Source organism: Sarcophilus harrisii, chromosome 2 (genome assembly GCF_902635505.1).
Source record: "Sarcophilus harrisii chromosome 2, mSarHar1.11, whole genome shotgun sequence".
In the NCBI taxonomy this organism is placed as follows: domain Eukaryota; kingdom Metazoa; phylum Chordata; class Mammalia; order Dasyuromorphia; family Dasyuridae; genus Sarcophilus; species Sarcophilus harrisii.
In genome coordinates, this window is record NC_045427.1 from 467,910,733 (window position 1) to 467,982,821 (window position 72,089).

Here is a 72,089-nt window from a genome sequence, read left to right on the forward strand (position 1 = left end):
TAAAATGTCTAAGCCTTTTTTTTTTGGCACATATAGCCTAAAGAAAAAAAAATAACACCTTACTTTGTTGACTGAGGAACTCATAGGACAGAAGAACTGTTTCTGAACAAAAAAATTTAATATTCCAACATAAAGAGTTGGATTCAGTAGCCCTAGGAAATCGGTTAAATGTGTAATGATCACAAAAACCAGTCTCATAATTGTTGATTTAAATAAATTCTCAATATAGGCCTCTTTCTCCTAAAGTGTGAGGAAAAAAATCTGGGTAATTCAGAGAGCAATTATTCAGGTTGAGTTTATGCTGTATTAACTAATATCTGGGCTATTTGCTCAGTTGGTTAAAACCTTAGGTTGATGAAGTCAGAGTCCCAGTTTTTGTTCCTGCATGGATCGTTTAATTTCAAGAAGAACTCTCTTCTGTAGTCATAGATATTACACCTAACCTTAGGCAAAAAACCTCCAGTTAAATATCATTAGACATAAGAGAAACTGAACAAGAGAATGTATATAGCTTCCTATAACTCATCTCTACACCTGAACAAAGAAAGTACTACTAGCTGCATTGATAGTGAGCCAGAGGCTTTATGTTTATATAGGCATTATTAATTATTAACTTATGTTAATGCTGGTAAATGACTACAACTACTCTATGAATAAATCTATGGGGAGATGGTTTAAAAAAATCTCAGATGACTGGGGATTTGCTGAATGAGACTTTTTTTTTTTTCTTTTAGAAGTAGAATATGTAACCTGGAACAGAGCTTTAGTTTAGTTTCTATGATGTATTTCATTTGCTATGTAACACATCATTAACCCAACAAGTTGGGGGTGGTGGTGAAATTGAGGTTCAGTTTTAGAATTTAGAACTACAAGGGAATATATTCCCTGGGATAAGTAGTAGGATCTTAGAGAGGTAATATAATTTATTCATTCTTCCAGGCAGGATTCTGTATTCTGTCTTAGAAATCTTAATATATTTTCTGTCCTGATGGAGAAATAGCTCAATCTCTAGTACAAGAATATTGGAGTCAGATGTTGTCTTTGTTTCCTAGTTCCAAAATTTGTTGTGTGACTGTGGGCAAATCACTATCTTTCTTTGGATCTCACTTCTCACCTGTAAAATGACAACGTTTTATCATATGATCCCTAAGTTTTCTTCTAGCTTTAAAGCAAAATATGTTGTTCAATTGGTAGACATTTTCTACTTCATTAAAAAAGTACCAGTCCTCTCCTCTGTTTTTTTTTTAAATCTTAAGAATGAATTTCCTCCAAAATAAAAATTAAGTTAAAATGACAGTAATCAAACACACACTTCCTGAATGCTTGCCATAATCCTGATGTGCCAAATTTCAAATTTTAAAAATAGGTGTCAGATATGGTGGAGCATGTGTATAGTCCTTACTACCAGGTACTGCCTGAATTGATGGATCTTCTTAGCTCATGAAATCTGAACTACCATGGGCTTAGATGAACAAGTGCTTGCACTAAGACTAACCTTAATAAGGTATTATCTCCTTTCTCCCTCCAATAGAATGTGGAAAGTGAGGAACTAGGTTGCCTAAATTGGAACATGAAGGCTAAGGGCCAAAGTAGAGCAGGTCAAACCTTCTAGACCAATCAGTAAGGGAGAGAGCTGCATTTCCAGCCTGGGAAAGATGATGACCCAGTCACAAAAAACAACTACAAACAATAGGAGTAATCAAAACAGAAAACAATCCAAACTAACAATAGCATTTTATTAATACCTTTTACTATTGCAGATTCCAAACCTTTTAATTGTCTTAATATAAACTTTCATAAGTTAAAGAAACTGACAAAATTCATTACCAGATGATCAACATACTGGTTGGTACTCATATAATACTCGTTCTTGGAGAAAGCATCATTTTATAGGAGAAATAAGAGCACTGACTTTGGGGAACTGCAAGATAATGTAGACTCAAATTCTCCCTCCTCCACTTATTTCACTTATGACTTTCAACAAATCACTTAACCTCCTCAACTTCAGTTTACTCATCTGCAAAATGAGGAGCTTGGATGAGAGAAGGAGAAATGAAAAAGAGAGATGGTGAGGGAAACAGAAAGGAGGGAGGACGAGCTCTATATCCAAAATGGGTAAAATTGTTCATTAGAAACTGATGGTCCTGTCAGAGGGATAAGGAGGGTAACAAGTAGACTGGCTAATAAAAGGAGCTACTGCACCAAATTCCAAGGATCATAGGATCAAAGATTTGGTATTGGGAGGGACCAAAGGGTCATAGAATCCAATTGCCTTATGTGATAGATGGGAGTATTGGCACAATCTTGCAGATTGGACATTATGAGGGGACGACAGATTTTCTCAAAGTGTAGTTTGTAATTTCCTATGTATGACAAAATGACTACCGATTTCTATATTCCAATAAATTGGTAAAAAAAAAAAAAAAAAAAAAAACCCTCACAATGACAAATTTGCATCTGTTGATTTTAATTTTTTTTCCTTCTTCAGGATATAATCTTTTCAGAGATTTTCTCTTTCTCTTGAGAGATTACAGTTTAAACACACATACTAGCATTAATCTGTCAATTATCATTGTGATTCTGTCTCTTTCTTCTTGGGATTCATATGCTCTCCAATTGATTTACTTATTTTGGAAGGGTTTGTTTTCTGAAAAGTTCAGTGTTGAGAGAGGGGAGATGGCAAAGTAAGAATAAGCTTTTTTGAATATGGAAATACTTTTAAAGGGGATTGAGAAGCTTTGAATCAAGCACTAAGATTTTAGAGCATCAGAATTCTTACTTTATGACCTATATTTGTCTTAAGGTTTTGAATAGCAACACCTTCCTACCCTTGCCCTACTGCTGATCATATTGAATGCCAAAGGAAATGAAGAAGAACTCATCTCAGGCATAATATATGGAGGAGAGTCGTCAGTGTTAATTGGTGATGGATGAAACTGAGGTTTTGAACAGGTAAGATGTAAGACCATCATCATAATGAGGACTCTAGTACCTCTTGAAATCCAGGAGATCATTCTTCTGAGCTCTCAAGCCAGGCAAGAAAAGGCATCATTCTTTGAGGAAGATGACCTCTGGAGACAAGTAAAAATCACAGGCAGGGACGTAGACATTTCACATCCTTTTATTTACCCACTTCATTTACTAAATGCATTAAATTAAACCGCAGATGTTTTCCTGTCAACACAGGGCTGGAACATGGTGGGTTATTTGTTATTTTCCTGATAGAAACATTTTAGATACTGTAAATAAACAAACATAATTTTGTTAATTAGTTAATGAATTTTTTAATGCTCCATTAAGCTTTTTTTTTTTTTTAATAGCCTAAGCTACAGTAGTTTTTCTCCTTAATAAATAGAGAAAGCCTGTGGCAGATATAGAATACCTAATATCTCCTGAAATTATAGCTCAGGCAAGAGTAATTATGGCCAACACACTATGTTTTTAGTCCTTAGATGTTGGCCCTTGTATTTTCTAGGCTTGGAGACTGAAGTCTATTAGAAACACCCAGGAAGTAGGGAGGAGATCAGAAATTAACTTTCTGAAGAGTTGGGTTGGAGAAAGACCTTTTAATCTTCTCCTCTCCTCTCCCCTATCCATCCACAAAACAGAGAGCCATTTTAAACAGGTATTATAGAAATAGAAAATGGTGCAATAAAAAACTAGTCAATGTCTGAGAAATAGTGGGGCAGGAGGAGGGTAGAAGGAGGACAGGGGGAGGGCAGGAGAGGCTACTGCTGTTACTGAAAGCCTCAGTTCTAGAAAGACATATTCTCCCCCAGAGGCAGAAAGGCTCTAGCTTTGTGTAACACAGTCTAATAACAGATAAGAAAAAAAATATTGAAGGGGGCCAGAAAATTCCCTCGATGATGAGGAATATTCCAATAGTCACTATGTTTCATTTGATGCAGCTGGTTAAATTTTTAATAGGCAGATGGCTAATTTTACAATTCCAAGCCAATTTCTAACTGGATAACATCCAGAAATCGGGTTTTAGGGTAATGCCCAGTAGAAAGGTCAACAGGACATTTCCGGGAACATATGTTAATGTCAGCAATTCTCCGAAGTTGTCTTTAAGAGAATATACTGAGTTAAACTGGAGGATTTACATAGAGGCTCAACCTTAACACCAGATGGGTAGCCTTAGTCACTGTTCAGAGGGTCCAAGGAAAGAATCTTAATCAGATTTGGATAATCAATGAATCAAATAGCGCCACGATAGTAATCACTAAGTATTTTTTTTAAATCACAAATGTGTTGCTGAAATTATTTTTCTAACTAGAGAAGTGATTTCTTTTTAACTAAAGCCTGTCACATCATCACTACTTTGATTTCACCCTCAATCTTTGTTGTCTCCTCCTCCCTGATTCTCATCCCTTTCTCCGAAAGAGCTTTATGGAATTAGAAGAAACTTATTTCCAGGTATCTATAAACCACCTTTCAGGTGACTGACCTCTCCCTAGAGTGCAGTTAGGATGCTTTTATGTGGCTAGTTTAAGGCATCTCTGCTTTTAAACTGCGTTTGAAAATACATCTCCTTCGGGAAACAGCTATTTAGACATCTTTATTAAATGGGAATTCAGAAATATCTCTATTTTCTTTTCTTTTATACTCCATGAAATCAAGCATCTTTTCTTCGGAAATGTGCTTTAGTTCTGTACTGACAAAACAAAACAAAAAAACAACCAAAAAAACCAATCCAGTGGGAATTACCTTCTGAGAGTCAAGGGAAAACCAAAGGGGGAAAACCCAAAGCAAAATAAAAAACAAATATTTTCCCAAGAGGTGATGAAGACTTTGGGTCTGAAAGGTACTCACTTTATTCCCCAGGATGAATCTTCATAGAAAAACTGCTTAGGTACAGCAAAGGCAAATACTGTTATCTAAATAAAGTAAATAAATGAGGCAAAAGGAAGAAAGGAAGGGATAAAAGAGTTTTATTTAAAGAGAATGTAAAAGAGAATGATTACTTTCCCTCTCCCTCCGCCCCCTATCCCCATGACTTCTGCTCCTTCTTTAAAAAAAAAAAAAAAAAAAAAAGTATGAGATCCTCTCTTTAAAGTGATATGCTTTCTCAAGGTTACCCCTCTCCCCACATTACTTCCTAAAAATTGTGGCCTTATTTCCAGACAGTTCAAATATATTCCCAAGACTTAAAAAAATTTTTTTTTCAAAGAAAGGGGAACAAAGCCTACAACTCCATACAAGGAAACCAAGCTTCTTTTTTTTTTGCCAGGAAAATAACCTTCAAACCTCAAATTTAGTCTGTAAATGCGTCTATCTTTTTTTTTTTTTTTTTTCTTTCAAGAACCTGGAAAGCAGTCCATTTTGTTTTACTGAGCAGGTTGTGAAAAGAGTTTTCTCACAGAGTTTTTGTTTTACAATCAAAATAATTCAAGGAAAGTGACATGACTTTTCTTTGGAGATTTTTTTTTTTCTGGACAAAGTCTAGGAGAGAGAGGGAGGGGGACAAAAAAAAAAAAAAAAAACAAACCCTAACCAAATCTGAGACTAGCAGACAAAAGTTATACACAATAGGCAAAACCTCAAAGATAGTTACAAATTATTCTGTCACTAAATTAAAGTATTGTGGGAGAAAAGGTCTTAAAAATGCAAAATGAGTTCTATCCATATCTTTACAGTTAGTGGAATTATGAAACTTTCCCTCTGGCCTGGGAGCCTCCAAAGAACATTTTAGCCTTTTTAAAAAAAAAATGTAGTTTTAAAGAAACTTTATCCATCTCCAAAAATTACTCTGAAAAGGAATAAGCCAAAAGGAAAGTAGAAATGAGGGCAGTTTTTCGGCTACAAGCCAACTGTTTGCTCTACTTTGCTTTATTTATTAGTTCTTAAGGTATTTAAAACTTGAGCATTAAAACTGCGGGATGATTTGCAAATGAATGCAGTTGCAGTTGTGAAAATATAACTCACAGCTGAATGTGGGTTATTCAGACAAATGGCTGCTTTGTTAGAGGAAGGGAAGTAAAGTTCTGTGTTAATTTATTACAAACTGCAGCATTTCATCCCTGATGTCCAGGCAACAATGTTTTTTTATTTCAAGTAATTTATAAGTACTTCCCAGAGCACTTAACAGCGATGTGTTTGGCTGCTATGCCCCCGGAGCCAGAGTGTATATGTATTTACTGTGGGAATTTGTTTTTAATAAAACTGTTCTAAGGCATTTTTACTCCTTTGCTTTGTTACATTAAAAACATTCACTGCATAAGTAATGCATTTTATTCCGAGCTGAAAGGCAGCAGATTACAGCCAGCCAGAGCTGTGTTGGGTGGTAGAAAATAGTGATAAGGAAAGTAATGTGGAAAGCAGAGAGCCATCTCACTTGCCCCTGTATCTTTTTCTTGAAGTTCAGGAGACAGACTTGGTGCTTTCTTTAGGTAATGGGAATAATCTGGACTTTAGGATTATCCTGATCATACTTCCAATTCTGGAGAATCTAAAGGGGAAAGAAGGACTCATACAGTGGGTAAGAGATCTGAATATGGAATGCTGGCATTAACAGAGCCTCCAAGTTTCCATTAGGAATCTTTGTTTCTGGAAACCAGTCATAAGACCCTAGAGATTAAAGGCTGGCTGGCAAGCTTGAGCTGGGGTTCTGTGTTTAGGTGTTTAGAGTGTACATACACTGGCACAGTGATATTCTGCATAAAAACAGAGGGTAGACTCAATGAGATCATTCGCTTAATTGTGCTCCATAGACCTTAAAAGAGCTAGGCTAGTGCCAGCAATTATGGAACCGAGTTCTGAACATCTTATCTAGCCTCTAAGATAAGATTCTGGGTGGCTTTATCAGTACATGCACTGAAGAGTGGGTGGGGGATTGGAAGGGAGGGAGTGAAATTCTGAAGGAAGAATAAATAGGTCCTTACAGAGACTCCAGGGGTCAGGCAGTTCCCACCTATATGCTGCTCTTCACTCTTTCAGTAGGTTTTTCTTTGAGGGAAGAAGGGTTAGCCCAAGGCAGAACTCAATTAAATTTTATGTAGCATATATCATTTTATTCAGTGAAAATATTATTATCCCTTCCTATTGTAAGTTGTAGTGTTATGGATTTAAAGCTAAGGTACCTCAGAACTATCTAGCCTAATCTTGTTTTTACAGATGGGAAACTGAGGAACAGAAGACCATGTGACAACCAAAAACAAACAAGAAGCAAGGAACAAAGCCAGACATCAAACTACAGGCATTTGACTCTAAATTAGATTCTCCTCCCACTGCAGCACTCTCATGGATTATTCTCCACCATCACAGTGGCTCCATAGCACTATTGCTTCCTCCCCCCTATCCCTATAGTAGCTCACATCAAGGACTACTAAGGCTATACAAATGCAGGAAAAAAGAAAATCTGTAACTCAGAATCTCTGGAAAGTGCATGCATGTTTATACATATGACTTAAATACACAGGCATCTCGTCTTTGAGTTCTGCAGTTCTTAAGAGATGTATATGGTTGACACTGTGCTGTGTGCTCCAATGGCAAAGATTATAACACGTTTTGCAACCTACTGAGGTGCAAGGAGCTCTATCAAGGCAAGCTCATAATTATCTAGACACATTTGAGAAGTTCTTTATCATTTGAAAATAGCTTTGACTTTTAAAGAGAAATTTGATGAGCAATTACTCTATAATAATAGATTTTAAAAACTTATCTTCCCTACTCCCCCCCCCAAAAAAAAAAAAAAGCAACTGTATGAACAAATTAACCTTCAAAATGTAGTCCTTTTCTCTGGTCACTTATCCCCTCCCAGAATAGGGAGCAAGTTAAATTGCTGATTGTATTGTGAATTAGAGCAGCCATGAAAATAATCACAGCCTCATGTGCCTGGGGAACAAAAATAAATCAGGTGGCAGGCCTGATGAGAATCAGGCAGTGGACATTAAAAGAAAAACCAAAAAAACACAATAGCAATTTTCTCTACCCATTGGCTTTTCCTTCTCCCCTCGACCTCTTTTTTAGGTGTGGGAAGTTGCTGCTCCACAATTTTCTGTGACTATTCAAATTCTAGTTTAGCGTTCAAAACCTTCTTTGACCTGACCTTTTCCCACCTTTCCAATCTTCTTCTAACTCCTCCTTGTATTCTTGATATGATGGCACTGGCCTGACTGATCTACAAATAAGGCACTCCATGGTTCTGCTCCCAGGATTCTCTCCCTCCGTCTCCCAAGGCTGGAAAGTTCTCCCTTCCCAGCTCTGACTGCTGACCATCCCAACCAAAATTCTACTTCCACAGGAAGCTTCTACAATACTTCTTAATTATAATACCTTTCCTATGTTAATTACTTCCTATTGATCCATATATAGCTTACTTTGCATATTTTTGTTTACATGTTATTCCCCCCATTTAGATGGAACTGTTTTCTGCCTCTATGTATTTCCAGCTCTTAGCAGAGAGCCAGGCAATAGTAGGTGCTTAGTAAATATTTATTTATTGATTGTTATTCATCAGACTTGAGTTAAACCTATTTCAAAGAAACCTTACTTGAGCCTCCTTGGGACCCATCCCTTTCCTCTAAACTGGTACAGGAAAAAACGGCTCTACCATAGAGTTTACCTTACATGCTATTTGGGGAAGATAACACAAAAGGAAATGGAAAAGGATCAGGAGAGGTAGTTACTCTATCAGGGGTATGGTGAAGTTCAAAGGAATACAAATGGATTTGAAATGGGAGGCTTGGGTGCTCTCCTTAAATGAAGAATTTGGGAAGCGGCTTTTCTCCCACCTGCATCCCCTTCCTGCCAATTCCTGATGAAGTTGAAGTCAAAGCTGATGCACTCTTGCAAAATGTTGAGGTTCCTGCTAATGAAGGGGTGGAAAAGGCATTTATATAGCACTTACAATATACCAAAGAGATAGTGAAGGGTACAGGGTATAGAGTGCCAGGCCTGGAGTCAGGAAGATTCATCTTCCTAAGTTCAAATCTGATCTCAGACACTTACCATATGTGTGACCCTGGGCAAGTCACTTAATCCTGTTTGCTCAGTTTTGTCATCTGTAAAATGAGTTGGAGAAAAAAACGGCAAATCACTCCATTAGATTTGCCAAGAAAATCCCAAATGGAGACATGAAATCATGACTGAACAACATCAGTGATATATCAAGTGCTTTACTAAGCACTTTACAAATATTATCTTATTTGATCCTCAAAATAATCCTCCAAATTAGATGTTATTTGATCTCTATTTTATTGCTGAGGAAATTGAGTCAAACAAGGGTTAAGTGGTTTGCTCAGGTCCACACATATTCTAACTCAGGTTTTCCTGACTTTGGGCCCAGGACATTATCTGCTAAGCCACAATCTGGCTCTGAGGTTTTTGGGTGGCTAATAAAGGAATCCAAAGGAATGCATTGTGTGGGAAATGCACCTACTCTGTGCCAGGCACTATGCTGGGGATGCAAAGACAAAAATTAAACAGTCCCTGATTTCGTGGAATATACATTCTGAGCATGACTTTTATTGTTCTCTTCACTTCCAAACTCTCCTTGTCCCATCACTTGGAACGTAGACCTGTCTTTTGCAATTAGTTTACTTAACTCTAGAAGAACTCTTGTAAGTTGGGTCTGTGTTACTTCTGTATTTGTCCAACATTTATCATGACATATTGCATATAGAACGTATTGAGAGAAGTTGAATCAAATTGAATTGTAAACACAGAAATCTGGTTAAGCATATATTTTTCCCCTTGGTACTTCGAATATACCTACATGTAACAAAGAATATATGAATCTAATTCTTCTGGAGACTACATCTTACAGCAGCAGATTGTACACAGTTGGGTACTTTATAAATACTTGTTAATTTTTTTCAATTGGCTATAAAATTTATGACCCAATTGTATACTCTGGGGAGAGTTTGATTGTTTTGTCAGAGCTGTAACTTGGGGACTCAAGGTATCACTAAATATCTGATTGGTTTAGCTAAGATGTGATCCTCTTAGATTTGTAGAACTTATTGCGACAGCTGCTGATGTCTTTGTAGTGTGGTTGATAAGTCCTCATGTCTAACTAACTTCTTGTGTTTTATTGTACTTCCTGAACACTTCATGTGGTATAAAACAGTAGTGGGAGAAAGTGGGGCTTCATGTATGGAGAGAAAGAGATCTCCAGAGATAGGGAAGGGAAAAGATATTTTGAAGGAAAAAAAGCACACACATCTCCATCAATTCATGAGTTTGGCAGAGACAGCTGAGAATATTTAGCTGACGGAGGAAACAATTATCCATCAATCAAATGATCTTCAATTTTGAAATGTCTAAACAAATATTTTTATAGTGCTTCTGGGAGGAATGTTAGTCTCTAAAATAACAGTTACATAAAAAATTATTCTAATCTGTGTTGAAATGAATTTCTTTTTCCTTACCTAATGTATTTCCTTGATAAAATACCATAGTTAATAAATACAATATAGAACACTGGAATTGAGAGTGACTTCAGTGATCATTTAGGAATTGTGATTGACGTGCTCTATAATGGTGGACAGTGTGGAAATCACAGATCCTAGAAATATTAAATAGTGAATATATATTTATTTTTATAAATAATACATATGTAAACAGTATTCCTAGTGGGTAAAGGAATAGTTTTGAATTAAGAAAGTTCAGGCTTAAGATCTGTGTCTTATACCTACTGTGTGACCATGAGCAAGTCAGTCAGCTTCTAGGTATGCCAGATACTCTAAGATTAAACTAAAGATGAATTGCTAATTGGCATCAGAGGAAGGAATTCCTCACTAAGAGTTCCTTACTCCATGTTAGTTCCCAATACTGATGAATCAGAGATCTGCCACTCTTAAGAGAAATAGAAAAATAGATAGATAGATGTGAGAGAGAGACAGAGAGAGAGAGAGAGAGAGAGAGAGAGAGAGAGAGAGAGAGAGATGACAGGTATATATTCACATATACATTTGTAGCATTTAAGCCTGGAAGGGACTTTAAGTATCTAGTCTCCCAATCCAACTTTTTACCATTTTACAAATGTAGAAAATCAGGCAGAGAGAGATGAAAGCAATTTGTCTGAAATTAAAGAACTAGTAAGAAGTAAAGCTGACTTGAACCAAGTCTTCTGATGTAAAATCTAGTGGTCTTTTTACTGTAGGCCACTTCAATCATCTATCTAACCAACTATGCAACACTGGGCAATACCTGCTTTTCATCTTGTATTTTTTCCCATTTTGAATGCATAAGTTGATATGTTCTGTATTACTGTGGATTTGTCTGCTATGATTCTGTGGTGTTCCCCTGGTTTAATGCATAAATACATTAGTATTTTCAAATAAGAACATTCTGATAACATCTTTGTAGATGGGATTTATTAATTTTTATTTTTTTGAATTTTGATCTTTCTTCAGAATGGCTGCTGCTAGCAAACACTCATAGAAGGGATATTAAAGGTCATCTAACTCACCCCCTTCATTTGACAGATGAGTAAACCAACCTTCAAAGAGGGAATATGAATTTTATGAAATCACATAGCTCCTGAGTGACAGAGTTGGAATTAAAACTCAGGTCTCCTGACTTGTACTTTGAGGCTCTTACATTTCTTCCATTTGAATTAAATCGAATCCCCATATTTATTTTTGATTTGCATTTTCAATTACTCATTGAGATAATTTTTATAGTCAGTCTTCATTATTTTGCATTGAGGATCCTCCCATATCCAACAGTAATGAATACATGATCTTTTTTCCTTACTTTTTTCCCATTGTCTTTCTATTCTTTTTCTCATACTATTAGAAATATTATCCAGCTCCTATTTGTTGAATAAAGGAGAATATGTGATGAGCTCTCTTTCATATTGTTATTATCTGTCTGGCCTCCAGCTCCTAATGCTTATCTAGACATATAATAGATGAATTGGAGTCATTCCAAAATTTCTACCAGAAAGGAAGTAGTTGGAGGAGTGGAAAGTGCTAATGAAACTTTGCTGAGAGAGGTAAGGGCATACTATCTACTGTAGAAAGAAACCAGGGGAAATTCTGTTTCATCTCTGGCTTCCTTCACTTTCCCCCTCTACTTTATATTCTTGTTTACCACTCATAATGTTCCAGCTTGGGGCCAATGACAAGTTCCTTTGCTTCAGCCTTCCTTCCTTTATCAATCTGATATGGAAATTTCTAATACTAGATTAACCTGTAATCACTTAGGGATTGTTAGGACTGGTTCACTATTCTAGTAATATACAATTAGCAAATGATGATCCAGCCCTTGAATGAAAGAAGTCAGAGTCTTTACCTGTGATGCTCCCAATTAAAGTGTTTAATTCATGAAAAATTGCATTAAGCAGGGCCCCCAGGCCTCCTTTCTTCAGAATTCCACCTTCTGAATCCTCTGCAGATTAACTTCCCCCTTGTTTTTACCCTAACTAGCCAAAATCACGAGGAATTTTGCTAGCATGGGACTAAAGAGCCAAATTCTTCAGCTTGGTCATGCCTGACTTGAGTTCCATGATCTGTGTTCTCTTGGATGGGGAAAGTAAGGGAGTGTTATAAATAAATGGTTATAATTCAGAGTGTAACTCGTGCTGCAGTAACTATTTATCAATTTCACTTTGGTGAATAATAGATTTGACTTATTTGTCATGAAAAATGCTCTAGGTAATAGAGACAAGTTCTTTTCATTCTTTGCTTTTGAGCCTGTTGTATTATTCTAGTTCTTAAAAAAAAAAAAAAAAAAAAAAACTATTGGAAATAGAGTAAAAGATTATCAGAAGAGTGAAAGCGCTTAGAGATCATTTTATCCAAATTCCTGACTAAATCATCACCATAAACATTTTTGTGGTGGTGGTAGTTATTGGTTTATAAAAAAAAAAAAAAAAAAAAGCTATTTAGCAAGACAGTAGTATCAAACTCAAACAAAAATGAAAAACACTAATGTGTCCCTTAGGATCTCTAGAAGTTCACATATTAACTTAGTTTTAAATTTTATGTAATCTATGTTATTGTATTTTATTTATTTTGTTAAATATTTCCCAATTATATTTTAATCTGATTCAGGCTGCACTTGGGACTGCAGTCAGTGGCAGCATGTGTGAGACTAGTGTTATAGTATACTTTGCATTTGACTAAGTATTAAAGTTTCTAAGAGTAGACCTAACCCAACAGAAGAACAGAGGCATCACTTCATCTTCTACCTGAGTCAATTAAGGTGTGAGTATCCTTGGGGTATATAAAAATCTTGTCAAGGAGTACAGTAATTATCCTGAAATGAATTAATCTCTTTATTGTATTTCATGTTCCTGGCAAATTCTAGAATTTATTTTCTTTCATAATGAATAAGGAGTATGGAAAGGTTTATTTTGATATCAGAGATCGAAAAAAGTTGGGAACTTGATTTTGTGTAATTCACATATCTGAGAAATCATCAATCAAGAAGATTCATCAATCAAAAAGAAATCATCAATCAAGAAACAAACAGAATTTAGTTTGTATTCAAAATAAAAATTTTGCTTTCTCAGACAATAGTATCATGATGTAAGAAGCCATTTATAAAAGGTATAAAAATGTGAAAATTCCCTTAAAATCTTGCACCACTTTGTGACCTAATGAATTATGTATTTTCCTATTATCAGACTCAAGCGAGTTAACTGGGGGGAAACTGAGGTACTTTGGTTCACATATGTAGAATTCTAAGGAAAATATCTGCATATTTCTTGAGACAATATATTTCTAGAGCTATGGCTTGTATTTTAAACAAAAAATATTTTAAACTTCTACTTGTGGTGTTCAATCATTTTCAGTCTTGTTTGACTTTCTGTAACCTTATTTGTGGTTTTCTTGGCAAAGATACTGGAGTGATTTGCCATTTCCTTCTTCAGTTCATTTATTTTCAGATGAGGAAAAGGAAGTAAGTGACTTGCCCAGACTCACATAGCTACTAAGTATCTGAGGTTAAATTTAAACTCAGGTCTTCCTGACTCTAAGACTGGTATTGGTGCCTGAACCTCTACTAGATTTCCTCCTTCAACCATGTTCTGTAAAAATATTACACTTGTAAACAGTTAAGCATCAAATAGGGCACAGCTTAAGAAGGTTCAATAGACATTTATAAAGTATATAGTCCTTGGCAACCTCTCAATGCCTCAGTCTCCTTCTTTGTAACATAAAAGAGTTATACTAGATGGCTTGTAGATCCCTTCCAGTTCTAAAACTTTGATCTTATGACATTACAATAGAATGTTCTTCAAGATAAGGGAACTGTCATTTTACAATTCTTGTTCCAAGCCCAACATTTTGCATCAGTTAGGTGCTTTCTACATAACAATTGAATTATTATTTGGTTGCTAGAGGATTTGAAGGGGGCACATTTAATTGACTTATGGCAATCTTCTCATTTATCCAGCAACATTGAGAATAAGGCATTTCTTACAAGTGATTTTTGCAAATAAGTAAATGTTTATTTCTTTCCTTGTCTTAATAAACCCAAGATTTAAAAAAAAGCTTTTTAAAAATGTTAATTTCTCTATTTTTCAATAGAAAGAGTTCTAGGAATGCTGCTAAAGGACTGGGGGTTGATACCCCTTTAATGCAATCAATTAATGTTTCTAGGTTTCAGTTTCCTTAATCTACAAAAGAAAATCAGATTGAATAATCCAATATTTCTTTCATCTTTGATTTGATGATCTTATATATTATATACAATCTTTTTTTCTTAAACAAACTGATTATGCTAAATATATATGGATCTATTAGGGTTATAATAATACGTTATACAATGCCTTCAAAGGTTATTGAGTTATTCAGGGCTATTTGCCCCTACCCTGAATCCCATGGAGTAGGAGTCCTCAGAATCCATGTATGGACAAATCTCAGGAATTCATAAATTTGAATGGGAAAAATTAAATCTTTAATTAGTTTCCTTTTGTTTTTTATGTTTTATTATTTTATTTTTCCCAATTATATGTCAAGGCAATTTTGAATATTCATTTTTACAAGATTTTGAATTTCAAATTTTCTCCCTTTCTTCCCCTCTTCTAATTATAATACATGTACTGTCATGTAAAACATATTTCCAGATTAGTCACAGTTGTAAAAGAGGAAATGGATTAAAAGGAAAAAAAAAAAGAAAAAAATATGCTTCAATTGCATTCAGAGTGCATCAGTTCCTTATCTAGATGTAGATAGTATTTTCCTTCATGAATCCTTTTTATTAGTCTTGCTTGGATTGTAGTGTTGCTGAGAAGATCTGGGTCATTCATAGTTAATCACACAATGTTAAGATCTGATTTTATTTGTGTGAAAAGTGTTTTGTAGTTGTGTTCAAAAAGTTCCTGAATTTGTCTTGGTGGGTAGACTCCCAAGTATGTTATATTTTAAAAGTGGAATTTCTTTTTTTATCTCTTGCTGCTGGGCTACATTAATCATATAAAGAAATGCTCATGATTTATGTGGGCTTATCTTATATCCTGCAACTTTGCTGAAGTTGTTAATTATTTCAGGTAGATTTTTTAGTTGATGCTCAAGGGTTCTCTAAACATTTCATCATATTATCTGCAAAGAATGACAGTTTTGTTTTCTCAATGCCTATTTTAATTCCTTCATTTCTTTTTATTCTCTTATTGTTAAAGCTAACATTTCTAATGCTATATGGAATAGTAGTGGTGATAATGAGCATGGTTTCTTCACCTCTGATCTTACTGATAAGGCTTCTAGATTATCCCCATTATACATAATGCTTTCTGATGATTTTGGGTAGATAGCTCTTATCATTTTAAGGATTGTATCTTTTATTCCTATGCTCTCCATTGTTTTTAATAGGAATGGCTGCTGTACTTTGTCAAAAGCTTTTTCAGAATCTATTGAGATAATGATATTATTTCTGTTGGATTTGTTGTTGATATGGTCAATTATGTTGATAGTTTTTCTAATATTGAACCAATCTTGCATTTCTGGTCATAAATTCAACCTGGTCATAATGTGTAATCTTTATGATATATTGTTGTAATTGCCTTACTAGAATTTTGTTCAAAATTTTTGTGTTTATTTAAGAGAGAAATTGTTCTATAATTTTCTCTATTTTAGCTCTTCCTGGTTTAGGTATCAGCATCATATTTGTGTCATAAAAGTTTTTTTTTTTTTTTTTTTTTTTAGTATGACTTCTTCTTTGCCTATTTTCCCAAATAATTTATATAGTATTGGAATAATTGTTCTTTGAATGTCTGGTAGAATTCACTTGTGAACCTATCTACCCATTGGAGATTTTTCCTAAGAAAGTTCATTAATGGCTTGTCAATTTCTTTCTTTAAGATGGAGTTATTTAGGCATTATATTTCCTGATCTGTTAATCTGGTTAATACATATTCATTGATTTTGCTCAGATTATCAGATTAATTGTCATATAATTGGGCAAAATATTTCCTAATGATTGCTCTAATTTCTTCTTCATTGGTGGGAATTTCACCCTTTTCATTTTTTTATATTAGATATTTGCTTTTCTTCTTTCTTTCTAAAAATCAAATTAACCAATAGATTATCTATCTTATTGGACTTTTCATAAAATTAGACCCTAGATTTAGTTATTAGCTAAGTAATATTTTACTTCTACTCTTAACCTCACCTTTGTGTTTCAGGATTTCCAGTTTGGTGCTCCATTGGGTATTTTTAATTTATTCTTTTTTTCCAGTTTTTTTTATTTGCATGCCCAGTTCACTGATCTGTTCTTCCTCTATTTTGTTGACATAAGAATTTAGAGAAATAAAATTTCCTCTAATTAATGCTTTGGCCACATCCCACAAATTTTGATATGTTATCTCATTGTTGTCATTCTCTTTTATGAAATTATTGTTTCTATGAATTATTCTTTGAACCATCTATTCTTTAGGATATGATTATTTAGTTGCCAATTAATTTAAAATTTATTTTTCTACTACCCTTTGTTGAATGTAATTTTTATTGTACTATGACGTGAAAATAATACATTTAATATTACTGCCTTTCTACATTCCATTTTGAGTTTTTATGCTCTAATATATGGTTAGTTTTTGTGTGGGTGCCATGTGCTGAGAAAAAATGATATTTCTTTCTATTCCCATTCAGTTCTCTCCAAAAGTCTGTCATATCTAACTATTCTATAGTCTACTTATCTTCTTAGTTTCTTTCTTGTTTAGTTTTTGGTTGGATTTATCAAGTTCTGAGAGAGAATATTTAAAATATCCCACTAGTAGAGTTTTACTATCTATTTCTTCTTATTACTTAACTTTGTTAAAAATTTGGATGCTATACCACTCATTCCATATATGTTTAGTACTGATATTGCTTCTTTGTCTATGGTACCTTTAGCAAGATATAGTTTCCTTCCTTATCTCTTTTAATTAGGCCTATTTTTGCTTTTATTTTATCTGAGATGAGGATTGTTATCCGTGCTTTGTATTTTTAAAAAATTTCAGCTGAAGCATAATTGTTTTTGCTCCAATCCTTTGCCCTTATTCTGTGTTTGTCCCTCAGCTTCAAGTATGTTTCCTGTAAACTACATATTGTAGTTTTCGGGTTTTTAATCCATTCTGCTATTTGCTTCTGGTTTATGGGAAAATTCATCCCATTCACATTCACAATTATGATTACTACCTGTGTATTTCCCTCCATTCTATTTTTCCTCCAGTTTTTCTTCTCTATCCTTTTCCCCTTTTCTTTCTCACCAATGCTTGCTTCTGTCTACTGCCTCCCTTAATCTATTTTTCCTTTGGATATTCTCCCTTCCCTTTACTTAATCTTACCCCCTCTTGCTTCCCTGTCAGGTTAGATAAATTTCTATATTCAACTCATCATATAAATTATTCTCTTTTGCCAATCCTGATGACAATAGGGCTCAAATAATGTCCATCACCCTACTATCTTCCCCTTTACTATATAATAGGTCTTTTGAGCCTCTTCATGTGAAGTAATTTATCCAATTCTACCTCTTCCTTCCTTCTGCATCCAATATACTCCTCTTTTTCATGCCTTAATTACTTTTGTTTATTATTCTTTCAAATTCACTTTATACTCATAGCTTTTTCTTTTACTTCTAAAAAAATCATATATGTGGCTTTTTATAAAAGTACTATTAGTGACACAAGTTTAAAGAATTATAAATATCATTGTTGATGGAATTGTATACTGATCCAATTATTATGGAGAGCAATTTGGAACTATGCCCAAAAGGCCATCAAACTATGCATACTTTTTAGATCCAGCAGTGTCTCTTCTGCATCTGTATCCCAAAAAGATCATAAAAAGGGAAAAGGACCCACATATACAAAAATGTTTGTAACAGCCCTTTTTGTAGTGGCAAGGAACCAGAAATTGAGTGGATATCCATTAGTTGGGGAATGGCTAATAAGTTATGGTATATGAATGTGATAGAATATTATTGTTTTATGAAAAATGATCAGCAGGCTGATTTCAAAAAGGTCTGGAGAGAATTACATGAACTGATGCTATGTGATGTGAGTAGAACTAAGAGAACATTATATATAGCAACAACACGATTATAGGATGATCAACTGTAATGGGATTTAGTGCTCTTCAATATGAGATGATTCAGGCCAGTTCCAATATTGTGATGGAGAGAACCATCTGCATTTAGAGAGAGGAGTATCAGGACTGAATGTGGATCACAACATAATATTTTAACCTTTATTGTTGTTGTTTGCATGCTTGTTTTTTTTTCTTTTGATTTGATTTTTCTTGTGTAGCATGATAAATGTGGAAATATGTTTAGAAGAATTGCAGATGTTTAACCTATATTGGATTACTTGCTCTCCAGAGAAGGGGGAGATGGGAACAGAGAGAGAAAAATTTGGAACACAAGGTTTTTCAAGGATGAATGTTGAGAGTTCTTTTTGCATATGTTTGAAAAATAAAAGTTATTAATATTATATATAAAAAAGAATTACAAATATCATCTTTCCATATAGGGATGGTTAGCTCCACGGAGTTCTTTGTTTTCTTTTTCCCTTTTATCTATTTATGCTTCATTTAGGTATTGATATTGGAGATCAAATTTTTGGTTTAATTCTGGTCTTTTCTTTATGAAAGCTTGAAATCCTTCTATTTCATTAAATGACTATTTTTTTCTTTTGATGTATTATGCTTAATCTCATCAGATAAGTGATTCTTTGTTGTAGTCTTAGCTCCTTTGCCTTCTAGAATATCGTATTCCATAACTTTCAATCCTTTAATGTTGCATCTACCAAGTCCTGTGTAATCTTGCTTTTGGCTTCCTAATATTGAGTTGTTTCTTTCTGAATACTTGTAGCATTTTTTCCCTTTATCTGCTAGTTCTGAATTTTGACTATACTCATTTTTGGAGTTTTTATTTTGAGATCTCTTTCTTTAGGTGAGAGGTAAATTTTTTCAAAGCTTGTTTTGTCCTTTAGGATATCAGGATAATTTTTCTTTGGAATTTCTTGAAAGATGTTGAATAGATCCTCCTTTTGATTATGGCTTTTAGATAGTCTAAATGATTATGACATTGTCTCTCCTGGATCTATTTTCTAGGTCAGTTATTTTTCCCATACGTTATTATATATTTTCTTCTATTTTTCATTCTTTTGAATTTTGCTCTTGATAGCTCATAGTCATTAGCTTCCACTTCCCCAATTCTAACTTTTAAGGACTTGTTTTTCTCAATTAGCTTTTTCCTTTCTTTTCAATTTGGCCAATTCTACTTTTTAAGCAGTTATTTTCTTTTCCCAAGCTGTTGATTCTTCCCCTTCACCCTATAATCCTCCTTCATCATTTTAATTTCTTTTCTCACTTAATCATTTACTTCTCTTATATGATTTAAAAATTCTTTTTGAACTTTTGGACTTGAGGCCATTTCCTGTTTTTTTTAGGGTTTTGCTCATATATATTTTGACCTTGTTTTCCTCTTCTGAGTTTCCGTCTTGATCTTCCCTGTCACTGTAATAACATTCTATGGTCAGATTCTTTTTGTTGCTGGTGATGGTGTTTTTTACTCATCTTTTTGGGCCCTTTTCCTTAATTTAAATTTGAGATCTACTCCTAGGGTGAGGCTGAGTGCAGGCCCTAACTATTTACCTGGCACTGTAATGAATGAGCCCTGAGGTTTATTGAGGATCTTCCTGGTGCTGCCCTGAGAGTGTGGGAGTGGAGGTAGATGGTTCTGCTGAAGACTATAGAGGTCTGGCAACTTAGTGTTGAGCCAGGCTATTTGTTCTGTGTCTGGCAGTATGTTTTGGCTGCTGAGGTGCTTTTGCATTTGCCCACAGCTATGCTGAGACATGGGGTAATTCTCTCTGGTGGCTGTTTGTTTCCTTAAGCACTGGAGATTTGGTATTTTTATCTGTTTATTCAAGACTACACTCAAGTACATGATGGTTCTAGGAATTGAAGTCTGCCCATTCCTGGCTATGCTGAGGCACTTGGCAAGTCCTGGTGTGGAGTTTGCTCCACCAAACTGGGGCTCAGAATCTACCACTTGTTTACTTAGGTGGGTTTTAATATTGCCTTGCTGGGATGACTGTACTAGCCTGTACCACTCTTTTAAGGGGGTGAGACAGATCTTTCCAAATTTCTTGTGTTCAAAGCTTGTTTTATCCTATATATTTGCTGGTTCTGATATCCCAGAATTTGTTTTGGGGTCCTATTTAATGGTTGTTTTGAGGTGATTATGGGAGAATTATGGCAATTTAATCCTTACTCCCATCTTGGCTCTCAGACAATTGATTTCCTTTGTAATCTTATGCATTTATTTTATGCATTTTATTCTGAGAAGGGATTAACAGGCTTTACACGTCTGCCAAAGGGGTCCATGATTCAAAAAAGGTTAAGAATTTTTGGATAAGTTTTATATTTCTTAAATTGCTATGTCTTTTTTTTAAGTTAAAAAAAAACACTAGTACATTTTGTTTTGACTCAACAAACACTTTCCAGTCAACAATTAATACCTTAACAAAGTACATTCCTGTAAAAGAATTTATTAGATATCAAAAGAAAGGGAAATGTATTCTTTAATTTTTTTGGTTTGGCACTAGCATTGACAAACCAGGATTTTGTTGCCTCTTTGTGCCAGTTTTATTTGTGTTATTGTGTATCCTGATCTATTGTTTTTGTTTGCTTTATTCTGAATCATTTCATATAAATTTTCCCACATTTCTCTGAATTCTTCATAAATCATAATTTGTTTAACCATTTCCTAGTCCTCCCATTTTTATCACAAATAATGGTACTAGGAACATTTTTCTGCATATGGATCTTTTCTTGCTATCAATAACTTCCTTGGAATAATGTCCCAGAAGTGTCATCATTGGACAAAAGGGTATGATAAATGGAATGATCTTTCTCAGATAATTCCAAAGTATTTTCCAGAATGGATTTACTAATTCATAGCTTTTCTATCAGTGAGCTAGTGTACATGTCTTTCTACAACCTTTCTAGCTTGTCTCTATTTTTTATGGGTTTTTTTTTTTTTTTATCCTCTTCTGTACTACCATTTATTGCTCTTTGCTTATTGGTGTCCTTACCTGTGATGACCGTGTATTTTAAAATCAGTCGGAGTCAGGAATTCAGGTTAGGGGAAAATTGTCAATCTTTATTCTCAGTGAAGAAAGATCGGAGGTGGGAGAGAATCGGTGATAGCAATGTGTGCAGCTGAGTCAAGAAGCTAGCTAGACCAGAAGTCACATGACCAGCGGCTACCAGAGTAGAACCCAGGCCCAATCTCTCCCAGCCTCTCTTCCTTTCTCTGTGCCTCCACCCACCAAAATTGTCATTTCCTATACAACACATCAGGACTTGCACAGAGAGTGGGCAGGGACCATTCTTTATCCAAACATGTATATTAATAGAGTATAATCCAATTACTATTTAGCCTCACGTGCTTGGGACCTCAGTGCATCAACTCAAGCCTCAGCCCATTACACTTACCAACCTCTCTGTATGCTTCCAGTCTCTTTTCTTCCTATAATGTAGGTTTCTTAAACTATAATGTAGGATAAGAACCAAAGAATCAGGCTTGTTAGAATTTTATCTAGTAGAAGCTTAAATAGGTTCTAAGAGCCTGAGGGCCTCTCTTTTCTCTAAATAAAATAAATCTTTTCTGGATATTCAAAGCTCCCCCCTCCTTTTCTGGGTTTACTTCTCAATTACAAGCTATATTTTTGATAATTGAGGTTGATAGTTAAGTGACTTTTCAAAAGATGAAATACAGTTATAAATATTTCAGACAAGAATGAGGAAATAAATGATCATTCTGTTTAGCACAGGACTAATATAAAAATTCTCTAGCCAATGAATAGAACATTTAACATTTTAGCCACAGGATAGCAATATCTCAGAGATTGCTAGGTGCTTCCTGAGCTGGAGTCAGGAAAATCTCAGTTATAATCTGACTTCAGCCGTTTATTAGTTGATGTGAGCCTGGATAAGTTACTTAACCTCTGTTTGCCTTAATCCATTGAAGAAGGAAATAATAAGCCACTTTAGTATCTTTGTCAAGAAAATTCCATGGAAATATTGATGTGATCTACTGGTCATCCTGCCATCTAGGGGAGGGGGTGGAGTGGGGTAAGAGGTGAAAAATTGGAACAAGAGGTTTGGCAATTGTTAATGCTGTAATTACCCATGCATATATCCTGTAAATAAAAGGCTATTAAATAAAAAAAGAAAGAAAATGAAAAAAAAAAAAAAAGGAAATATTGATGTGAGGTGGTTCACAGGTTCACAAAGAGTAGGACACTAAAGAACAACAACCAAAACAAACAAAGTCTTAGTCCTAAACCAAGAGGCAAGATGCTTTGGCTGGAAAAACTGTTAATCACAGTGGCACCTCTCAAAATAACATGGGATTTAGGGGACAAGGTTGTCTTTATAGGCTTTTTCTACATTTCAATAGGTCTGTGATCTCATCAATTTGGATAGTGCCTTTGTCAGTACAAATTGCCATTGACTTCTCATCCTGTGTATCTCTTGACCATGTCATGCCTTCAGTCCTCCACAGGGAGTCCAGCCAATGAGACCCTTTCCCCCCTAAATCTCTTGACATTGCCTAGATTTGCAGTGGAGTCCATGGATTGTCTTTCCATTATCCTTTCTATTTGCTACATGACTGACCTGCTTCTTTTCCTGATCATATGTTTATGTGATACTGTCTTTTATGCTACTTCTCCTTCACTGGGAATATGCTGATGTCTACTTAAGCCCAGCATGTGTCTGTCCATTGCCCTGTGGGTGACCTGCACATTAATTCTTCTGAGACTGGAGTATTCCATGCCTTCCAGCTGTTTAGCTTCAATAGAAGAATACTGGTGTTAAAAATATGGGCTTTTGTTTAGGGTGAAGCTTGGGGTCATTAAAAGCACCAATCCATTTCCCAAATACAATCTGATTTGCCCTTTTCCTCTTTTTCAATAGGTTAATCAAGTTAATAATATTTCAGATAGTGCCTCAGGCTTTACAAAAACCCTACCAGGCAGGTGGTACAATGACTATTATGCCCATTTTATAAATGAGTAAACTGAGACGCAGATGAAGTGATTATCTGGGTCTTGAACCCAAGTTTTAATGTTCTCAGTTTAATGTTATCTCCCTGATACCACACTATGTCTATATGAATTTGTAGCTATTATATTTTAGGGTTCATGATTTCACTCATGACTTTTGATCCCTGAATGTATGTGATAATGATTTTTGGTAGAGTAGTATTCCTCCATATGGGAAAATCTAGTCAAATCCATTTCCTTTCCATTTTTTTTTTGGTGATGCAGAGGATCCAAGCTTACTGGGTAGTATTAGTTCTAAGAGTGGGTAACAGAAGGAGGGGAATAATCTTAACAAGCATTGCATTATAATGACAAGTTCAGGCTTAAAAGGCAAGCAAGGAAACTAAAATGTAGTCTGCCTGGCTGCCTCATAAGGCAATGCTCATCACAACAGATATATTGGCCCCATACAGAAATGGCACATCCCATCCCATCATCACTTGTACAAGGTCAACCTGCCCTGAAATTCTATTCACGGGGAGCTGGGGATGGGGTGTGTGCTGTTTTTTTTCTTTTTTAAGAGAAGTTTTTTTTTTTCCTTTTATTTTTTGAGTTGGAAAATATTGTGATTGCTTTCAATTTATAGTTTCTCTGTTTGAAGCATGCCCATTCCCTGCTTATGTTAGTCTTCCTCTACTTCTCTGTGTCCATTATTGCTGCTTTAATCTATGCTAGTATGCTGTAAGAGCTACTATAGCATAGTAGATGAACTACTGGATTTGGAAATGAGAAAACTAGGTTCCAATCTTGCCTTTGAGCCTTACTACATATTAACCGTGTGATCAAGGCAACTCACAATATTTCTGAATGGCAGACAACTCTTTAAGACTATACACTACAGACAACATTAATTGATGGTACCTGTCAATTCTTTAGACTTCCCAGGACCATAACCATACTAAAGTATTTGAGGACATTGAACTGTTTGAGGATGCTTTGAACCTTATCTTCTTATTTTCATTTATTTGGGAAATTGTAAAAGAAATGCAGAGTAACAATATGAGGCTGTGGTAGATCCTAATTAGACTGTAGTATTTCCAAAGTGGTAATGTACTTTCCTTTTCATTTCCAAACTACTGCCTGGGGTTTTCTTGAATTAAATTATCAAGAAGAAAGAATAAACACTAGAACCATCAAGAGAACCTGATTGACAGATTGGTCAGCCACTTTCTACCAGTATTCCTGGAAGAAGGAGCAGTCCCTTTCCATTATAATTTTATGTACCCCCAAATTATTTCTGGGCCTCAGTTTTTACAACATTTCTTCAAACAGTCACATAATTCGATTCTGATAGTAATTTTTGCTCATCCATGCTATACCTCTCATGGGAGCCAAAGTTTTTGTAATATGTGCATTGTTTGGAGCTTGTTGGGATGATGAAAACTATAGGTAATACTAACTCTATTATCTGTGATATGATACAGTTGGAGATAGGACATTCTATTTAATTAAATATTCCTGTTCAAAAAATTTATCCTTTGAGGGATTTAAAAGACTGCTGGATTTAGAACTAAAGGACTTGGTTTCAATACCTGCTCTATCATTTATAGTGTGTGTGACAAGATAGTATCTTTAACTTCTCTTGCCCTTATTTTTCTCATCTATAAAATGAGAAGGATTGGATTAGATTGGCTCATAAGTCCCTTCAACTTCAAACTTTTGATCCTACAAACAAATACTGCACATGAATTACTAGTTTTTATAGAGTTAGAAAATCTTAAAATGGATATCTAATGGAAATTTGGGAATTAGGAGACCCAAATTTCAGTCTCCATTCTGACATTAAATAACTATATATTTTGGCTAAATCCTTTTCGCTTTGTGGACTTATGTTATCTCATTTGTAAAATGAGGTGATAGAAATAAATGATGTTTAATGTGTTCCTTTACCTCTGAAATCCTCTAAGTCCATAATTTTGGTCAAAGTGTAAAAGTAAGCAGTTAGTAGACACAATGGAATATTTTTTAAACTAGATTTTATTGTGCAAGCAGTTTTAAGTGAATGAGGATTCAGGAAAATCAATAACTGAGTTGATTGAACAGTAGACTTCTGGATCTGGAGAGAACTTTGTCCCATATGATGGTGTTGCTATATCCTGTTCCTGGAGTTCAAACCATTATGGTGCTGATTTAATTTCCTCTAGAGGTTCAACTGAGTTTGGCTATCTTCCTATTAAGAAAACGGTATACTCAGAGCAGAGATGAAAGTCTATCTATCCTGTGGGATCAATTGACCATGTATATTATCTTTTCAACTACTGTCTTGTTTTTCTCCCTATGTTGGAGGCTATTTGGTTCCAGTTAAGTCAACATTTGTTAAGAACTATGTAACAGGCAATGTACTAAGTACAAAGAAAGGTCAAAAACAAAACAAAAGACAAAAGTCTCTTTTTTCAAGGATCTCATATTGTAAATGGATTCACCAATGAACTGAAGGGAAGCAGGTTGACCATTGTGATTTGGAATTGAAAATTACCTGTATAATTGAAAGGTATTAAGTTTTTCAAGAAAAATATTTCAGAAAAAAATTTAAAACAATGAAAATGAAGCCACCAGTATTGTATCCCTTTAGAATAAGAGCTCTTTTGGAAGAATCTTCAAACCTTCAAAATTGCTGGGAGGACAATTGATTCCACCTGAGAGTTCCAGTCAAGCTCTCTGGTCAACTCTTCCCCACACATAACATTTTTTCTTCTGTTTGTATGCTTTTGTACAAATGGTTCTGCCATGTTTGAAATGAATGCTCTTTGTATAGAATCTTTGTCTTTCTTCAAAGTACTCCTCTATATCACCTTCTACAAAAGGACAAAAATGTAATGGCATTCATTGAGAACCATGGAACCTAGGAATTCTTTGAGCAGAGGCATGTAGAGCATATTCTAGTGGGGATTTCTTTGGGGTATGAGTAAGCTCAGATAGATTTTTAGATACCTTCCAATACTCACATTTTTTTACTTTGGAGCCTTTTTTGATCTCCCCAGATGTCAGTATTCTCTCCTTAGAAGTATTTTGAATTAATTTCACATCATTTATACTTGTATGTCCCTGTTGCATGTCCCGGTAGAATATTGGCTCCTTAAGGTCTAGGATTATTTTATTTTTGTCTTCATCTCCCCAGAGGCTCACATAGGCACATAGATTTTTGAATTGAATGGGGTGCCACAAGATATTGTTTTAATCTTGTTTGGAGGATATCCCTGGTTGTCACAGGTATCTCTTTCTCAACTTGTGTCTGTTTTGTCATTAGGTCACAGTGATTGCTGGAAAAATAGATAGAAATTAGAGGAAAATAGATAGAAATAACAAACTCAAGTCATTGTAGAGGATTTTCTTTACCTTTTGGGGGCACATTCCCTATACTCCAAAGGAAGTTGTGGCTTGACTTTGCACTGTAAGGCCGGACTAATTCCTATTTTTGTCTGATTCCCTGGAAGGATGGCATAAGTCATCTAGTATGTGCATCAGACCCTGTTCTTTCCACCTGTCTCCTTTGTAAATCACTTAAGGTACATGAGTTTAGAGAACTGGTGTTTCATACACTGATTCTTTGAGAATTTACTAGAAATGTCATATGTCAGCCTCTGTCCATCAGTTCCCTTAAAGCTCTTTCTTTTTCTTTCTTTTTAAAATTTTTGTGTTGGTGGGGAAAGCAAAGGATGGGAGAGTAGGGAGGGTGAGGAGGAAAATCCACATAAACAACATCCCCAAGCCCACTTTGTGGACTTGAAACATCTGCACTTTCTCAGCAGTTTGAAAGGAAACAAAAAATTGCCAAGTAGTATAAAATTTGGAGAAAAATTACCCAAAGGAGAAATGGACGTTAACCACGCTTCAGTTCCCCCCTATGAGTTGACATTTGAAGCACTTTCTTCTCTCCCCCCCCTTTTCTTTCTGATTCACAGTGTGTCTAAAGGGGTGAATCAGGCATACAAAAAACAACCTTCTTTTGCCAGGGTGGGTATGAAATATGAAGGCCGGACAATTGTCTGGGCGCAGTGCATTGGAATAACATTGGTTAAATTATGGATCGTTTGTGAATAGTGTCACTTTTCCCTCTGCAGATGGTTGTTCACACAAGAAGCCTGGCCTGCATAATTGTATCACTAATAAGCAGTAAGGCAATTAGTTGTGTAAGTGTGCTATAATCATTCTAACAGAAGAGATGACGAAAAGACAAAAAAAAGGAGGGGGGAACCAAAATGTCTTTTCTGAATCCATCAACTGACAGCCATAATTAGATATATATAATTGAAAATTCCACAGTAGGGGGGCCAGCTTATACAAATGAATTTTCTCTGCTGCCCTTATGCATTTTTGTCTTTGCTTGAACATCCCCCTAGGAAAAAAAAAGGCAGAAAACTCGTCATTCCAGGGGAGCATATACTGTATTGGATACTCTTTTAGAGATTGATGGCAGAATAATAACAATTTTTTGGGGGGAGTGAGATAAGGTTAATCTACTAGGAAATCCAAATCTTATTGATAGCTGTTATTGGGGTGATTTTTGTTGGGGTTTTTCCTCCACCTTCTCACCAAGAGGTCAAAGTTGAATCTTTCTCAATTTTTTCTGACAACATAAAATGCAATGGGACAGCTGGGGGAGGGGAAGGAATGACCCTGGGCCCCTTTATGAAAAAGGGACTTTTGGGGAGCCCCTGTTATAATAGGGCATTACATCATCAAGCATTAAAGAGATAGTGTGTGTGTGTGTGTGTGTGTGTGTGTGTGTGTGTGTGTGTAGGGGGAAGGAACTTCATTTAAGCCAGGCCTGCTTCTCCAAGCTTATAATTAAATTTGGGTCAAAAATGTTCAAGTGCTTATGAGTTTGTAGAAACAAGGCACAGAACAGCTTTGCACTGAATTAAGCAGGCTACAGGTTTTCATCATTGTTGGAGTTCTACTCTTCTTTTTAAACTGTAAGCTTACACTCCAAGTCTCTCTTTCTTTCTTTCTTTTTTTATCAACAAACTCTCTCCTAAAATTTAATTGGACAAACCTTAACTGTGATTTTTTTTTTCTTCCTAAAGAGAGGGCACATTAAGGCCAGAGCTTGTTAATTAAGTTCTTTAAATACCCCCAGCTGTGCAATAAATTTTCAAAGCACACAACTGCATATTTATTTTTTAACATTTGATGGCTAGTTTTCAATTACAAGTTTCCCCCCCCCCTTCTTTCTGTCTCTCTCTTTCTTTCTCTCTTTCTTTTCTTTTCTTTTCTTTTTTTTTTTTTTTTTTTTTTTTTTTGAAGGATGGGAAAGGGAGAAATAATCTCTCAGAGAATTCCCATGCATTGTGGACTCTTTCCCGGTCAAATTGGAGGTGCGATTAAGTGGCAGCTAATTGGAATATATTTAACACAGGCAATCACAAGGGACGTTTCTTTGGGGCTCAAAGCCTTACACCCTTGTGTGCTTGAGTGGAAATTACTTAATGAAAAGTATCCCTGAAGTCCCACATGACATTATCAACCATGATTTTCATATGGTACCTGATTCAGGTGTGTGGGAATTCAAAGAGACTGGAATTGTCCAAAGTCCTTAGCTAACCATGGCTGAATATACTTCTTGGCAAGATCAAAGCGATCAGAACAGAAGATGTTATGATAGTTAGGTGGCTTCTTTTCACTTCTCCACCTGTGAACCTCTCAGATTGTGCGTGGCATCATCATTCCCCTCTTATTGAAGATTATAGATTAATTAGAAAGGGAGACGGGGAGGAAGCTTTGATATTTAATGGGTGGTTGTGAATTTCATTGATAGTTTCATATCATTGGGGCTTGCAGAATCTTCTTGATTCTTATTAGCAATGGATTCTTTGAGAAACAAATGATTACCAGAGGCTTAAGGGGTAAAGACATTTTCAAAAAATTAAAATACTTTAAATTCATTTTGTGCAGCTTACTCTGTAAAACAACTAGGCTTGAATCTTAGTAACTGACTGAGGATAGGTTTGAACAGATGTAGAGCTTGGTAGTTTGATTCCCAGCTCACAGACACACACACACACACACACACACACACACACACACATACACACACACACACAAAACCATCCTTAGATTTCTGTGCTCCATTGTAAGAGCATCATAACTTTACATGATAATGTACTTCAGAGAGCCATAATAATAGCACACAATTGTATAGTATATTACATAAGTATTTTCTTTACATTTGGTCCTTAGAAGAACTGAGAAAGTGGTGATATTATTTCCATTTTATAGATGAGGAAACTGACCTTAAAGATTTGTCCTTAAAGATAAATCCAAGTCTTCTGAACTTTAAGTCTAGCTCTCTTTTCATTAGGCCACACTACTTTGAGCCCAGAGGGCAAAAGAGGATTTTCTAAGTGCTGTATATATTTTGAACCTATATTCAAACCTTAAATCTTTAGTCCTTCAAGATAGAAGCCCATGAAAGTGAATTCATCAATCATATAGAAAGGGGGTTTCAAGGGAGTGATTATGGGTTTTTTAGGGAGAAGGGAGGAAGAAGTAGAAGGAATCTATAGAATGTAAGCTTTTTGAGGGTTGGGACAAATTGGAGTTTTGCATAGTTCCTTATACACAGTCTTTGTTTAGTTAATGTTTGTGAAGAGAATTCAGGAAGAAATGTGACCATCTAGTGAAATCTCATTTTTAAAATAAGAAAACTGGGTCCCCAAAAGGTTAAATGACTTCGTCAAAATCATAGAGATAGTGATTAGCACGTTTTTTGACTTCTAACTCTGAGTTCTTTCAATAATAATATGAATAATAATAATTGATAGCTTGTATATAGTATGTTAAGGTTTGCAAAGAAATTTGCACATTTTATTTTATGTTAGATCCTATGCTCTTTTCTAAAGAGAGAGAATTAAGTAAAAAAATCCAATACATCAACTAAATCTGAAAATATGTGCAGTATCCCATACCTACAATTCCTTCACCTCTCAAAGAAGAGAGGAAAAGTGTATTTTCTTAGCTTTTCTCTAGGGCTCTGATATTTCATCATAGTAATTATAATGTCCAGATTCTGTTTTTTTATTGTTTCCATTTATATTGTTGCAAGCGTGTATGTGTGTGTTTCATTTGTGTGTATGCGTATATACACATATATAGTTTTGATTCTGCTTATGTCACTTTCTATTAGTTCATATAAATTTTCTCTTGCTTTCCTGGATTCTTCATATGATTCCTTATAGCACAATAATGCTGCACTACATTCATTTATCAACTTTTGTTTCACCATTTCCCATCTGTGAATATCTACTTTTTTTCCCTCTCAATTCTTTATAACCACAAAGCACTTGATATGAATATTTTAACATCTATGGCAATTTTCTTACTTTGATTTTCTTGGAGTTAAAGTTTTATTTACCACTTAAATGTTTCAGAGTACTATGTATGTAGAGCAGATAACACAGAAACATACATCAAAATCTTGATGAAAAATAACTCAGAATTGCATAGGGTAAGAAGAAAAGAATATAGCATAGAACTTCCCTGAATAATGGTTTTATTTGGGGAATATTTAATTCCTTCATCTTTTTTAAAGATGCAGTTCAGGTGCAACCTCCCATGTAAGTTCTTTTGTAATCTTCCAAACTACTAATGATCATCTTTGTGTGCATTTTGGGGTATTTTTGGCATACATTTTGAATTTTCTTACTTATGTGCATTCTTTATACCATACCCCCTTCAACCTATTCCCCTTCTCACTCAGCTTCAAGGACTATACAGTCCTTGAGATCAAGGATTTTATCTATCTATCTATCTATCCATCTATAGATATGCGTTTATATTCATACATATGCATATATGTAAGCTTGATACCTGTTTTGATTTTGTCTTTGTATCTTTGCATCTAACTCCGTATCTAGTATATACTATGTGTTTCATAAATGTTGAGTTGAATTGAATTGAATTTATGTTGATAGATTTTCCTCCTTTCTTTGAATACTCTTACTTTGTGGTCTATTCTGTCTTTAGCTCCAACCACTTTTAAAAACCTCACTTCATTTTGAGATTCAGACCTGGCCTTTTGGCAAAATTATGAAATAAATGTTAATTTATCTTCTTTAACCACAATCTCTTTTTTTCTATGTGAATTTTTTTCCTTCTCCCTAAATGTACTCCTCAGTAAGATGATGAGCCTCTTGAAATTAGATTGCTGGACTTTCCAATACTCCAAGAGAGCTGTAATTTCAATATTATTAATCTCTTCTATAATACAGACTATAATCCTTCCATTCTATTTGATTCTTGTCTTCTTTTCCCTATAAATTTGCCACTAGTAGTCCATGTAGTGCTGAATTTTTCTTGACATTATGAGAATATCAATGGAGAATGTATTCTAAATATTGCTTTTTTATATACATTCTACTTTTTCTCAAAGATGGTAATTGACTAAGTTCGTATCTCCAAGATTCTTTTCATTTTGATTTCTGAACATTTTTGAGAATTCAAAACTAACTGTACTCCTTCTTCCTAAACTCTCAGTGCCTGTAGATACTTTGTTCCTCTAATTTGTGGTTGCAACTTGACTTTTTCAGCCATTTTGCAGAGCTGGTAACTTTGCAGTTTGTAGTAAAGCCACAAACATACATGAAGTATGCTTTTAAGCTGGGAGTGGCTGCCACTGAAACTTTGAAATTCCTTCATTTCACCTAATTCAAGCTACTGAACATACTTATAGACTAGACATTTATTTTTCTTTCTCCTTTAAAAAACTTTCATTAAGCTACATGTATGCCGGCCCACATAATCATCAAGAGCTATATTAGAGAGCTCAAGGGCAGGCACCAGAAAAAATTAATAAGTCCTATGTACTTATTAATTTTCACTGATCACTAAGCTGGAATATAATGACAACTCCTGTCTCAAAAACATTTGGTTAATTTGCTTCAGAGATAGTATCAAAGGATTTCTTTGGATATGTGCTCCTTCATGAATGTCCTTTTGAGAAGGATATTGGTACTTAGGACAGAATAAGATTATGATGAGAATCTGGACAACCAAATCATACATTTTTTAGCTTAGTCAAAAGTTTTGTTATCTCATAACCTCATGGAGCCTATTTATGTAATTATAGTATGATACTATGGTAGAGCTAGAAGAAAACTTTAAAGATGATAGAATCTTGGGAAATGACTGAACAAATTATGGTATATAAATGTAATGACATATTATTACACTGTAAGAAGTAATAAAAAAAAAAAGACAGTTTCAGAGAGACCAGGAAGAACTGCATGAATTAATTTAGAGTGAAGTGAGCATATATTTAGCTTGAAGAAGAGATTATAGCTATCTTCAATTAGTTGAGGGGCTGCCATTTGGAAGGAGAATTCAAGTTAAGTTGAGAAGGCTTAACCAGTAGTAATGGATAAAAATTGCAGGGGGACAGTTTATATTTGTTATAAAAGGAAACTTCCTGATAGTCCAAGCTATAGATTTGTGGAATAGGTTTCCTCAGAAAGTAGTGATTTTCTTATCCCCAGGATCTTCAACTAGAGTTGGGGAATGCCACCCCTGAAATATATTATAAGGGGAGATCCTCTTTGGGTGGGATCAGTTGGCTTCTGAGGTCTCTTTCAACTCTGAGATGCTGTGATTCATTTATGCTGTGATTCTATGAAGTGATGAGAGGAACATTTGAAGGAGGATTCTTTAAACTTTGGATGTTCCAACAAATTGTCCCAGTTAGATTTCTCCTAACTTCTATTAACTAACTAGAATTAGCTCATTATTGCAATTCCTTGGAAAGGAAAAGGGAGGTTTAAAAGACAGAACATGATGTTTAGAGTCAGGGAAACTTACTTCCAAATTCTATTTTAGAACATGTATGACCCTGGATAGTAATAATAATAAATAGCATTTATATATCATCTGCCATGGTAGGTGCAGGTACTTGGCTAAGTACTTTATAATTCTTATCTCACTTGTCCTCCCAACAACTCTATGAAGTAAGTGCAATTATTACTCCTATTTTAAAAATGAGGAAATTGAGGCTAAGGTCACATGGCTAGTAAGTAAATGAGGCCAGATTTGATCTTAGGTCTTGATGACTCCACTAAATGACTCACAGACCCGCACTGAGTTGTTCCATTAACATAATTTAACATCCCTGTGCTTTAGTTTTCTCATCTTATTTAGTTCTAGACTTAATCCAGGTTCCATCATTTCCTACATAAGGTCAATTCTATTTCCCCCAATTGTTTGCGCCTTTTCCTAAAATTACCTTACACTCACTTTATCCTTTGTAGTTGTTTCCCCCCATAGAACATGAGTTACTTGAGGGTGGAGGCTTTCATTTGAGTTTTTGAATTCCCGAGCTCAATATAGTACCTGGAAAATAGTTGGTACATAGTAATGCTTGTTAAATGAGTGGATGATCCCAGCTGGGAATCCCATCAGATGGCAGAGAAAGCAGTAGCTTTGCCAGCTGGGGCCCAATCACTCAGCAGCTAGAGGGCTTTCCATCCTTCCTTCCATATGATCTCTCTACTGGAAGAATAATTTCCAAGTCTATTCTCTATAGATACCAGATAAGCTGTAGACTCATTTAGATGCAGAGAGGTTGGACATTGGTTTAGATTTCTGAATTTGGAGTCAAGAAGAATTGTAATCAAATTCAATCTCAAAGACTTACTAGCAGTGTGAGCCTGGCCCAGTCACTTAACTGGCCTCAATTTCCTTAGCCATAAATGGAGAAATAACAGCACCCATCTCCCATAGTTTCTGTGAGGATAAATCTTAAAGTGTTCTGCAAATACCAGTTCTTATTTAAGCTCAGTCATGTGCTAGTTTCCTTGCTTTTGTGGTTAGTGGATTGTTAGAAAATGGACCTTGGTCTGGTAGTCAGGAAATTTGTGCTTCAGACCCGTTTCTTACAAACTATGGTAAGTCATTTAAACTTTCTGATCCTCCATTCCTCATCTGTAGAATGGAGGCAAAATATATATTTTCTACCTCCTCCCTCCCCTAGCATCAAGTGAGGTGATATATGTCTGTGTACTTTAAGTATAAAAAGTATGAATTAAATGGATGGATTATGATTATTTACTGAGACTTTTTTTTTTTCAGTAGGGAGGTAGGAGAGATTAATTTACTCATCAGCAGAAACCAGCTTCAGGTGACAGTTTACCTAAATCTCTGCTGGATTTAGGCATCAGAGAGAAGGGAGGTGGTGATTTTAGTCTTGGCACACATCTCAATACTGAGTTTCTATACTCATAAACTTCCCCTTCACTTTTCCAAACCCATGTTTGGTCAAAGTTAACAAATTAAATAGACTCTGACTTGGACACAATAGAAATCTTATCCTGTGAGCCTAGGCTGGGAGGGGAGCATTGATAGAGAGAGGGAGGTAAAGAAAGAGGGAAACAGAAAAGAGTAGATAATTGCCCTGCACGCATTTCTGATCTTACCAGGACACATTCCGCCAGAGTTCATTGGGGGAGAGTTTCTTTTCAGACAGATTATGGAGCACCTGATCCTGCCCAAAGTTTCTTTCCAGTTTCCTCAACTCAGACTCATTATCATTCAAGTCTATATGTTGAAAGTGACAGTGGTCCCTTTTCTTTAATTAGTACTGTCATTTTTAATACAGATAAGAGAAGAGGAGGATTTCATGTCCCTGTAACAGACATGTTATTCTGAAACTGCAGATGCTTTCAATTCACAAACTCATGCATGATTCTTTCATGTCATATATGCCATTAACTCAGGACCGAGAGAGTTGAAAGGCTTTCTTCCATCTCTCCCCCCTCCAGTGCCTTCCTTCGGGGCAAATTCAATGACATTTTTGTTTATTGTGTACATGATATTTTAAAATAGACACTCCATGTTGTTAAATGTCTTTGCTATAGAATGTTTCAGTAATTCAATCCATCTTTTGGATTTGCCTGGGTGTCATAAAATTTTGGAGTACAAATATAGGAGGGAATCTGCAGTTCAGACCATTTCCCTCTTAAATCTTCTTATAGATTCATCTGCTGTGTGGCCTGAGATAGGTCAAAAGGTTTTGGCTCAGGAGTAGAATTCTAGAAATAATCACTTTATAGACCCCACTAAATCAATCATAATTAATGCACTTGCCTAGTACTGTCAGCTGATTGCTGCTAGAGGGTGAAATAAAGAGACCCTTTCTAATACAATTTGAAAAGAGATCAAATCTGTCATTTCATCTAATAATTGAGCCAAATGAGAGAAGAGAAGGGTCAAAGTTCATTGGGTGACCTTATGTAAACCCAATAATGCATAATTCATTTCTCTTTTATGGAATTTCTAAGCTGCTGTAAATGGCCAAGACAGTCATCTACCATAGCTTGTACTGAACTGTCCTTGCTTATCATGCAACTCACAGAGCTGACAAAACTTTTAAGTGGCATATTCTAGCAGAATAATCCCCAAGCCTTCAACACGGACTGGTATTTAATTCATTCTCCCAAGCGTGTGAAGGTAATAACTGAATAAACCACTGGCAGCTCTCTCTGAATGATATAAAAACCTGTAATTTATTTATTGAATGTTACAAATACAGTTAAAACATGTTTTCATGCGAAATGCTTTTCCTTTATTATTATTATTACTATTATCAAAAAGAGAAATCTGGAGTTTGGATTATGGAAAACATAGGGCAAAAAAGTAGCCCCATACAAAAGTTGTATGATGGTGATGGTTAGGAGAACTGTCATTTCTCAGACCCAACACCATTTCTGGATGGAGGAAAATGGAATGATGAAGAAAGGTTTACTAAGAAGACAATTATTTATTTATTTGTTCCTTTTATAAAAGTTTTTTATTTACAAAACCTATGCATGGGTAATTTTTCAACATTGATCCTTGCAAAATTTTCTGTTCCAAATTTTCCCCTCCTTTCCTCCACTCCCTCCCTAGATGGCAGGTAGTCTAATACATATTAAATATGTTAAAATATATGTTAAATGCAGCATATCTATCTATCTATCTATCTATATACACACATATTTATACAGTTATCTTGTTGCACAAGAAAAATCGATCTAGGAAAAAAGAAACCTGAGAAGGAAAACAAAATGAAAGCAAACATCAACAGAAAGCATGAAAATGCTATGTTGTAGTCCACACTCAGTTCCCATAGGCCTCTCTTTGGATGTATATGGTTTTCTTCATCACTGAACAATTAGAACTAGTTTGAATCATCTCATTGTTGAAGAGAGCCACATCCATCAGAATTGATCATTCTATAGTTTTCTTATTGCTGTGTATAAAGATCTCCTGATTCTGCCCATTTCACTTTGTATCAGTTCATGTAAATCTCTCCAGGTCTCTCTGAAATCATCCTGTTGGCTATTTCTTACAGAACAATACTATTGTATAACATTCATATACCATCTCCAATTGATGGGCATCCACTCAGTTTTCAGTTTCTAGACACCACAAAAAGGGCTGCCACAAACATTTTTGCACATGTGGGTCCCCTTCCCTTCTTTAAGATCTCTTTGGGATATAAGCCCAGTAGTAACACTGCTGGATCAAAGGATCTGCACAGTTTGATAACTTTTTGAGCATAGCTCCAAATTGCTCTCCAGAATGGTTAGATCTGTTCACAACTCCCCCAACAATGTATCAGTGTCCCTGTTTTCTCACATCCCCTTCAACATTCATCATTATGGTATCTCAGAGTTGTCTTAATTTGCATTTCTCTGATCAATAGTGATTTGGGACACCTTTTCATATGACTAGAAATAGTTTCCATTTCATCTGAAAAATTGTTCATATTTATTTATTAATTGGAGAATGGCTTGATTTCTTATAAATTTGAGTCACTTCTCTATATATTTTAGAAATGAGGTCTTTATTAGAACCTTTGACTGTAAAAATGTTTTCTCAGTTTATTGCTTCCCTTCTAATCTTGTCTGCATTAGTTTTGTTTGTACAAAACCTTTTTAATTTAATATCAAAATTATCTATTTTGTGATCAATAATGATCTCTATTCTTCTTTGGTCACAAATTCCTTCCTCCAATTTGTTTATAATCTCATTCTTTATGTCTAGATCATACACCCATTTTGACCTTATCTTTGTATATGATGTTAGGTGTAGGTCAATGGCTAGTTTCTGCCATACTAGTTTCCAATTGTCCCAGCAGTTTTTGTCAAATAGTGAGTTCTTCTCCCAAAAGCTGGGGTCTTTGGAGTTGTCAAACACTAGATTATTATAGTCATTGACTATTTAGTCTTGTGAATCTAACCCATTCCACTGATCAGCTACCCTGTTTCTTAGCCAGTACCAAATGGTTTTGATGACCACTGCTTTATAATGTAGTTTTAGATCTGGTACAGCTAGGCCGCCTGCATTTGCTTTTTAAAAATTAATTCCCTCAAAATTCTTGATCTTTTGTTCCAGAAGACAATTTATTCAGTATAAGTGAGCTTCAACAAACTCCTCTTCTGGTCCATGTCTTTAGGTTAAGACCAACAGTCCTAGATTGCATGAAGCAAGATGCACTTAGCCTGAATTCACAAAGAAGATGCTCACTATGGATTTCATACTAACTAGCCTTGGATACCAGGATATATGTATGCATCTATAGACAGACAGACAGACAGACAGATAGATAGATAGATATAGACAGACAGATGGATGGATGGATAGATGGATGGATGGATAGACAGATAGATGAATAGATAGATAATGGATGGATATGGATGGATGGATAGATAGATCTATAGATGAATAGATAGATAATGGATGAATGGATGGATGGATGGATAGATAGCCCTAGCAGGAGGATGAAGTATAAGGATAAAGGTCCAGCCAAAGAAAGAATACCAGACACATTAGAAACATGGCCCATCTGAAAAACTGGATGTACAATGGTCATCCTCCATCCTCTCTACCTTCACTGGTCACAAAATGCTTGACTTCCCCTTTGCCTTCAACATCTAATTCTTCTTGGACTGCTGGCCACTCAAAGAACTAACCTTCACTTTGCCCAACCCCTACCTTGTCTTCTTTATTGGGAAACAATACACAACCCATTACATTCTCCCAGCATGGTGCACAAGTTGCCTGTAGGCAAGTATTTTCACCTAGCCCACCCTAGCTTTCATCCAGGAAAGGCACTAATGAATCACTTCAAACTTTTCCCATCTCTGATTTTATTTTGGCATGAATTAAAGAACTTCCTGGAGAGAGTTAAAAAACAAAAAGACCTCCCCTCCTCAAAAAAATCTTTTACTCTCTTGTCAGGCTTGGTTCACCAACAATATCATAAATACTTTTAACTTTTGTGCAGTATCATTGCAGCTCTTTTCAGGGAACTTATTGAGGAAAGGTGGCTGGCTGGATCCCCACTAGTATATCTGATTATATAACTAAGGAATTGCTTGCTAAACTCAATGCATTGCATCTACCAGATAGTGGGCATGCTATCAAATGTCACACAACTGGGGAATCTGTAATAGAGGCTATAGGTTTCTGATGGTTTCCCCTTAATAACTGGTTGATTTTATTCATATTCCTCTGCACATTCCTTTCTGCTTCCAGTTACTAAGTCTTACTATAGCTGTATAACTTTCCATTGTATCAAGACTTAAAAGGGAAATTGCAAAAATCATGTTAGAATTAAAACTATCTGAAGGCAGGGGCTGTTTTGCTTTTGTGTTTGTATAATGGGTGAAGTCTCAATTCCTAGACTATGCACAGATTTATCTGGCCCAAAGTAGACACAGTATTCTTTCCTGCCAATCTAAGTGGCTGCTTGGTAAATTTGCTTCTGAGTATTCATAATGACAGTCAACTCCTTCCTCTCAATTCAGAACATGCACAAATATTCTGTTTCTTGTCAACTTAGTTTGTTGATGTAACCTTTTAAATTGGCTGCTGAGTCAAAACTGAGGGTGCATACAAAAATTCCAGCAGGCAATCTTGTGAGCTCTTTCCACGTGGGTTTTGAGTGAGGAGGATTGATTTGACATACAATAGGGGTGAGACTCTCTGACATATAATTGCTAAATGTTTGACTATTACCAGTGGCTCCCTATTATTTCTAATATTATAAAATATTCTGTTTGGTAAATTCAATGCCCTTTATAACCTGGTCTACTTCTATCTCTACATGCTTCTCACATCTTACTTCCCCCTGCCCCATATACTCAGTAAGCCTCCTTAATGCATCTCACACAAGATACTCTGTCTTTCAACTTTAGGCACTTTCATTGGATTCCCTCATACCTACACTTCTCTTCTTCTTTTCTGTCTTCTGGTCTCCCTGGATTCCTTCACATCTCAGTAAAATTCTATTTTCAACCAAAAGTTTTTCCTCATCTCCCTTAATGTTGGTATCTTCCCTCTATTGATTATTTCCAAATTGTTCTATATAGTTCTTTATACTTAGTTATTTATGTGTTGTTCCCTTCGTTAGACCACAAGCTTCTTGAGAACAGGGATTTTTCTTTCTTTCTTTATAGCACTCTTCCTTAGCACTCATCATAGTGTCCAGCATATAGTAGGTGCTTAATAAATGCTTGGATGTCATTGTTTATGAACACACACAATCTCTGTTTTGTTTTTGTCTCATTTTTTTTTTCATTTTTAATCTTAGGTGAATGAGTTTTCAAAGAGAATGAACCATGCTATGACTTTAGGAGTTTCAAAAGTGGCTTCAAAGGAGCCACTGGAGATTAGACAACTGGCGATGTTGGGGAAATCTATCAGTAATCACACTAGCCAAATCCATTGAGGAACCAGGTCTGAGGAGAGTCCTGCTTAACCATTCCAGCAGTGAATCAACCTAGCAGCTCAGATAGGGCATCCTGTAAGAATATTATTTGCCAAAAGAAGCAAAGTAGTGAGTAAGCATGGTAGGGACCTCTAAGACAGATAAAAGGACTCCCAGAATCAGGAAGTACATCTCTATCACTCAGATATGTTTTCAATACCTTTTTTTTTCTTCAGTCAAGCTCATTTTCCGCAGGGACTTTGTGCATACTCAAGAGGCAGAGTGCATCTTGAGTAAGGAGTGGGATGATTATTTTGTACCAGCCTCTTTAAGTTTGAATCCACTATTTCTAAGAACTGACTGTGTGCAGAAAAGAATGTGCTTGTAGTTTGGGAGAATGAATTCGTAACTTCTGTCCTTGCTATATCTTCTCAGTTAATATTCTTTGGTAAAAACAAATTGATGTTATCTGGTTAATCAATATTGTGAAAATCACAACATTTGGTGTCAGAAACTTCATATTTTCAGGAGAGAAAGAATATTCAGCTACCCTCGGGGGACTTAATAAATGCTTAATGACTGATTAAAGAGACCTTTTCAAGAGTTTGATTTGGAACACTGGAGTGAATGGAAGAATGAATGAAAAACCATTTATGTATTAAGTGCTGATGATATGCTAAACATTTTGTTAAGAGTAAGTTACAAATATAAAAGCAAAGAAAGATTTTACCCTCAGAGAGCTTACATTTAAATAAGAGAAAATAATACCTGTAGGAGAACTATGGACAGGGAGAGGTATTTTAATTTGCATTACTAGGATTGTTAGTGAAATTCTTATAGATTGACACACTCTTTCCAGTTGCCTAGAAGGTGGTTGGAGAATAAGTGAAACATAGCTAGAGGACTGAAATAGTGGGTCTAGGAAACACTCACTAATTAGACTAGCAAAGTGGTTCACATATAGGAACTAAAGTCAATTTACATAAATAATGGGATTGAGAAAGTCAATAAATACTTATCAAGTGCCTACTATGTGCCAGGGTAAATGAAAAGCATTTCCCCAAATAACCACTATGGAAGGGAAGTTGAATATATTTTAGCTTTTCTAGAGTAACATTAACTTTCCTCTATATACACTTCTTGGGAGTCTGAAATGAAAAAAGTTCTTGAATTCATCATAATGTTTGTCTGTAACTTCTCTAGTTCCAGAGGTCAAGCTTCTTCTCTTTCTAATTAACACATTCCATAATTTTGAGGGAACTCTGAGTCCTGGTCCATTTCATTAATCATAGCAACGGCACCCGAAACTACATAGAAAAAGGGGGGAAAGGTTATCAAATCCCCTTTGGGAGATCAGGAAGGTAGATAATGCTGAGAAGCTTTTAACAAGCAGTGGGGACTCAGGAAAGCCCAGAGTTGATGACTTGGAAGTTGGAAGAAAGCAAAGCCCAATGAGAACAAACAAACAAAAGGAACCTGGCCAACACTTGGATTTCCTACAGCTGTAATATCTTGAAGTTGATCTTCCTATCTAGTCTGGAGGGGACAGTGTTAAATCATTCTCTATTCTTGTGCTGTCTCAACTTGTCATTATTAAACTGGTCTACAGAATGGGCTTTGAAATCAGATCTGGAGAGATAGCCAAGTTGTATTTGCCTGAGCTGGGTGAACTCTGACAAAAGGAAGTAGCTAGGGTTGAGTGAAGTCATCTCCAGAGGGGAACTGCAGAGTAGGCATCTGATATCCCAGGGAAGAGTTTTGTAATTGAAGGCTGGGGGAAGGGCAATGAGCTGAATGATACATGAAAAAGACCTGATGTACCCCTCTCAGAACAGCTCTTTCCTTTTTTCTTTTGTTTCCTTTTTTCAAATAATTTATTATTAATCAAATAATTAATAATTAATTATTATTATGATTTGGTTTTATATCATTTCTCATTGTATCCCTCCTTATTGACTGTCTTTTTTATAATAAAGACTAAAAAAGATGGAAAAATTTAGTAAACTAATCACCTATTTAAAATCCTGAGGTTATATAGCATGGTCTATACCATGTCTCCTACCTCTTAAAAAAAAAAAAAGGATGTTGGGGGAGGGACATGAGATTTTCATATTTTGTATTTGTCTTTCTTTACATTGAAGCATAGAATTTTAAAGCTAGAAATGACCTTGAAAATTATATGACCTCTTATTATTTTGGCTAATTTTATTTTGTTTTTATTAATGTCTTTTGCTTTTCCCCTCAGATACATCTCTCATCTATCCCTTACTCTTCTAGTCATGCCTTCTAGTAACAAAGAAAGGTGGGGAAAAGTATATTAACAAAATTAAACAATACATCAAATAAATCTGACCTGAGATGTATTGTTCCACACTTACAGTCTCTCACTTCTGCAAAGGAAGGAGGAAAACACATTTTCTTGGCTATTTTGTGGCCCAGGCTTGCTCAGTATAATTACATAGTTCTCAGTTCAGGTTGTTCTTTCCATTTATATTGTTTTATCATGGCATTATCATTGCCAATGAAATTTAGCTGAGGCTGACTACAATTAATTGAAAATTTTTTCTGGTTCTGCTTACTTCACTTTGCATCAGTTTTTATAAACCTTCCCACATCTCTGTATTACTCTTATCAACCTTTTCTAAAAACAAAGTGCTACAGGTATGAGTTGAATATGAAGGGATAATATCTTTTTTTTTAAAATGATGAGAGATGAATGTACTAAAAGAAGGGGACAGGGAGAAGTGGAATGGTGAAAATTATCTGCCATAACAAAAGAGACAAGATATTGTCAATGCTGAAAAATTACTAATGCATATATCTTGTAAATTAAAAAAGCTATAATTTAAAAAAAGAGGCAAGAAAAGGCTTTTACAGTGGAGGAAAAGAGGGGGAGGAGTGGGTGAGTATTCATATTCAACAGTGAATACATACTTAATAGGAATATAGAAATCTATCTTATCCTGCAAGAAAATAGGAGAGGAATGGGATATGGGAAGGAGTGAAGGCGTAAAAAGAGAAGACATATTGAGGAAGAAAGCGGTCAGTAGCAAAACACTTTTGAGGAGGTACAGGATAAAAGGAGAGAGAGAATAAATAGGGGGAAATACAATTAGCAGTAGTAATTGTAAAAAAAAAATTCCAAGCAAGTTTCTCTGATGGAATATCATTGTTTTGGGGAAATGATGAGCAGGATGCACTCAGGAAAAAAAAATAGCCTGAAAAATCCTCCATGAACAAAGTTAAATATAATGTATACAAAGTAAGAACAGTGTCCTGGTGTGATTACCTGTAAATGACTTTGTTATTCTCAGTAGTAGAATCATCCACAACTAATCTGAAGGACTTATGATGATAATTCTTGTCCATACCCAGAGAAGGGACTGATTGAATCTGAATGCAGATCAAAGCATTCTCTGTTTCTCTCTGTGTGTCTCTTATTTTTAACTTAACTTTTCTTGAGAGTTGTTATTTTCATTGGAGTGGGAGATCTATGTTTTCTTTCACAATTTGACTTTTACAGAAATGTTTTTTATGACTATGCATATAGTTTCTTAATTGTTGGTGGGGATAAAGAAGAGAAATTAGAACTCAAAAATCTTAAAAACAAATGTAAAAAATGGTTTTGATTACATTTATATGCTACAGAATTTTTGTTAGTTTTTAGTCATTCTTCAAACAATGAGCTTTATTTCCAGTTCCTTATTACTACTACTACTATTACTATTACTACTACTACTACTACTACTTTACTAGTAGAAATAATTCTACTATAAATGTTTTATATGGGATGTAAGTCTAGCAGTTAGATCTCTGGGTCCTTATAAGTTAGTAAACAATCTTAGAAAGGTTAAGCACAGTGCATCATGCATGGGAAACATTTAATACATTTATTGATTTTTCAAAAAATTAGATGGACTAATATACGATCATTCAATTAGTCAATGACATAACCAGCAGAAGAAACCAGTATTCTTGATTTCCACTAGGGCTCTTTCTATAAACCACACCATATAACAAATCATACTTGGATACCTCATCCTCTCTGACTTCTGTTTTCTTCACCTTGATCTCACCCATTCTATTTAAAAGGTTTATTTTTAATTTGGTCAGAATGATGTTATCTGATACTTTAAAAGAGATAAGGAGTGTATGTTTTTGTGTGTGTATGTATGTATGTGTGTAGTGAGTTGGTTCAAATGAAACATCACTGAATGATGCAAAACTATGGAGGTAGGAAAGAGTGATGGAAACTCACAGCATTCCATTAAAACCAAAGCAAGAACTATATTGTCATAATCACATTCTTTAATATTTGTGTTCTCACCAGTTCAGTGTTCCCAAGCGTATTCTAATGCATGTTTTATTTCTCCATTGATTTTAATTAAAAGGATATTGTCAAGCTTTCTAGGCATAAAAATTGACTGATTTTGACACTGCAGTTGTCCCACAGCAGAGCACTTTGCTTTTAAAGATTTGTGTTATTTCTTTTGGGTTCACAAAACCGATTTTTGTTGTATTACAAACTTTTAATATAATATAAGCTAAATAAGTAAGACAGAAATATGGCAGAGCCTTGTCCATATGCAAGTGGAAAAGGCAATGGAGAGAAGAGTACAGGCAATTTTTTGATCATTAAAGGAAAAAACAAAACAAAGCAAATTTTTAAGAAATCCACCAATCATAGTAGTGCTGCACTCAAATCTCAGATTTGTTGTCTTTAGTGATTAAAGTCATGAAGTAATTATTCAATTCTCTAACTGACTTTGACTGTTATAAACACTGAGTGAGGGTCTAAACCCCTTAAAGGCCTTTAGATGGTATTTTAAGGAATGAAGGAGCATGAATTACAAGAAAATTAAGTTTCTTTATAGAAAGGTCATTCTCTGGTTAGTCAATTGTTTCATTCATATACAACTCTTTGCTGACCTTATTTGAAGTTTTCTTGAAAAATACTGGGGTGGTTTGCTAGCATTCCCTAGTATAGATTACTATTAGCAAGCTGAAATATGATTTTGAGTGATCCTAATATGGTATTGCAACCTCCTCTCTACTGGCCAGTCTTTAGCCTGTGGGCTAATGATGTGGAGATAATACTATATCCTTCATAGTGCCATGAAGCAACAGATGAAGGGGACACAGCAGTATATCAGGAGAAAGACGATTGCAGGGACTAAGTGATGTGGGATGTATTATGAACACTCTCTGAGTAGAGAAATTGTCTTTTTCTTGTTGATAGTAGAAAATCAATATGGTTGTTTTCTTTCTCAGGTTTTCAAGGGCAGAAGTTGTTGATACTTCAGGCTGGGGAAGTTCATAGCATGGTTAACAAAATGTCAGCAGTGATTGACCAGTTCAAAAGAAATTGACATTTCTTTGCTATAAGTCTACCTTAAGTGAGCAGGAAGCCACAGGGGATGGCAAAATAGCTAAGGTCTCAAAGAAGAGCACAGGCTGACTTGTCAATTTGAAAAGAAATTACTGATGTGCTATGATTAGTTGAAAAAACAGAGGGTTTTTTATTTTTGTTGAGTCACACCAACATATGATTAGATGATTTGAAGAGATAGCACAGACTTTTAAAGTGAATAAACCATGCTGAGATCTGCATTTCCCATGGAACTACTGTTGTTGTTTTTGTTTTTCCTGACTCAGGTTTAAAATCTGAGTACCAAAGTTGGGAGCTGATTTTGGAGTGATGCTTTTGAGCAGCTGTCCTTGACAAAATTAGCAATAAAATTATCAAGAATCATCTCACAAAATGACAAGAAGTTCGTATTATTCATAACAGGCTGTTGTACAGTTTTCATGTAGAAATTTTGTCAAAGGGTTCTGAGGTCCTTTTTCATTTTAATTGTCCACATTCTATGATTTTTTTGTTTCTGTTTTATTCCTCATTAGACAATCTTCCATGAACTAACACCCTCCTACTTACTATTGGAGTCCTGGAAAATTTTCCTTTCCATCTAGTTCCATCACAAGTCTCATATTGGCAGAATCTTTCGCTGAGTTACTAAATAGTACAAGTAATAAGTTCATTTATGAGGAGATTGAAATTGCAGGATTAGCTTATTGTAGTTCCTCTAGTTGAAGTACTTGGGTGGTGAAGTAAATGAAGTGCTGATTCTGGAGTCTGGAACACTTGAATTTAAATTTTACCTCTGAAACAAATTATATCTGTAACCCTGGCCAAGTCATGTGCTCTCCATGCCTTAGATTCTTCATTTGTAAAATGAACATAAAAATAGTATCTAGCAGAGTTGTTGGGAGAATCAAATATATAAATACATCTTGAGGAAAATATATAAAGTGCTTTGCAACTAACAGGGTGAGACATAACTATTTAGATTTATTATTAATATTATTATCATTAATTATTTCCTCTCAACAATATTCTAAAATATTAAAACAAAGGACCTACTCTTTGTAATGATAGCATTTCTAGTAGTGGGGTAATTTATTGGGGTTGATATTTGTGGGCATGATTTAATCTTCTTGATATCCCCAAATCAAATAAGAAGTTCAATTACCTATTGACCCAGAGGACCAATCCACAATATGATAAGTGAATTCCCTATGCCAGGATATTATGATCACATATGCTTCCTTAGAAAAATGGGTCATTTCCCTTGATTGCAATGGGTCCATATTGGAATTAGAATGGCTCATAAGGGAAGATGAGGCTTGTCAATTCTACCTCCACAACATCTCTAGCATGCTTCCCTTTCCTCTGACAATTGATCACCCTAATTCAAGAATTCATCACTTTTTGCTTATAGTTTGGCAACAGTTTCTTATTTTATCTCTGTATATCAAGACTCTCTCATCATCTGTTCATTGTCTTGCCAGCTGTTAAAGTGATATTTGCAAAGCATAAATATGATTATATTTATTTTCTGCTCAGAAAGCTTTGGTGGCTTCCTATATTTATAAAGAATAATAGGAAGCCACTGACACTTTCTGAGCAGAGATATTTATAATCCAGCTCCAGCCTAATTTTTAAGATCTATTATATGTTATCTCCTCATAACCCATCTCCATAACTTTGCAGAGGAGGTTCTTGGAATGTCCTGCTCATTAACTTCTGCTTTTTAGAATCCCAAGTTGTTCTGTAAGAAATAACCAGCAGGATGATTTCAGAAAGGCTTGGAGAGCCTTACATGAACTGATGCTGAGTGAAATGAGCAGGACCAGGAGATCATTATATACTTCAACAACAATACTATATGATGATCAATTCTGATGGACGTGGCCATTCTCAACAATGAGATGAACCAAATCAGTTCCAGTAGAGCAGTAATGAATTGAACCATCCAATTTGCTACACTCAGCAAAAGAACTCTGAGAGATGACTATGAACCACTACATAGAATTCCCAATCCCTCTATTTTTGTCCACCTGCATTTCTGATTTCTTTCACAGGCTAATTGTACACTATTTCAAAGTCCAATTCTTTTTGTACAACAAAATAACCAAATGGACATCTATACATATATTGTATTTAACTTATACTTTAACATATTTAGCATGTATTGGTCAACCTGACATCTGAGGGAAGGGGTGGAGGGAAGGAGGGGAAAAATTGGAACAAAAGATTTTGCAATTGTCAATGCTGAAAAATTACCCATGCATATATCTTGTAAATAAAAAGCTATAAAAAAGTTCAAATCAAATGCTACTTTCTAGATGAGCCCCTGTCTTTTTACTCCAAGCAAATATCTCTCATTTTCCTACAAAATACTTTGAGTTTACTGTTATTCATATTTACTTATATTTCACATATTGTATATTGGCGATAGAATGTTGACTCCTTGAAAGGAGGCAGTTTATTTTTGTCAGAGTTGGGATTTAATTTGGTTCTCCAGAGTCTGAATAAAGTCCTCTTTACACTATACAATATCATCCCTTTAGATGCAGAAGGAATTTAAAAAGAATAAGTATTAACTCTTTTAATAGTATTCTCAATTTAAACCTTAATTCTTTCCTTGTGAAATTTCTTATATTAGGATTAATAATTATTGCCTTATGTTTGTATAATACTTTAGGATTTCTTAAAGTATTCTCAAAGACATTATTTTATTGTTTCACTGGATGTTAAGAATGTCTTTGTGTTGGTTTGATTTATTTATTCCCACATACACTAGGGTTGGTATATTCTTAGTGCTCTTGGATTCACAAGATGATTACACAATGCTCTAATCTTCTCCTCCCCCCTCTTTTTTTTTTTCCTTCAGATAAGTGTCTTTACTATACTATCATGCAGCTGTTAATCCAATAAGCCAGAGCTTATTGAAAAAGATTAAATGAGACATCAGATAGTTCTTATCAAGCAATATTTTAATTTAGTTTTTATAGAAAATTAATTGGAAACATATAGATTTGGTTTCTCTGGACATTTTTTTGTTCCTGTCAGTACTTCTGATTTCAGTCCTGTAGAGAACTCCTGCTGTGGGAAATTCCTTCCACTCTTAAAGATCAGTAAATCCCTGTGACCACAGGAACCTAAATTGAAAGTTGGAAGGAACTTTAGCAGCCTTTTAGTCCACCTCCCACTCCCATTTTATAGATGAGAAATCTGACACTCATAGACATTAAGGGACTTGTCCAGTGATATGAGTTAAATTAGTAAGCATCTGAGATGAGGTCTGAACATATGCCCTCTGCTCCAGAGCTAACACTCTTTTTTGCTGTACTGGGTTGTCTTAGGTGCACAAAAGGACGGAAAGGCTGAATTATTTACTCCTGATCATACAGCTAATATATGTTGGAGGCAGGATTTTAATTCATTTCTTTTTGACTTCAAGGCTGCCTAGCCTGTTTCTCTTTTTAGAGAGGGTAGGGCTGAACTATCTGCAGAAGCTTCACTGATAAGATGATTGTAAAAAACAGAGAAAAAATTAGAAGCCAGGATCCCAAAGTCCCTTGTGCCAGAGATCTATAACTGGAATCAAAGAATAGGAACTTGGGACAGCTAGTTGGCGCAGTGGATAGAGCACCAGCTCTGAAGTCAGGAGGATCTGAGATCAATTCTGGTCTCAGATACTTCCTGGCTCTGTGACTCTGGGCAAGTCACTTAACTCCAATTACCTCAGGAAAAAAAAAAGTAGAAATTTGCAATCAACCCACCATTTTTAAACACACTTCTCCCATATACATACATGTATTCATATAAAGGTGCATGCAGTAATGTGCAAATATAGGCACAGGCACATTTCTCTACCTGGAGGACTAAACGATAGCTTAGATAATAATTTTGATTTGCTTAAGTTTCATCTGGTTTGTGAGAAATCTCTCTCTCTGAGTTGAGTAGGACAACTGAGCTGAATTGAGTAGGACAAAGGATTTATAGATGCTTCAAAGAAGACCTTCTCATCCCTGACAGAAATAAAACATACAGAAAAACAGAAGTTCAAAAAGATCTTGATGTAACAACTTCCTTCCTTCAAAGTTTGCTTTCCTTGGCTGAAAGGAGATGGCTTTTCAAGGCCAGGATGCCTGAACATCTCCCTCTCTTGTTGACCCCCACACTTCTGGGCTGTGAAAAGGAGAAACAAGCCCAAATGAGAAGCCTTAAATTAAAATACAGACATCCCTTTCAAACTGACAAGCAACTAAACTGTCTAGGGTTTCGAATCACTCCTGTCTCTGCCCTTGCAACTAATGTCATGGAGGGACCTTCTTAGCAATATCTAAAGCATGTATGATTCCTTGGAATAACTCTGGTTTTCAGCAAAAAAAAAAAAAAAAAAAAAATGGGGGAAGGAGCCCTGTGAGGGATGGGAGTGGGATAATAGAGGGAAGGAGAAGGTATCTCATTGTATTTTTAAAAATGTATTTTATATATATATTTAAAAAGCATTCTTTCTTAGTAACATTTCCTTCCCCTGTAAACATACCAGCCCCTCCCGGACAAAACCCAGAAAGCAGTACAAAAAAGCAGACTTGAAAGACTGGGCTCTCATTGACTAATCTTTTGGTTACTTTGCAATATACAGGACTTTTTCCTCCCACTTTGACTACCATAAGATATATGACTAGAAATAGTACTTTTTAAATATTGTGTAAAGCATTCCTATATTAATCATTTTGTATGAGAATATTTGAATAAAGGGGGAAATAGCATGCTTCACTCTATATTCAACTAATATCAGTTCTTTCTCTTGAGGCAGATATTAGTTCTTTGGGATTATTTTGGATATTGTACTGCTGAGAATGACTAAGTCATTCCTAGTTCTTCACTGGACAATATTGGGATTATTATATACAATGTTCTCCTGTTTTTGTTTACTTTACTGTGCATCAGTTCATGTAAGTTTTTCCAGTTTTTTTCTGAAATCATTCTGCTTGTCATTTTTTATAGCACAAAAATATTCCATTACAATCATATACTATAGTTCGTTTAGCCATTTCCCAGTTGCTTTCCAATTCTCTTTGATTTCCAATTCTTAGCCACCACAAAAAGAGCTCAACAATGGTATTGTTGCATCCAAGGTAGATACAAGGTATATCCAAGGTATATAATTAAGTAACTTTTCTAATTTAGTTCCCAGTTCTTTTCCAGTATGATTGGACCAGTTCTCAGCCCCCCTGACTATGCATTTCATAGTCTTTCCCATAAAAGACCTTTGCCCATCTCTAAGAAAAAGAGTTTCAAAGAGCTTATTGAAAAAGATTAAATGAGACATCAGATAGTTCTTATCAAGCAATATTTTAATTTAGTTTTTATAGAAAATTAATTGGAAACATATAGATTTGGTTTCTCTCTAACTCTGCTTGGGATTATAATGAAAGCAAGAGCTATTCAACCAAATGGGGAGACTTGATTTACCCAATTTCAGTTCAAATTAGATTATATTTTTCCAGGATCTTTAAGAAAACGAATTGAGGAAAACTAAATGGCTCATGGCCTACTTGAAACTCATCATGATTGACTCCAAAGACAAGATCTAATCTTGTGAATTGGGTTCCAACTCCTAAATGTTGTCTTTCTCCAGTTTTCATCTTTCAAAGATATCAGCCCTGAGCAGGGAGTTTACTAAACCTCATCCATCTTGAATATGTTGGCTGCTCCTTTGTTCAATGTCAATTAGATAGGAAAGAACTTTCAATAATCCAATAACCTGGTATTAGAGGGCAGCTAGACCACACATAACTTATTCCCACAATTATCAATTACTTTTTTTATGAAACCTTAAAGGGATACTCACATAATTAATTTACTGGCAATCTATCAGCACTTGAATTTCCCTGAACAAATGGAGAATTATGATTTCATTTAGTGAAAGGTTGGGCATGAATGGAAGTAGATGAGATTTGTTTATAAAATGACGGCTTGTTTTCTCGGGTACTAATCACGAGTTTAATTTTTAATGGAAGAGCATTGCTAGCATAATTAACACCCAATTTACATGTGCATCCATAGAACCAATTAATTAAATTTTATTGATGCCTAGTTGCTCTTTAAAATGCTTTCCAAATGCTTTCAAATTGATTTTAAACTGTTGATAGTGGAAGTCACTTCATACTTTTCTTGGTTTTATGAAATACTAACAATCTCGTTCATTAAAATATGCTTTATCTACTCCAAAGCATTCCATAATTTGCTGAGCATATTTTTTTCATGGAATAGGCACTAGGAATATAAGCATGAAAATATTTTCTTAGAAACAGGAGATGGTGCAATGAGGTACAGTGGAAAGAACGTTGGCTCAAATCCTGGCTTTGTGATCTTTTATCTATGTGCCACTCACTGGACAAGTCATTGGGACTCTAAGACAATTTGTTCATCTGGAAATAAAGGACTTAGACTCTATGTCCTGGAAGATGCCTTCTAGCTCTGTCTATTATCCTATGAACCCATGGAAAAATTAATCAATTAAAATAAATTTAATTTAATAATTTAATAAATAATTTAATATGTCAAAATTAGTTAGAATTAAAAAAAGAAAAGGTAGAAGGGCTTTCAGAGGTCATCTAGTCTAACTACTTCCTTTTCACAGATGAAAGAACTGAGGACTTGAAGTCCAAAGAACTTAAATGACTCATCCAAAGTCACTCTGTAGCAAATAGCAGAGTCAGAAATCCAACCCATGAAATCAAACCAAGAGAATAAAATAAAATAACTATTTTAAAATAATAATTAACATGTCACATATTAATATTGAAACCCAGAAAGCTCAAAAATAGAATATATGTGATTTCTATTAATTGTTATATGTTTATATCTAATGTTAGACATAGATAGTAGATGTTTAAATCTTTATATGTGTGTGTATAAATGAATAATTCAATCTTAGCATCATCATTGACTCTTTTCTCTTCCTTACCCCACATATTGAATCAGTTGCCAAATCCTCCTAATCCTACTTCAACAATATCTCTTGCTTCTCTCTACTCCCACAGTTATTACCTATTTCAGGCTTTCATCATCTCTCACTCGGATTATTGCAATAACTTCCTAATTGACTTCTTTATCCCCAAATTTCTCCAATCTAAACTTCACAGATGCCAAAGTGACTTTCCTGAAGGATAGCTTCAATTCATTATAAACTTCTCTGACTTTTAAAGCCCTCAAAAATGTGTCACTCAGCCAATATTCATTTATTAAGTAGCTACTTTGGTACAGGTACTGTGCTAAGCAATGGGGATACAAAGAGATCCCCTACAATACACCCTACTGTTTAGTCAAACTGGCAACTTCTCTTGGTTTCATACAAACATCACTCAATTTCCTGTGTTTATGTTTTTGACTGGTCATCCTCATGCTTGGAATTCATTCCCTCTTATCTCAGCCTCATAGTATTCTTCACATTCCGAAATATTCAACTCAAATAGCATATGACTGATGCCTACCCTCCCTATTCCTCTAAATGTTTAGTGCTCTCCTTCCCTAAATACCTTGCATTTATTCCATATATTTACTTTATTTGCACATATATGCACACATATGTGGGTAGATATGCACATATCTATCTATATATGTATATCTATATATACTTATATCTATGTCAATATCCTTATATCTATCCATATCTATTTTTCTGTCTCTATCTTTGTAGGTCATTTAATGTCTAAGTATCTCTCCCTCTATCTAGCATACTTCTGCATATGCGTATGTGTCTATCAACTTGTATCAATGATAGTTACTTCTCCCGTTTTGTACTCACATGTACACATGTGTCTCAAGAACCTGTCATTACATTCTGCTGCTGATGCAGATTACAATTCCTCTATGACTTAGTAAAGTAGCTAATGGTGCTATGCTTCTATTGGTTTTTGTATTTGGGATATAAATTTCAAACTCACTGACATAAGATCAGGATCTATATAATTTTTTTCCTTTAGCATTCCAGGTGGATAAGGGCACTAGAAGTATTTTGGGCTGCTAAATGATTTCTGATTAGCATTAAACTAAATACTAATGACAATTACCCTCTTATAGGATCCTACCATTTTAAAGTTAAAAGCAACCTTAGAGACAATAACTTTATAATCCTTCTGGAGTTTGAAGTTGGATCCCAGGTGTATGTATGTGTCATGGTGCCCTTGTACAGGCTAGTAAGGCTTATAGACTCTCAAAATAAGGTTTAATGCAGAAAATAAATAATGGCATTGCAAAGGAAACCAATTCTATTGAAAGAAAGACAATATTTTTTCCAGTCTAGGTTCACAGAAATATTGAAATCTTTCTATAGACTTCTTGGGGGTTGGGATTTGAGGACTCTCTATGAACTTTTATCTCCTGCTTTAAGATAATGTGATGTAAAAGTGAAAAGACTAATAGACATAGAAGCAAAAGACCAGACTGAAGGAGCTTACCGATTTAGAGCAAGGTTATGAAGCTCATCCAAGAGAGACTCCCTAATCTCCCCCAAGGGGAAAATTCTCTGAAATCTCTAATGTAGAAAGCTGGGGATAGGGACATGATAGAGCTTTCTAGTTCTTCAAATGTCAGCTTCTCAATCTTTTTCTCCCTTCAACAATCTAAAGTGGAAACGGCATTTCCCATCTTCTCCTTTGAAAGTGGAAGCTAAATTATCCAAAGAGAATAAAGAACCTGAAGATGAAGAGATCATTCCTCTCTCCCACTCCCTATAACTCTGTCTCACCCATCATATAAGTGTGGGGCATTGATCTCCACCAATGAGGAGAGACCCTTGTGTCAGTGGGCTTGAAGGTTTGGCTAATACCAATAGATGAGAGCCTTCCATGCCTTCCTAGAAAAAGATTCAAATGAGAGCTTGATGTCTATTCATACTCTACCAAGCTCACTGAAGAATAGGTTCCCCAAAGGAATTCATGTTAAGTCAGGAGCCTGTTGTATATCTCCAGTTATTAGACAAAGGCATTATATAGTAGGGGTGTCCTCTAGTGCATAGATTGACAGATATAGAGCTAGAAGGGACATAAGATCCTAGAGGGACATTAATCCAACTCTGATATTTTACAGAAAATTCCCAGAGAGTTGTGACTTGCTCAAGATCACACAGTTATCATCTTAATCAGTTGTTGTTTAGTCATTCAGTCATGTCTACTTCTTCATGACTCCATGGACCATAATGTCCATGAATTTTTTTTTCCCCAAAGATACTGGAGTGATTCACTATTTTCTTTTCCAGTAGATTAAGGCAAACCTGGTTAAGCAACTTGCCCAGACTCACATAGATAATAAATGTCTGAGGCCAGATTTGAACTCAGATCTTCCTGACTAGACTCAACATTCTACTTACTGAGCCACCTACCTACCTCTTTTTTTTTTCCCTGAGACAATTGGGGTTAAATGACTTGCCCGGGGTTAAATGACTTGCCCAGGGTCACACAGCTAGGATGTGTTAAGTGTCTGAGGTCACATTTGAACTTAGGTCCTCTTGACCTAAGGGCTAGTGTTCTGTCTACTACACCAATTAGCTGCCTCCTATTTTAAACAGTAGTTGACTCCTGATTACAGTACCAGGCATTGCATAGGGTCCTTCTTGATCCCTAGTTGATATTTTCCCAGTAATGGCCTTATGCTTATTTTGCATATTTTGTTGCTGTTGTTTTTTGACTTTTTGTGACCCCTTTTGGGGTTTTCTTGGCAGAGACACCACAGTGATTTGCCACTTTTTTTAGCTCATTTCACAATTGAGGAGACCGAGGCAAACAGGCTTAAGCAACTTGCCTAGAGATGCACAGGTAGGAAGTGTCTGATGCCATATTTGAACTCAAAAAATGTGTCTTGCTGACTCCAGGCCCTGCTAGTAGTCTAGCCACTGAGCTGCTTCATGTATGCATGTATGTTGTATTTACTTACAAATGCAATTGTTGTTTTCTCCCAGTAGAATGTGAGTTCTTTAAAGGTAACTTTCACTTCCCTCTTTGTACTCTACCATCTGGCACATAGTAGGTACTTAAATCCTTACTGAGGGTGAAATGAATGAGTGTCCTGTTTGTGCCCTTCACAAGAATAGCCAACAAATGTGTCAGTGGCATAGCTAAGTGCTTTATGGGAAAAGGAGTCAGCTTATGGCTTGTGCTAGAGTAAAACAGGTTGAGTCAAACGTGAGGTACATTGGAGACTCAAGGGTAACACATCTGGCAATCTATCACCTAGAATCCATCTTAGTAAGCTCACTAATGGATGGATGGCTCTTCGTTTGGACCACATTTTTCTTAGAGGACATCTAGAAATCCATGCTGTCCATTTGGGTTTTACTATTCCTTCTATCTAGTTAGTATTTTATCTCCATTGATTGTGGCCTCCAGTCTTTAATAAGCTTTCAGCAATTCCCATCTGCCTTCCTTATTTCCAGACACTGACTTTGTTTCTGCCTAATCATTTGTTTCCTTCCCTCTTTTAAATAACAGCTCTTTACTGACTTATTACAAGCTTCTTTATTTTAGTTTCACAAGTAAAATAAGCTCCTTCCCATCTCTCTCTCTCTCACTCACTCTCTCTCTCTCTCTTTCTTTCCCCCCCTCTCTCCCTTCTCTCTGTTTGTGTCTCCCTTTCTCTCCCTCCTTCCCTCTTCCTCCTTCTCTCTCCCACTTCCTCTCCTCCTCTCACTCATTCTCACTCACTTTCTTCCTCCCTCCCTCCCTCCCTCTCTCTCTCTCCTTCCCTCTTTCTCCCTTTCCCTCTCTTTTTCTCTGTCCCTCATTCCCTTCTCCTCCTCCTTCTCCTCCTCCTCCTCTTCCTCCTCCTTCTCCATCTCCTCCTTCTTCTCCTCCTTCTCTTTCTTCTTCTCTTCCTCCTCTTCTTCATCATCTTTTTTCTTGTTTTTTTCTGTTTCTTTGTTTTTCCTTCCTTCCCTCCTTTCCTCCTTCCCTTCCTTCCTTCCTTTCCTCCTTCCCTCCCTCCCTCCCTCCCTTCCTTCCTTCCTTTTTTTCTTTCTTTCTCTTCTCTATTTCTGGGTGGTGAGTATCTGTCTTATTGTTTAGAAAAAATATTTTTATGTAATTTCCTGTGGTTTATTTCATATATGACAGAAATCACTGAGAATATGAACCCTTTGCTTCTACCTTGGATGAATATTGATTTTCATGATGTCTTCTGTGCTCTCTGTAAACATCAGTTTACTCTGATTTTGTTGTTCCCTGATTTTGTTTGACATGAGAAGCTATCCATGTTATACCATGTTACAGAGTATCACAAACTTACCTATCCAATGACCTTGTTCAAGTCATTTAATTTGTTTTCTTATTCTCCACTCATTGTAGCAAAGAGGTGACTGAGTTCTTGAAGACTTTTCTAGTGCAATACAATCTCTGGTGCCAGGTTGTCATCCAAGGCTAAGTTCAGAAAGATGGATTACCATAAGATTAGCCACTAGACAATGATTTTTTTAAAGTAAAGATTGCTTTATCAATGGATAGAAGGGTTATATAAATTGAGAAAGGAATAGCCTAAGTAGAGGAAATCATAGATCACTTGAGATTTTTAATGAAGCAAAGAACTTTTTAAAATTATACATTAAATCTAATTGTTATTTGAATCTGTCATTCTCAGGAGCATGCTCAAAGAAAAAATTAATGGTTTCACTGGTAGTCCATGCCCACTATAGTCTTGGGAATTCTTGGTTTACTTGGTAACAAGAAGACATGAGTAAACTGAAAAAATGAACAATTAGAACAAGCATGGTCATCTAGGAAGCTACTATTAAAAAATCTTGAATAACATGCTTCTGTTTCTGATTAAGCATGCTTTCCTTGGACCAATAATTTCATCAGTGTAAGGCAGTGTAAGGTAAACCAATGCAGATCAGCTGCTTTAACTTCTGTTTCTAAAGAGACTCTGGGGGCACTGAGAGTTAATGGACTTGCTCACAGTCATACTAATATAGGGGAACTTGAGAGTAGGCCTGCCTGACTCCCAAGCTAGATGACTATCCACTATGATATGCTGTTCTCTCTGGTTTGATTGATTTATATTTTCATTAAATTAGAGGCACCAAAATACCACAATTACATTAGCAATTTTCACAATAATTAAGGTAGAATAATATGTGCTTACTCTAAGGCTATCCTAAACTTTGATAATGCACAAGGCATTGGAAGAATATTATTGGTTCTAAGAAACCGTTGTTTTGCACATCAATTTTTATTCATTCTGTAAATGCCTGTTAAGCCCCTATTCTACATGTTCTGGACATTGGAAATTCAATGATTCAAAAAAAAATCTAGGCCCTACCCTCATTGAGTCCTCACTCTAATTCAAAAAACAAAACAAAACAAAACCAAATCCCAAAACCCAAGTAATTCTGATTGAGCAAGAATGTGTTGTACTGTAGGAGTTTCTGATGGAGAGATATGTAATAGCTCAGTATTATTATTTTACATGGTAGCTAATTGCTTCTGCCTTGTATTTACATTCCATAGACTTGCGATGAAAGCAGGAATACTCAGTGTACATTTAATATGCCAATGTGCCTATTCAATGGTGAAATGTGTTTGAAATAAACAAAGAGATCCAGCTATTAACGTAGGAACGTCTCAACTAATATTTACCATATATTGTTAAGTGTTGAGGCATCAACACATGGTTTCCACTTAGTTTCAAAGCCTGATTCTGCAAGAGATGGGAAGATAAATACCTACCTCAGATTGCAATCTCTACCACAGGAAATTGGTCTGTCTCCAAAAGAGATCATCATCTACTGACCATAAAAGATATGATTGCTAGGCAAGGCTTGATGTTCATCAGTAGATCAATTAGATTCCCTGGGAAATGTTGATTGAAAAGAAAAGACTGTTGGGACATTGAATTTTTTGAAGGCAGATTTTCTATGGAAGTTATTATCTTCATAATAATATGCTAAGTACCTGTTTTTTATTTCAAGAGCCAGCGTCTCCCTGGCTTAACCATTTTGTGAATTATTCAGGATCCTTTACTTTTCTTTTTCTCTTTTTATACCACCTATTGATTGTCTTTTGATTATTTGATAGACCAGTGGCATTTCCATCAGGTAAAGTGGGCAAAGGGAAAGGAACTTAGATTGTAGGCTTTCCCAGTTCATTAATCTATTTCTTGGTTGACTTGGTTGACTTGGTTGACTCCTATCTTCAATAGGAGAGTCAAGATGGAGTAGATTTTAAAAAGCAGAGGATTTTGCAATCAAATTGTGGATGGGTAAGCAAGTTGAAATAATTAGGTAACAATATAACTATAGATTTATATGCATTTTTATTTAAAGATTTCCCAATCACTTATTGACAAGAATATCTCAGAAGTAGTTAATGAATGTGTATGTGTTTGTGTGTGGGGAGGGGGAAGTTGTATATGATACTTAGATATTTAGACTGAGTTATGATCTGACTGGTATGCCCATTCCCTCTGATAGTATAGTTGATATCTCTTTCATGCCTTCTCATTTTGTGTAATTCTTATCTGAGCCCTTAAGGGGTCATTTAACAAGCATACTGCCAGCCACCCTCTGTTTCTTTTAACATCTTTAAAAATTAAATATTTCATAATGATGAAGAATTTTTGCTATAGAAATTCCTTTCACTGATGCAGACTGGCAACTTGTCTTACCATATGGTCTTAGAGAGTTAGCTAGGGCACTCAGGTCTTCCTAACCTCTAGGATGGACCTCTGCCCCCTAGACCATACTGCCTCTTTTCTTTATCTGAGTTAGAAAGTCTATTGATTGTGCTACACATCTACTATCTTTTATTTTTATTCTATCAACCAATAAAAAAGTAATTTATCAAACACCTACCATATGTCAAATATTATCCCACTCTCTCTGTATGCAAAAACTATACACAGACAAAAATAAAAGTCCCTTCCCTGGGAGTTTTTATTTTATTGGGAAAATGACAGGCACATAATAAACCAATGTTTTCTCATGTCATAAATGTTATTGATGACATTCTTCACACTATTTGAAAGGATAAATCATTAAAAGTAACATGCCATATCATACTTATACCTTCCATACATCTTTTGAATGTATTTTGGGTCACTTATATGATTTATATAGAAAGCTACAAAACTGTTCTAAAACATAGAAGAATATTATGTTTCTAGACACACATGATTTGATCCATGATGGATTCAAAACCATGCAGTAATAATGATCAAATAAGAGTCATGTGTCCAGAAACATAACTTCATATATACCATTTCCTAGCTCTATCATCCTGGGCATCATGTTTCCTGTTTTTGGATATTAGTGTCTTGTTATATGAAAGAGAGCATTGGACTATATGATTCCATGCCCCTTCCACCCCTCTGTTCCAAGCATCCTATTGAATGATGACTAGATACTTAATTGGGAATTTTTAGAGTATTTCTACTTAGTACTAATTGGATTTTTTTTTTTTTTTTTTTTACTTATTTGGTTTACTTGGTCATTGATTAAATAATCCAAATGAGGGTATTTAAGGTATTTGAATTATTCTAGTTAGTGCCAACATGGATCACCAGATAGAACTAATTTTCTCTTAGCAAAACGAAGGTTCTCAAAAGTCATTCCCAGCTTTGACGTTTTATGGTTCTTTATTTTATGCTCTTTTTCAACTTTAGAATTCAAAGACTCTAGGTACAGGGGTCCTCAAACTTTTTCAATAGGGGCCAGTTCACTGTCCCTCAGACTGTTGGAGGGCCAGACTATAGCAAAAACAAAAACTTTGTTTTGTGGGCCTTTAAATAAAGAAACTTTATAGCCCTGGGTGAGGGGGTTAAATGTCCTCTGCTGCCGAATCTGGACTGCAGCCATTGTTTGAGGACCCCTGCTAGGATTTTTAGTTAAGAACTGATATAATTAAATCTATATACCAACAGGTGACTGACTATAAGTCAGATGTTGATGCTCTCGCCATATATGATACAGGTAATTATTTCTTTAGGAAGTCATAGGGCTATAACACTGGGGTTTATGGCATGGTATACATATTGAGTAGCTTTTTGTAGGGGGAAATATTAAGATTTACCATCTAAGAGTAAAAAATTGACCCTAATTTAACCTCCATTAATATTTATTTCTCAGGTCAATATATTTCACCTTTGTAAAAGTCAATATCAGTTGCATTTTGGCCATTTGAGAGAAAGGGAAAAGAAAGTAGGAGATTGTAATAGAAAAACATAATTAGTGCAAAACTCTTGGTAAATACACACAAAATCCAACATAATCTGTTATGAAAAGTTGGATAGGAAATCAACCTCATATGAACATTTTTATTATTTTAGATTGAAGAGGTTTTTTTCAATATTGGCAGAAAAATCACTAATAATAATCACTAATTAATGTCAATAAAGCATATTGAGATTTGTAAAGAGCTTTAAATACATTGTCTTATTTGATCCTCAAAATAACACTCTGAAATAAGCCTGTCCGTTATTGTTATTCTTATTTTATAGATAAGTAAACTAAGCCTCAGAGAAGTTAAATGAGTCACATGAGCTATATCATGGGCAGAATCTGAAAGTATGTCTCTCTTGATTTTAAGTCTCAAAATGGGACAACCACTACAACATGTAGTCCGTATTTGGCATGCTGATTGCTTTAGCTTTGATAAATCTGAATCTGTGGAGCAAAGCAGGCATAAAAAAAGTAAGGGAAAATAGTCTTGTGATAGAAAGAGACATCTGCATACAGAGAGAGAACTATAGAGACTGAATGTGGATAAAAACATAGTATTTTCACCTTTTTTGTTAATTTTTTTCCTTCTCATTTTTCCCCTTTTGATCTGATTTTTCTCAGGCAGCATGACAAATGTTGGAATCTGTTTAGAAGAATTGCACCTGATTAACCTATATTGGATTAACTTTCTGTCTAGGGGAGGGGAGAGGAGAAGAGAGAGGGAGAAAAATTTGGAACACAAGGTTTTGCAAGCATGAATGTTGAAAACTATCTTTGCATATATTTTGAAAATAAAAAGCTGTTATTATTTTTTAAAAGTAAAGGGAGCACATTTATAGGTACATGTAAGTTGTGTTAGATAGCTATCCATTAGTCTTGGCAAATTCTTATGATTCCAAGTCAGGCAGGGAACTGAAGATTGGAAAAAGATAGGAATAGCTGTGATGATTGTGTATTTTAAAATCAACGGTAGTCAGGAATTCAGGTTAGGGGAAAATCGGCAATCTTTATTCTCAGTGAAGAAAGATCAGAGATGGAAGAGAATCGGCGATAGCAATGTGTGCAGCTGAGTCAAGAAGCTAGCTAGACCAGAAGCCATGAGACCAGCACCACCAGAGTAGAACCCAGGCCCAATCTCTCCCAGCCTCTCTTCCTGTCTCTCTCCTCCACTCACCAAAATCGTCATTTCCTATACAACACATCAGGACTTGCACAGAGAGTGGGTGGGGGCCATTCTTTATCCAAGCATGTATATTAATATAGTCCAATCACTATTTAGCCTCACGTGCTTGGGAACTCAATGCATTAACTCAAGCCTCAGCCCATTACAAATAGCTAGAATGACTGGGTCATCCTTAACTTGTTACCAGAAGGCATTTTAAAATTACCCTAATCTAGGTGAGAATTTTTGCCTGCTTCACTTATAAGTGATATATTCATAGCAGTGGTTGTGTCCAATGGTAGTGGTCAGTGGGATCTTACTTGAGATTTGCACATTTGTAAAACTCACTCCAGTAGTTTACTTACTTTCAGAAAGGATTTCATTCTGAGGAAGTTATAGGGCATGGTCTATGATGGACAGAGCAGGCCTGTCACTGGATCTTGTTTATGCTCACCATTAGGAAAAAAGTTTTTCGGTCATTTTCAGTCATGTCTGACTCTTCATGATCCCATTTGGGATTTTCTTGACAATGATATTGGTATGATTTGCTGTTTCCTTCTCTAAGGCATTTTACAGATGAGGAAACAGAAGCAAATGAGGTTACCTAACTTGCCCAGGATCACAGAGCTGGTAAGTGTTGGAGGCCAGGCTTGAACGCAGGAAGATGTGTCTTCTTGTTCCTGACCTGGCACTTTATCCATTACTCTTCCTAGGTGTCCCCTTCAACTTATGGGCCATATAGATCCTTTCTGAATCCTGCTTTGATATGGATGAATGGGGAAGCAGAATGATATATTAGAACAAGAATAGACTACTAAGTCAAAGGCCATGGGTTCACACCTACCTCTATAACTCTTAACTATCTTAAGTAAATCTTAATCCATTTTAAGTAAATCACTTAAGTTCACTAGGCCTTAGTTTTCTCCTTTATAAAATAAGAAAGTTGGTGTAGCTTGCCTCTCAGGTCCCTCCCAACTCTAGATCTCAGCATATTCATGTTCTTTATGTCTCTTTCCTAGAATCCCTAACCAAACAATAACATGAAATTTTCCTAAGGATTGGGATTTCCAGAGGTAGGGCTTTTAGTGACTAAGAACCAGTGAAGATGATTAGCATGAAAGACTGAGATTGCAGACTAATGAGAGGTCATATTTGGTGAATGGTAAAGCCCCATGCTGGACTTCTACAGATCTCACCTTACCTCCAACCAGTCCCACAGCAAATACTCTCTGGGGTGAATCTTGCCACGCATTTGTAAATGTTACTTACCAGAACTGACGTTTTTGTTCTGATCTTGTGCTCCTGGATATAGAGATCATGATATCTTTAATCAAGTAACCGAAGGCAAAAAAAACCCCTATATCCATACCGTATTTGGCTGTGTACTTCACATCATTTATTAGATTGAACAATGTTAATTTGACATAACCTTATTTGTTTTCTGTAACGAATTTACCAAGAACAGGGGTGAACTTCCCACAGGCTTTTGATAACATAATTTTCGAAGTGCATTTCCCCCTCCCCCCAATCATCTGTATTGTTTATTTGCTTTTAGGTTTTAAAACCCACATAGAGAGATTTCAAAATATCTTACAGAGAGGCATTTTAAATTAGGATTAATCATAAAAGTAGACCACAGAGGAAATGCTTAAGCTCATACCAAGCTCATAAATGATAGTTATGACTCTCATTTCATATTACTCTATATCCACAGTTTAGTAATGGTTCAATAATAATGATATTAGCATTTATATATTTCAATTACTTTCTGCTATCTTTCTCCATTCCATTTTATTCTAGTTATACTATCTCAGATCTAAACTGTGTTGTGCTTTTCACTCCTCACTTTGAATATTAATAACATTTTTTCAAAATATTTTTAAACATTTTAATATTATGAATAGAAACTTGGCCTTGGTCCCAAGTAGATATGGGTTCAAGTACCATCCAGGACACATACAGAATGTGTGACCCAAATCATTTAACCTGTCTGCTTATTAGTCCACTTATTAAAACAATATATTGCGGAGAAGACGATGACTTGTATTGGTAGAAGGAGTTCTTCATTGGGAGCTTCCTATGCCAGTGAAACCATAGGTCTGGTTCCCCTTTCCTTTTAAAAGGGGCAGTAACATTTAAGTAACACATTTAGCATGACTTTCAGTAGTTGTATTTCTGGAGGTCTAGCAGGATTATGGAGGGATAATTAAGTTTGTCTGTCTTTATGGTCAAAGGGTAGTTTGAACAAATGCTTTCTGGAGTCAAGCTTTGAATCCTAGAACACTGTGGGAATGAGAGTGAGGCATTAGAGATTGTTGAATTCACACTTCCAATTTTACAGATGAGGAAACTGAGGACTATAGAATGAGCAACTAATCTAACATCATATAATGACTTAGCGATGGTAGCGGAGTGGAACCCAGTCCTTCTGTCTCTCAAGTCAGTAGTCTTCCCATGACTCCATACAATTTAGCAGAGCATCATTGAATTATGAGTAGTTTGGTATCAGGTAGGAATGGATGCTCTAGGACTCTGCCTCTTCTTTCCTTTTATTGGTTTTTGGAAGAAACTGCATCTGGTCTCTATAGTGAACTGCGATGTCATTTGGCAGGATTGAGTATAGGGGAGTGGTGCACCTCTGCCAAGACTGTGTATTGCCTCTTGCCTATGATGTCATCCCCAACAACTTTTTTGCATTAGAAAGACTTGCCTTTTTTCCAGGTGGTGAGATATAGTGGAAATATGTCTTGAGGGATGAAGTTAAGTACCATGGCACAATGGAAAGAGCACTGAATTAAAATTTAGGATTTTTGCATTGTATTCTTGGCTCCTCCATTTATTTTTATGTGACCTTGGGCAAATATTTTCCCTTTTGGCCTTTAGTTTCTTTCTCTGTGAGATAGAAGAACCAGATGAGATATCTTCTAGGGTTCCTTCTATCTTGGACAACTTGTACTTCTAAATTAAAGATGCAGATATTGGGCAATATTAGATGGGTCTATTCAGAGGAAAGATTCTATTTCTAGGCCTGAATCAAAATGAACTGAGCAATCTAATGAAAAGTATTAGGCATTTTCCATGCCTAATGGTATTAGCCATGCTAAAGCTGTCAGAAGATAATCTAATTTTTCCTTTGTTGTTGCTATCCCCCCTTTAAAAGGATCTGCATTTCTTGTATAATAAATATTTTGTTATCTGGAAAGGATTGGAGTGAACACTATTTCCACATTCATAAAATGATGGAATTAAACTTTAATGATATCTAGAGTTCAGGGGTATTATGAGGCTCAAATGCGATAATGGATTTAAAGCATGTTGCAAACCTTAAAGTACTATTATTAAAGTTATTATTATTATTATTGTCATTGTTGCTATTGTTATTATTGTTGTTGTTATTATTAAAAGTCTATGGTCATAGACCTCCAATCTGGTGATGATTTACTTCTTTGAGCTGTCTACTGCACTTCTGCTGAACTCAAGCAATGTTTATAAAGCAATGAAGGAGTATGCTGGTAATTGTTTAATAGCCAGACTCTCTGAAGGGTGGGGGGGTAAAATGTGTATGCATACAATTTTACATTTAATCTGAATTATTTACACTTTAAGTCTAAACAATCAACAAAAATAAATCAAACTAATTTATAGCAATTGCTTATTTCCAAGGCATAAATGGTCACATTGAAATTTAATAATCATTGCCAGTTAGAGATGGCTCCAGCACAGCCTTGCTATGGTCCCTTTCCACTCTTGACATCAAATTTATAGTGAGAAATTGAGAAGGTGGGTTATATCTTGGATGCTGTGAATACCCAAAGTTCTTTTTGTATGTGCAACTGGAGATTTGTTTAAGTGTATATGTTTTTGAAAGAATTATTGTCCCATTAAAGCAAGGACAGAGCAGATGGATCATCTTCTGAAATTGCTTTATTTGAGTCATCACAAATATTTCTCCTCAGTCCCAAAGAAAAATCTTATTTGTAATATCTTTGGCCTCTACTATATGGGTCCTTCAAAAATCCATGTAGTATTGTGGTTCTTTGTGGGTCAATATACAATTGAAATCACAATTCACAAGCTTCTGCCTATATATATTTTTTTCTTTTACTAGTCCAATTAGAAGACACATTACCAAAAAAACCCACATTCAATCAAAAAGAATAGAAACTAATTGCCAGGGAGGGGTGCTGTCACTCATAGATCATATACCATTATTGAAAGAGGTGACATATCTAGAAACACTTGTGACCAGAACACATACACAGAGGGACATATGAGGAGAGAACCCACATACAAAGGGAACATACATGACATATACACAAGAAATATATGTGGTCAGAGAGCCTATGTGGCCAGGGAAACTCATACCTCCAATGCTGCAGAGCTGCCAGTGTCCTCTAATTGTATCATTGGGCTGTTCTCTGCTGGGACATGTCTGCAGAGCTGTCTCTGGGGCTCTCTGGTTGTTTTCTCCTGTTCTTGAGATGGGATTCAGAATATTTCCTGAGCTACTTTTGTAGCTATTAGGATCTCAACTCTGAATTATTCTTTGCTTAGACATTTCAGTTCTTTGGAGGTCCCAAGTAACTACAACTAGTTCTAGTTCTTTTCATCCCAAATCATGTTTCATTGATACTTTACAAATGTCTTTTAACTGTTCTCATTAAAAGAAGCCTGGGTCCCTGAAAATCATCCTTGGAATTCTATTTAGCAAAGGGAGGAAGGCAACAAGCATGTATAAATTTGTATATAATACCTACTATGTGCTAGGTATTGTGCTGAGTGAATTACAAATGTTATCTCATTTAATTACTCTACAATCTTCGGAGGTAGATGCCACTATACATGCCCTTAAACATGGTATATTTTAATATGTCATTTTACCTTCAGTATCCTATGGTATATGACATTTTACAGATGAGAAAACCAAGGTAGGCAAAAGTTAAGTGATCTGCCAAGAGTTAACACAGCAACTAAGTATCTGAGACAAGATTTGAACTTAGGTTTTCCTGCTCCAGGTTCAGCATTCTATTCACTGTGCCACTTAGCTGCCCCCAGCTTGTAATAATAGAACTGTGGTGAGGAAATTTCTTTCAGTTCCAGCATTCTCTTGATATATGCAGATCAATTTAGAAGAAGACTGAAAAGAGGTAGGCGGAATCAGTGGATTGGACACACTTTTCCCTCCTTCCTTCCACTTAACCTAGTTGTTGCTTTCTTTGCATTTAATTAGGTATATTGTGCTTCAGTTTTTCAATCATGTCCAACTTTTTGTTGTTCCATTTAGAATTTCTTGATAAAGATAGGTTTACCATTTCCTTCTCCATCTCACTTTACAGATAAAGAAACTGAGGCAGTGTTAAGTGACATGCCCAGAGTGATACAGCTAGTAAGTGTGTTAGGTCAGATTTAAGCTCAGGAAGATGAGTCTTCCTGACTACAGATTTGGCATTGAACCACATAGCTTTCAATTAGATGTATGTAGTTTAAACTAATTCTTACCCCAAGATTTGATCTTATACACATTGGGAAATAGAGGGCTATGTAAGAATCTAGAGAATTTATTCTGATATTTTAATAGATCTGTGATGTACTCTATGTGTGTTCTGTCTTCAATGCTAAAAAAGATAATTTATTCATTCATTCATCCATCCATCTATCCATCCATACATCCATTCATTCATTTATCTATCCATTCATCCAATCATCCCTTCTTTCTGCATACTGATGACTCTTATAATATCATGGAAGACTCCACAAAGGGCTCACCCAATATATTGGAGAATCATTATTTGAATCTCTTGACACTGCATGGATATAAGTAGTTCATGTAAGCCATTTTGGGGCTAGCCATTGCTCTTTTTCCATGATCGATACATTTTCTTTTCTGTCTCCATAACACTCTCTCTCTCTCTCTCTCTCTTTCTCTCTCTCTCTCTAATTTTTATGCTGCTTCAGCTATGCAATTCCTAATTATAATATAAAACAGTCTACTCATGTATAATGGGCACCTTTCCATTGACTTTTGGATGACCTATATCTTCATTTCTTTGGAGGATGTGGTCTTCCATTACCCAACCATATAATATTCTTGGAAGAATATAGATGTTTAAAAAGATGAGTATTCTAGAGAAGTGTTTGAGGTCATTTAAATTACTGTATACTTTCCCAAGGACAATTCAAACCTGTCTTAGCTCCTATTCAATTATGAGCCCAGGGGTAGCTAGGTGGCCCAGTGAATAGAGGACCAGCCCTGAAATCAAGAGGATCTGAGTTCAAATCTGGCCTTAATCCTTCCTAGCTATATGGCCCTAGGCAAGTCATTTAACTCTACTTGCCTTAGAGTCAAAAAAAAAATTGAATTATGAGCCCAATTCAATTCCACCTACAAATTTGTTAAGATTTATGCATTGATGTATTATAGGCTTTATAGGTTGTCCAAACAATTGCATTTGAAAGTTGAGACAATAAACATTGTTTTTTTTTTTTTTTTTTAATTATTTTTTACTTTGGTGACAGACAAAACTCTTGAATGGCTTTGGATTTCATTTGCTTATGTACTTTGGTGCTTTCCATACCTTCTTGGTAAATAACCTCTTGCAAAATCTAATTAATTATTAATTAATTAATTGGGCTAATTAATGGAAATTAATTATTAATTGTTATTGGGGAGATTAAGTTAACTGATTATATGAGAGAAAGGAAACATTGTATGGGGATTCATGAGTGATAGTCTTTGAAATCCCAACTCTCCAGGATAACTTATAGAATGCTGAGAGAAGTAATTGTCCTATTGTAAGACCCCGATTCATTGTGACTTTAGGATCTGGCGACTAGGGAACCAATAATCTATGCTTACTCAGAAATATTTCAGAGAAATAGAAAGTAGAAACATGGGTTGTCATTTATTGATATTTTTCTTGATTTTTTTTTCTGGAAATTAGAAAATTCCTGTTTTTTTTTTTTCCCCCAAGCATTTGGAATCTTCCAACCTTTCTGATATCCTGAGAGATGATGCCTCAATGTCCTCAAAGTTGTACCATGAATTGTGAGCTCTGTGAGAGCAGTAACTATATCTTCTTTACCTTTCCATCTTTCCCAATATCTTGCACAACATTTTGTATTTAGTAGGTCTTTGATCATAGAGATTTGAATTAATGATCATTGAGAATAATTGATGTTGAAAGTGAAAGGGAAGTAATAACTAGACTTTTGAGAAAGATAATCTTAGGGATTGTTGACTGATCTGAATTCTAATTTTTAGTGACTTTGAAGCCATGGTGATGCTATAACTTCTGCCCAATTCTTTCCTTTACTTATAACTTTGCTGCCTGTCCTCCTACCTACAGCATGGTCACCACCAGATCCAATCCCTATTTCAAATTTGGCAAACAAATTGGAGAAAATCTTGATGAAAATCTGGTAAACAGCTATGCCAATGTTTTGTGATCTATGGGCTGCTTAATTATGTTTTAGGCTATAACACTTTTTAATAGGAGAAAGTACCCTAGATGTGGAAGGAGAAGAAAAAAATTCAAGTCTTAACCCCAGTAGATATCAGTTATGTTACCTTGAGCAAGTCATTTGCTCTTTTTTTTCTTCACCTGAAATATAAGAATAATAATACTTCCCTAAAATTGCCAACTATTAGGATTCTTACAAAGTACTAAGTAAGTGGAATTGAGGAGACTAGTTAAATCTAGTTTAGAATTGATTTAATCCTACAACAAATAATGGTTTTCTAGTGATATAATGATTGGTGTATGCTCAGTGTACAGCATATAAGCAAGAAGCTTTCAGGGCCAGGAGGAGAAGTCCACTAGAGGACAAGCCCACTAGAAGCTCTTGGAGCCTCAGCCAGGATTCAGTCGAGGAGATTCACAAGCCAGAGAAGGCAGCTTAAGCTCTCGGAACCTAGACTACACCTCCAGAAAACTAGCCAAGCCCCAAGTGAAGGAGACAAAACTTTAAAGGAGACAATAAAGGATTTGGATTTTTAACTCCTGTCTGAATTTGGGGTGATTATACTGAACTGAAAGTGAAGCTGCTCCCAGAAGCCCCCCAAGAAACCTGTTCCCAGAGAATATTATATTTTAGAGAACATTACAGTCAACCACTATTGGATTCAAGGTACTGAGGTATTGAGCCTTCTTTCTCCTTCCTTGAGTAGCATATCTGATCTGGATCCAGTTATATATGATGATCTGGACTGGTATTTGTTCTAGGAAAACCTAATTTCTCAGGAGTGGGGAACTAGCCTCTACACTCAGGCCCCCATTTCCTTTAAATCCCTACTCCAGCACCCTGGAGATAAATTCTTTTAAGTTTAGGTTCATGTCCAGGGTGTCTTCCGACGTTAGGTAATACAAAGTTACTCAATGTACAATATTAATCAGTTATCGGAATAATATTTATTTCTTACATACACAATTTCCAATGGACACAAAAAGACAAGGGAGAATAGTGACAGAAGGCTTGAAATATAATTCAGTAACTTAAAGTACAGTTATGCTTTGTTAGAAGGCTGATTCTTAAACCTCATCACAATATAAATCAGATTTAGGGATTGTTGATTTGGCTTTTTACATCTCACCTCAGCTCTGCCTGGCTTCCTTCAATTACTATGTTTTTTAGCCAATCACACCAGGAGGGTTAGCTTTTAGTCTACTTGTAGCACCTAGGACTTGCAAATATCTTGAATTCATAAGGTCATCTTCAAACCTGGATATATCCATTGTAAGAAGAATCTTAAGTCACCTACTCAGAAAAAGGAAACACAAAGGAGAAAAGGTAATCAGGAGCATAGGGACCAGTAACCACATTGGCTATTATGATGATGGGTGAAAAAAGGCTGGCTCTTCCCTGTCTCCAACTGAATGGTTCAGAGTTGCATGATACAAGCTAGGGGGTTGAATAAGAGGGATGGGTCAGATCAATATATCTCCTTTTTAATTGAGGCAATACTCTATACTCCTGACACTGTCAAGTGGTGGTTGGGTGGGCCAGAGAGTCACTTTATATTAGACCACATCAAAACCCTTTCATTACTGGATGGACATATATCAGGGAGTAGCCAGGGAATTCACTATCTCTGATGTACCTAAATTCAATCAGAATTGGGCATGAAATAGCTGTGCAAATCCTGTGCAACTCATTTTACAGGTGGATAGATAGACAGATGATAAATAGGGTAGTTAGAAGATAGATTTTTTACCTACTAGATAGATTCTAACTAACTTTTATTTGTACCACTTTATGGAAGGATAAACAGATGGCAATATAGAAATACAGAAAAACAGATAGATAGATAGATAGATAGATAGATAGACAGATAGATTATTATGGGTGACAATTTGATGGTACAGTTTATTGAGCATTGAATATGGAATCAGAAAGAACTGAGTTAAATTTTAGACTCAGACACTAGCTGTTTGACCATGGAGCAATAGTTGCTAAACTGTAAAATGAAGATAATAATAGCACCTATTTTTTAGAATTGTTGTAAGGATCAACTGAGATAATATTTGTAAAGTGCTTGGCACTGTACCTGGCATACAGTAAGTGCTTTAAAAATGCTTTTTCTTTTCCTCTCCTACTTCTTTTATCAAGAAGCTACTTTGGGGCAGCTAGGTGGGGGAGTGGATAGAGCACCAGCCCTAAAATCAGGAGGACCTGAGTTCAAATCTGACCTCAGACACTTAATACTTCATAGCTATGTGACCCCAGGGTCACTTAACCCCAATTGCCTTAGCAAAAAAAAAAAAAAAAGGAAAAAAAAGAATCTACTATATGTCTATATGTCAGTCCTTGTGTGAAGTACAAGAGACAGAAATACAAGCAAGCAAGTCAGGAACTTGCATTTTAATGGAGGAAAAATGATGCACATAAAGAGGAGGCGGGAAAGACTGTACATGAAATAAGCTAGAGCTGGTGACCCAGAAGTGAGGGAGAGGCCTTCTTCTGGATAAGGGAAAGCTCAAGTTTGCTTTCCAGAGATCAGGTTGGTTCCAGGGGCAGAGTCCACAGTTCTAGAGGGCAGGAGGTGGGGATGAAGGCCAGAGGATGGCAGCATGATTTAGTCCTGGTCGGCTGGGAGAGTGGGAAAGTACTCAGTCAGCCTTAAGGGATGTATAATTGAAATGCTAGGCCAGGCCCTCTTAAACTGGACGGACCTTAGAGGTTTGGCTCCTATGTGTC